Source organism: Mytilus edulis, chromosome 2 (genome assembly GCF_963676685.1).
Source record: "Mytilus edulis chromosome 2, xbMytEdul2.2, whole genome shotgun sequence".
Taxonomy (NCBI): domain Eukaryota; kingdom Metazoa; phylum Mollusca; class Bivalvia; order Mytilida; family Mytilidae; genus Mytilus; species Mytilus edulis.
Genome location: NC_092345.1, coordinates 82,339,973 through 82,391,099, shown reverse-complemented (window position 1 = coordinate 82,391,099; position 51,127 = coordinate 82,339,973). Strand labels below are relative to the sequence as shown.

The following is a 51,127-nucleotide window of genomic DNA, read 5'->3' as shown; positions in this document are numbered from 1 at the left end:
TTGTTGATGTTTTTAGGTTGTTTTTTTTTTTTTTTTAAATCTCTTTGAATTTCAAAAGTTCAAAAGTTTAGCTATATATATATATAGAAACTTTAAAAGTATTGATACGAAAGTTTGATTTAAAATTTTTAATTTTCTAGACAACACAAGATTCTGTTATTCTGCGTAATCTATTATTCAATGATGGGTATATAAGCAGACTTTTGTCGCAACTTTGATTAGAAGTTTGAAAACGTCATGTATATTAATTTAGTCATTTGTTCTTGTTTCGTAACTGTTTTTAGTTTTCCGAAAGGATTCATTTCCCTGGTACCAATCCCATCAGAAAACTTTGAATTTTACGATGTTTTGGATACAAATAAGCATTTTCATTTGTTTTGGAAATTTAACGAGACACATATAACGTTTGAACTTCACGCGAAGACAAGAGGATATGTTGGGTTTGGATTGTCTCCGAATGGTAAAATGTTTCCATCCGACGTTGTTATGGGATGGGTAAAAAATGGAAATGTACATTTTGCAGTAAGTAAAACATTTAACTTTTTCCATAACTACTGATTTTGTGTAAGCGCTGTTTGTTTGTTCGATTTGCTTTCCACCGAGTTTGCATTGTGGATTTCTGTTATTATCTCAAAATGTATAAGTCATTTATTTATTCTTTTGGAACATAATCGTTATGATGTTTTTCCTTTATATATTTCGCATAGGACTACCATACGACTGAACATTCAGCACCAGTAAAGGACCGTACTCAGGATTATACCTTACTTAACGGAGAGGAAAATGATTTTGGAACAGTTTTAAAATTTGTTAGAAAATTGGATACATGCGATGAAAATGACTACAAAATATCGGTATGTTAAAATATTTTATATGCAAAGGCAAACATTTACATACTTTTGTAATAGGGATTATCAAAATATGATAACATCTGAATTCAAGACACTTTCAACAGGAAGTAATACCATGAATAATGGAATAGGAGTAATAATTTGATATTTTAACATTAGCTAAGCGTTTGTGTACTTTTTAATTTAGAAATATTTATTTATTGTGGATTTGGAAACAAGTTATTGTTTTTTTGGGTTTTTTTTTTATCAGAATCAGTTGTTTAAAGAAAAATTCATAAAACCTTTAATTTTCATTTACATTTAAAAAAAATAATAATAATACGAACCGGAACTGCATGTTTATTTCATTCTATCTCAGTAAATATTATTAACTTTTGCTCAGGATGACACTATTAGAATAATATTTGCTCACAGTGAAGATGATCCTAATGATGAGAACGATCTGAGATGGCACGGTACAGAAGGGCGTGGTGTCAAATTTATGTATCTCCTCAATGCTGTTACCAAGCCTGACTTATCGGGGAACATTATCACCAGAGATATGACACAAACCAACGTAAGATTATAATATATAAAAGAACACGTCAAAGAACTCTCCAAATTTGATTTCAATATGTCTTCAAGATCTTGGTCTTAATCCTGATATTTATTTCCTTTAAAAAGTATTAAAAAAATGTATAATAAAAAGACTGTTTAACGGTTTTATTCATATACTTGAAAAAAAGATGAAGTAATTCAATTTGTATTATAAAATAAACTGACAATACCATGACTAAAAAAGCAAAAGACAAACAGAAAATTAATAGTACACTGAAACAAAAATTTCCATTTCATGTTAAGGTATATATATATCTTTATTACAAAAGTCTATATAAACTATAAGTACATATGTTGGGTCAAATTTTCAGAGCTTGTTACGAAACCAGTAAAAAAAAATTGAAATGATTAAAACAATATTTTTAACACGTCAGACACTAAATCGACCAACACCAAGGCTGTCAAGTTGTAAGAATTTTATCACATGAACTCGGGGCAATAGATTTCTTCTATTTTCTTTTCTAGTTGTTTTGTAATATTTTCTTTTTTACTTCTTTTTTTTAATTTTTTGTTATGTTATATTTTCTGTTTTTGCTATCAATATGTGATGTATGATTTTGTTGTGTTTTATAATTGTCTGAATTAGATAAAAATCCCCCTTTTATTGATATAATGAAAGCGACCCCGAAGAAAGATATAATAGGGGACTGACAAAAAATGTTTCTTCCAAAGACAAACATTCCTCGTATGACGAGAAAAGCCCCAGAAAAGTTTTGTAAATATAAGATAACCTTATGAAAACTTTTAGAATGCTGATTACTGATAGTAGATTGTTTATGTTACCGTATCTTTATTTTATCTCTTGATTTAATGTAAGGAAATTAACAAATAATGCGTATAAATAAAGAAACAAGTATGAAGGCTTCATTTGTGGTTTGCTGCAAATTTCTCGTTGATGAAAACCGTTCGACAATTTGACGTTGTTTCCGTCCTTGTTTATGTTAAATGCATGTAGCTGTTTTATTTTCACTCATTCCTCACAAAAACAAAGTCACATTACAAAGTAATATAAAACGTTTGAGTTTAATGTAGTGTGATTTTCAATGAAACTATCCAACAAAATTCAAACTTTACTAGTTCCTGGCACAGAATTCAACAATGAGACAAGAGAAATAACCCATGCCGTATAGTCAGCTATAAAGGTCCTGGAAAGACAAGAGAAATAACCCATGCCGTATAGTCAGCTATAAAGGTCCTGGAAAGACAAGAGAAATAACCCATGCCGTATAGTCAGCTATAAAGGTCCTGGAAAGACAAGAGAAATAACCCATGCCGTATAGTCAGCTATAAAGGTCCTGGAAAGACAAGAGAAATAACCCATGCCGTATAGTCAGCTATAAAGGTCCTGGAAAGACAAGTGAAATAACCCATGCCGTATAGTCAGCTATAAAGGTCCTGGAAAGACAAGAGAAATAACCCATGCCGTATAGTCAGCTATAAAGGTCCTGGAAAGACAAGAGAAATAACCCATGCCGTATAGTCAGCTATAAAGGTCCTGGAAAGACAAGAGAAATAAGCCATGCCGTATAGTCAGCTATAAAGGTCCTGGAAAGACAAGAGAAATAACCCATGCCGTATAGTCAGCTATAAAGGTCCTGGAAAGACAAGAGAAATAACCCATGCCGTATAGTCAGCTATAAAGGTCCTGGAAAGACAAGAGAAATAAGCCATGCCGTATAGTCAGCTATAAAGGTCCTGGAAAGACAAGAGAAATAACCCATGCCGTATAGTCAGCTATAAAGGTCCTGGAAAGACAAGAGAAATAACCCATGCCGTATAGTCAGCTATAAAGGTCCTGGAAAGACAAAATGTGAAACAAATCAAACAAACAATACAAAAACGGCCTGATTTTAAGACAGAAAATAAACGGAAAACAAATATAACAGACATAAACCAACGACAACCACTGAATTACAGGTATCTGACTTAAGACAGTCACATATTTAATGTAACAGAATGAAACATGTTTGTCAGCCTCAAGCCCCCAACTCTCCCCTAACATGGCCCTAAAAGTTGTGTAACAACATAACAAGAAACTGTAACAATCAGTTGTAAATGGCTTACTCAGCAGATTGTAAATTTAAAAGACAATTTACATAAAATACAAGGCTTCGGTGTATTATAATATTCTGTATTATATTTATACTGTACTGTATTGCTATATACTTTTGTTTTTTTCAACACGACATGACAAATTCCATACATATACCACATGAAAGTAAAAACATTAAGTCAATATTTTGAAAAAGTATTGCTATCTATCATGATAATTTTTTCAGTATCACGTCCCACCACAAGTTACCACTTACCGATGTAAAGCATTTACCTTGTCAGATCTAGGGAAGAAACATCACATGATTAAGGTGAGTCGATATTTCGGCAAAGATTTGTCTATATTTTCGTATAATTTAGTAGAGATAGAGAATGACCACGGGGAATGTTTCAAAGATACAACAATCCAAAATAAGGTCAGAAAATAGTCAGAGGTCACCAATGAGCCTTCAACGCATCACGAATCCTGCAGTCGAAGGCCGGCTTTAGCTGGACTATAAACAATAATGAATATTGAATCACCTAAATGGAACCCAGACTGTACTCAGAAACATACAAATGAACTAATAAAACAACATAAACTGTTTTCACTGTTTGTATTTTAGAATAAACGTTTATCAAATTCTCAACAACAAAAAACGAGCATTGCAAGGTGATTAAAAGTCAAACATGAAGAATTGAACAAGCGCTGTCACCAAGTTTTAAAAGACTCAAAATTGAGTAAGGGTTTTATGTACACACGCGAGTTCATTGTGGAAGATATTTTCATATCTATCCGATCGGACTGTCACTTTTATGATATCTGCATAGCACGGAATTTTTGCCAAATAATTTCCAGCGTCTGTAGAAAGGGAAAAAATAGATTTTGGTCTAAAACTTTATTACGGATTGTAACGTGTAAGCGATTTTCAGCCATGCTGTCTCGTTCTATTTAATAACACTTTGATTTTTTATACCCGTAAGAATGAAATGTTTCGTATAGTAATCTGTTGTTAAGTCGTATAATGAAGAGTTGTGGTATACTTTGCATGTCATGGCATACAATTTCTTGTTAACATATTAATTCAAATGCATTTTACGACAGATGAAATACATTATTTTTGTAGTTTGAGTCACACATTCAGCGTGGAATGGAACCATATGTCCACCATATTTTAGTATACAAATGTCCTCCACTCAGCAAAGAATGGATAAACAAGGACTATTTCTGTTATCTTAATGGCAGAGAAGTGGCACCATGCGGCAGTGTCTTCTTTGGGTGGGAGTATGGAGGACAGGTAGGTTATCACATTCGTCTGTAGGAACCGAAAATATATTTTCATTTTCTTTCTACTGTTCATATCATCTATAATGAATAATAGTTTTTCTTATACCAGTTTTCTTGCAAATGATGAAATTGAGAATGGAAATGTGGAATGTGTCAACCTATAAAGCATGTCCCGGACCTTCTATTTTAAACTATCTAATCGTCTTCCTTTACATATGTACAATGCGAAAGACATTATAGAGTCTATTTGGAAAATCGCTCTTTAAAGCTTATTATGTTTAATAGACCCTTACATAAATTTGTGTGTATGTTACAAAAAATACTGTTATTCAAGTTATTATCCTTAAAAATAGTTTTTATTAAAAGTTATTATTGTTAAAGGAACAGAGTTGAATGGTACACCTTAAAATCAGAAAAGACAATCTAAATGTCAACACCCAGCCTTCAACAAGTGAAAATGTGTATCCTGTATTATTATATGTATAGAGACATGTTCAGTATGAACACAGAAATAAATACTAAATGTCAATAAAAGCAACACCGAATTCCATATAAAAATAATAACACTGTTTATCATTAATTTAGGGTAAATGATTGAAAAAATAACGGACGATTTCCTTGACTTGAGGCAGCACCATTAATATTGCCATCTTCTATTTTAAGAAACATTCTGGAAAATTTGTATAATGCACCAGCAACTTTTATCATTCGCTTAATGACTACTTGCCATCTCTTGTTTTAATTGAAGGATTTCTATTTCCCCGACAATGTTGGAATGCCTATTGGTGAACCAGATGACGACGCGACATATATCATGGAAGTACATTATAACAATCCGGAACTGCGTAGTGGTAAGCATTCTTTCTGAAGGTTTGTTAAAATTCAAAATCTTAATAAGTTCAATTCATATTTCCTATTCAAAACGCAGATTTCAATCTAATGGTAGTTAGTTTTGTGGAAGCTGGTACTGAACGGACATTGAATTCAGGCCAATCTCAAGTTACTGGCTTTTGTTATCTTAGATGTTTCTGCTTTTGTTATTCTTTACAAGTAAAGTGATTTGTTTCATGATTTGATAAACTTATAATATAAATATAACAATGGCATATGAAAATACGTAAAAGAAAGAAATCGAAACATTACGTGTAAAACCATTATAGTATTTTATGTAGAAATTACAAAAGTGAAGTACACAATTAGCTACACATTGGTTGTATTCTATGTCCACGGTTCGATGTCCAGTAATCTGAATGAGTTTCACAAAAATAACTTACGACTGAGGTTTTGTTTTGTAAGTATACTGAATTGTCCTCATTTGTCTTTATTTGTTACTTAAATAAAAATAGTGTATTAAAAAATAAATACACACAAAAAAATACAACTCATGAGTATCACAGCACTTAAATTGCCATTAAACTCATCATAGATACCAGGATTAAAACCTGTACGCCAGACGTGCATGTCGTTTCAAAAAGATTCAACAGACATGTTCGAATAAAACAAGTTAAAACGCCTTAAAAGTACGAGGTTGCATAGTATGTAGTTTCGGAATAGTTTTGCCAAGTACAGCTTAGGTAATCAACTCATGGGTTAGAAAATCCTTATTATTTTGAAAAATTTAAAGTTTATGTATTTTAATAGTTTAATAATTTTTTTTACTTTAGATCTAGTGGATAATTCAGGCATGCGCATTACATTTACACCAGACCTCAGGAAGTACGACGCTGGACTGCTTACTACTGGAGTTCAAATCGGTCCAACTCATATGATTCCGCCGCATGAAACGGACTTCGTAAACACAGGCTTCTGTCAGGCTGAATGTTTAGAACAGGTATATAGATAAATTTGTGATTTAGCTCACCTGGGCAACATGTTTCACTTTGCATATTCGTCTGTTTGTGATTTTAAAGTTATATTTTAAAACCACCATGCGTGGCAATTAAAGCAAAATAGGACAAGCATAGCAAATGGAAGGTCTTTTATAAAACTTCCTCATTTTTCATTCCGATTGGCTGGGGAAATGTCCACTTGAGGCGAGTTTTCTAAATATTCTCTGAAACAGCACAAGGATAGTTTTGAGACTTTTGACTTATGACTTATGAATGAAAGACCTACTAAACAAGAACGTGAGTCCAAAGACACCATGCACTGCTCGCAATATGACATGAACCTGTTCAGTGAACTGTGCAACACATAATAATGTGTACTAAGTTACATGTTGATGTGACCATTACAAAATATTTTATAGAAACATCAAATTAAAGAATAATGGTGCTTTGAAACACTCAAGATATATGTTTATGACTCAGAAGTGTTTTACTACAATAAGATATAGGATTAATTTCCTACTACTGTCAAATTCAAGGGAATAATTTTTCTACCCTTTTTCGTATGCAACCGGATGTGACTTACTATGGTATGACTATATGATAATTGTGCATTTCATAGAAAGTATAATAAAAATCATGTGATATATAATAATCATATAATACTTGTTTCAGGGACTGAAAGATATGCCAGGCCAGCAAGTCAAAGTTTTTGCTGCATGGCAACATTCTCATCTTTTGGCCTATGCTATGACAACAAAACATCTACGAAACGGAAAAGAAATCGAACCATTTGCAGATGATCAAGCTTATGACTTTAATTATCAACAAATAAGGCTTCTCAGAAAAGAAGTTCCATTAAAAATGGTATTGTTTATTTTACTAATTAGTAGACATACGTTTCGAATTCCTCTGCTTTGCCATGTTACTATTTCAATATATTTTCAACTCGACTTTACTTCAGATAAAATATGCAGCTGACTTACAGATCTCATAATAAGAATAAAATAAGAGTCTGCATTCATGGAATTTAAAAATGTATAAGTACTGAGACTCCAATGATGAAAAACTGTAATGAATATGTTTATAAAATGGTCTTCTTTCTACAATAATATTAATCTAACCTAATTATGTTATAGGGCGATAGTCTTATTACACAATGTACGTATGACTCGACCTCCAGAACCAACTTGACACTGGTAGGTACAATGCATTTTCTAAATCTTTCACCTTCTAATGGTTTTTCATTTTGAGCTTACTTATTCTAATTGACATGCTGGTTTATTTTTTTTTAAAACTTATCTATTGAAATTCAGCTGAAAAGGCAGTGGAAATATTGAATGGTTAATGAGAAAGAAAAACCATTTGTTCTATGAAACTATAATCTTTATTTTTTGAACACACGAATGGCTGAAAGTGTAATTTTATGTATCTGCAAACATAATGTTTGTGGTAAAACATTACTAAACGACGATATCATTCGCCTTACTATATATAGTAAAATAACTTAAACATTGAAAAATAATATGTTCTTAACTTTTCAACAGCAAGGGAAACCATCTTGTTATATAAATTAATAAAATTAAAATGTTTTTTTCTTCATATAGTCTGAAAATAAACCTGTTAAGAGTGTCGTTTCTGTTCTTTTTTTTGTGTTGTTTTAGCGGCAATATTGCACATCATTTTTAACGCTCTGGGCTAGCAAAAATATATATGGCAATTTTAAAATTCTGGTCATCTGTTGGTAGCAAAACTGTTCGGGTGTTTTGTCTAGCCGGCGAAGAGGGTAAAAGAATGCGAAACACAGGGATAACTATCCTGAGGCAGCGGCGTAAATTGTGTGAATTAAGCTTCATATTTCAGAAGGTAGAAGAAACCTTTTAGATTTTGTACATCGCGTGAACTTGTAGACACTATTTATTTGATAAGGATTTAGATTGAAAATAACATTAATAATCATTGCACGAAATACAAACAACGTCCTATTGAAAGTAAAAGAAATTCATGAGATATGCCTTCTTTTTTGGAACATGGAAGAGGAAGGACATTTAATATTCTATTTTCTTTTTTAGGGCGGTGAAGCTACCACAGATGAGATGTGTATTTCCTTCATTTTCTACTATCCCAGAATGCCATTGGACGGCTGTTTAGCTGATCCCATTTTTGATACCATCCCCGAAATAAAAGATATGAAACCACCAGAACAAGTGAAATTTCTACAGGGTTACAACTGGAAGGACCGTCATGCTAGACTTCTATTCAGAAATAACATGGAAAAAACAAAATATAGGTCGTCATGTTATGCAAGAAACCCGTCATTTGTAAGTTTAGTTATTTAGATCGTGTTCGAAAATATAATACGTTTAAAACTCTAGAAAAGATAAAATTCAACGAAAAACAAAATACTTCTATATATACAGTTCTGTGTCTCATTTAGAGTAACTGTTACGAAACACAGAATAAAGATATAATTTTATGCCATAGAAAATCCATGATTCCTTCTAAATTTTCGAGTTATATTGTAGACTTTACTATATCATTTAAATTTATTCCAAGATCTAACGATTCTCCCAAACCACGCGATCCAAACGGGATTTTGCTTCACACAAGAAGGACACAATACACGAACAAACTATTTTCAAACATTCAATGCCGTTTTGTGTTTATTTTAAGCATGTAACATGGCTCTGTACTTATACATCCCGTCATTGTGTTATTGCGTCATGGTAAATTTTGGTTAATATTTCTATTTATTTTTATAGTGATTAGGATAATAACACAACGTTGACTGCTGTGCCCCTATTTTTTACTTTTTGTTACTTATTATGTCTGTTTGTATTGTTCACACATCTTTGTTAAAATAATGGAATTTAATACGACTGTCATACAAGTGAGAGGTTAAGCTAGCCAATAAACCAGGTTTAGCACCCAATTTTCTACACAAGAAAGTCCCTGTACTAAGTAGGGAATATTACGGTTGTTGTCCATTCGTTTGATGTGTTTGAGCTTTTGGTTTTGCCATTTGATTAAGGATTTTCCGATTTGAATTTTCCCTCGGAGTTCATTTTTTTTTGTGATTTCAAATTTTGGTAGAAACATCTTCGTGAGAAATATTCGGGGGTCCATAATGAATAAAGATATTTTTCGTATATGATTTATTTTAATTGAAAACTATTCAGTAAGTGCCATATGAAGGTTTCAGAAAGAAAAAGAATCTGGAGAACGATTTTATCCTACACGACATGACGTCATTTAACAAGAAACACCGCAATTGCTCCTCATTAAAACATTTATGACAGTTCTTGTCCATTCGTTTTTGATGAGTTTTGTTATTTGATTTTGCCATGTGATTATGGACTTTCCGAATTGATTTTCCTCTAAGTTCAATATTTTGTGATTTTACTTTTTACATCATAATTATATAAAAAAAAAATACATTTAAGACAAAACCATTTTTACCTAGAATTTGACATCTTCCTTTATATTTCTTTCTTTTTTACTTATTTACAGCTTAATTTCAAGACTGTGGATAGACTACGCCCAACAGAAATATATCACCCTCCCCAAAGGGATTGCCAAAACAGTGGTCATGTTTAACGTCAGTACTGTACCAGGACTACGATAACAATTAATGTAAAAGATGAAGTTTACATAAAACAAACATTGATTATCAAATTGAAAACTATGATAACTTTTTACTTTACTAGTGTCATTTATATGTGTTTTATTTTTGTATCAAAAAAGTAAATATACTCTAATTGGTGTTTTTACTCAAATACAGATTATTTTTAGTCATTAAATATGCCCTGCCCATACTAGGCTACTGCTAGGATAAATTACTAATTTGGCGAAGGATGTTCTTATCCAAGGCAGAAAACCCCAGCCGTATTGGGCACAACTTTTTAGAATTTTTGGTCCTCGATGCTATTCATTTTTGTACTTTATTTGGCTTTCGAACTGTTTTTCATCAGAGCGTCACTGGTTAGTCTTGTGTGGGCGAAACGCACGTCTGGCGTATTAAATTTTAAACCTGGGCCCTTTTGTCATCTATTAAGTGTGTATCTCTGTCCTAAATGTTCTCCCATTTATTTGTATTATAGTCCTATCATGTAATGTTGTCATTTTAATGTTATATTTAACATTGCCATAAAAGCGGGAGGTTTGGCATGCCACAAAACCAGGTTCAACCCATCATTTTATTTTTTATTAAAATGTCCTGTACCATGTCAGGAAAATGGCCATTGTTATATTATAGTTCGTTTTGCGGGTGTTACATTTTAATGTTGTGTTTCTGTTGTGTCGTAGTTCTACTCTTATATCTGATGTGTTTCCCTCAGTTTTAGTTTGTAACCCGGATTTGTTTTTGTTTTTTCTCTATCGATTTATGAATTGCGAACAGCGGTATACTACTGTTGCCTTTATTTAGTTATTTAATTAAAACGAAATTTAGATTATATATTCTAAACAAAGTGGTTGTTGATTCTACCAGTTGAGGTACAGATCTACAAATGAGGACCAATGCTCACTTTAAAAAGCAGGAAAACTTTGTGCTTGAAATCATATTTGTTCCGATTTCATTTGGACTTAAACGTTGAACTAGTGGCCCATACTTTTATCATGATTATATATTTTTTTTTAATTTAGACTTTTGAATTGAGACAATTAGATAGATACATAGTTTCTCTTTGCGTTATCTATGTCCATAAACCCCGCCTCAGTAAGTTTTCATTGGTAGCCTCTTTTCAAAACATGAATTCTATAAAATGTTTTTTTATCTGTAAACTCTCTGTTTCTTCTGTATTGGTATTTGGTGAGATGCTTTTTTTGGATTTAACTTTACATCTCCAATCCTTATGTTTTTTAAACTACGGGCATGAGCTGATACATCAAACAAATGACGATATTCTTTTTTAAGGAAAGGGTCTCTTTTCTGGACTTGTTAATGGAATTATTTTTATTTTTTATGCATGGTTATAGAAACTTCAGTATCAGTCATCACCACAGGTTGAATTGGTAGGTTGGTATGGAACTCTTGGATCCGTAAGTTTCAATGTTGTGGTTGTATACCGCTACAAAAGAGCGAAAACATGTTCAGAATGTTTCCGTTTCCCAATATTATCTAAATGAAACTATAAGTATATGAATACTCTAATACGCATTTATATTATTACATTAGAATACATTCATTTAGGAATGACAAGTGTACTAAATCCTAATATGTAATAATTAAACTCATCATATAAAGTTTTGCCAAATACAGCTAGGGTTATCTATTCCTGAGGTAAATGGTTTCTTAATAGGCCAGAATAGAAGGAAACAACCGTCAAAGTATCTGGTTTCTAACTTTTGAGATATATTTTCATAATCCTTACGTGGTACATGCTTTTAAATAAACTCAACATACATACAAGGATTAAAATTGTGTTCGCCAGACGCGCGTTTCGTCCAGATAGAGGTGATCTAGTTTTTAATGCGTGCTTTAGTCATTCTGAGCTGTAATGAACTGCATATGTATCTTTATCTATTTGTTATATATGACCGTGACTGAGAAAATTGGTGCAGATGTGATTTATACATATTTTCATATTTTTTGCACTTTATGTGTATTTGACTACGATAATATTTTTTTATTCAACTTATGGGTTTGTGTTGCCCCATGGTAACTTTTCCCCGTTTTTCTTCGTTTTTTTTCCATATTCAATTTAGGCTAGTTGTACAGTAGTTTATCGTTTGTTTATGTAATTTATACGTGTTTCTCGTTTCTCGTTTTTTATATAGATTAGACCGTTGGTTTTCCCGTTTGAATGGTTTTACACTAGTAATTTTGGGGCCCTTTATAGCTTTTTGTTCGGTGTTAACCATGGCTCCGCGTAGAAGGCCGTACATTGACCTATAATTGTTTACTTTTATTAATTGTTATTTGGATGGAGAGTTGTCTCATTGGCACTCACACCACATCTTTCTATATCTAGTTAAGTCATTTATCAATTTTAAACAGCATAACATTTTGAGAAAAAACATATAAAGGTTAAGTTGTCAACTTCAAACTAAAACACAGTTTGCCACACTGGTTTCCCTTCTGGAGCACCTGAGATCATCCCGAATTTTTGGTGGGGTTCGTGTTGCTTAGTCTTTAGTTTTCTATATTGTGTCTATTGTAATATTATTTGTCTGCTTGTCGTTTGCTTTTTTAGCTATGGCATTGTCAGTTTATTTTCTATCTATGAGCTTCACTGTACATCTGATGTCTTTCGCCCCTCTTTCGAGACAGTTCATGCTAACACCAATTTAGTGACAACATTGTGATTGAATGGGACCAAGTTATATATGAAAAATTAGTATGAGCGTGAAACGTTCACAAAGATATGATAGCCGGAAAATCCCTTTAACATGATATTAATACCTGTCATAAGCATCGATATCCTTTAATAGATACCAGTCCAGATGCAAAACTATATTAAACTTTAAATAAGATAACATGGTTCAACATAACAGCAAGATAAATAAGTTTAACATACAACTGGTGACTGTTTCCAGCTGCAGGTGCTATGCAGGGTACTGTTGAGTACGTCTTGTTGGAATTTACTTCTGACTGAGTCATCTGTCCAATCATAAGTTTCCACTAGATTAACCATTTCATCAAGAGAGCTTTGATCATCCCATGAATACGATAGTAATGAAGAATGACCAGGAATGGTATCATAAATAAGAGACTGACTGGTAATATACAATGGAAATCGGGGATAATAGTATATAAACGAGAAACACATTTCGTTTTCAGTTGATAGTCCTCCCTACAAAATCAAACCCAATGTGTATGAAAGACATATTCGGCTCAAGACAAACATTATTTACCTATTAAAAATATAACAACAACAATATTAAAATTAAACTAACTTCCTGTAATTACATGTAATGTGAAAACAATTTAGTTTGATGTAATCGTTGTGCCAGAAATAAATCAATTTTGATTTTAAATTCAGTAAGTTCTCATTAAGAGTAAAACAAGATACTAAATATTGCATTTGAGCACTCTCTTTCCCTTTCCACTTTGTTTCTCACATCTCTGAAAACATTGCATGTACGTTTTTCAAAGGGACCTGCCAATTGCGTCAATCCTTGAGTAGCGTGCATAAGTGAAACAACAAACAGTATAAACATCGAAATTTGGCAGTAGCCTTATATTTGACTTTTGAGTTGCTAGAACCCACTCCTTTTTTTTCTTTTGCCTTTTCTACTGCATTAAAGACACACCCGTTTCTAGTTGCCCCGATTGGTATAAATAGTTCTCAATTATAAGGGTAATCATAACCCTGTGTTCTATATGAATTTTCTTGATACAGACCCCGGAAGAAAATGAATTGATTCCAAAAAAAAATCGAGCACCAAGGATCAAATGATTAACTGATATAGTTTGACAAACATAACATTGATCAAACGCATAACAGTTTACTTTGGAAATACTCTGCAATCGTAGTTTCAATCTCAATGTTCGTCCAATGCCAATTACTTGTCATGTTTTTGTTTACCTTTTGCATCTAGACAGTGACATCATGGTAGGCAGATTACTGTTATCATTTTGATCAAAAATCAAATTCAGCTAAAAGCGTCTGTTGCATACCAACAATTGGTCAGCGCACTACGGGCAATGTTTTATTAACATAGGGCGATACTTACATATGTTATGTTTTTCCGCAAAGAAGAGTCGTATGTGCATTCTACTCTGATACTATCACCCTGAAAAATAGCGAAAAGGAGAAAAAATATAAAATCAGATGGTTCCAAAAAAATTAATGCTTGGTTTAGCAGTCCTATTTGGCTTTAAAAAAGTTGACAAGTACACATTGTATGAGATGCACTGAAGCACTTTATGCTATAAGATGCTTCTTAATGTAAATTGGTCTGTGTATGCGTGTAAAAGAGTTTACAGTAAAACGTACGCACCTAAAATTGTGCTTACTAAAACGATGGAACTCTTGTAGAACACTCATATAATCTATCTTATTTAATAATTCAGTGTTTAATGCTTGAAAAATAAAGGAAAAACTGCGATATTTGTCTTCATTCGACAACATATTTCGATTTTCGAGAATTTTGGTTTGTTTGAATATTAATTTCTCATTAACGACGGATCCGGTGCGGGAAAAATTGGTACCGTTAATGTTATAAAGGAATGCAAAAATGAATGCATGATCTCCGATTTTAATCTTTCTTTACAGAATTTGACTAATTCACTCTAAGAAAAAAACGAAATTAGTTCTTTGATATCGGAATCTTTCAACTAACATTTCAACTTCACTCTCCCAGCTTTAACATACCTTTTTCACTGGAACTTCTTTTCTGAAGAGCCTTGTTTCTTGGTAATCAAAGTCATAATGTTGATCTTCTGCAATAGGCTCCAGTTCGACATCATTCCTGAGATGCCTTGTTGTAATGCCCTTCCCTAAAAGATGGGCATGCTGCCATACTGCAAACAATTTTATTTCATCTATGGAAGCATCTGTTAGACCCTATAATTTTCAATAACATAAAAAGTACTTAGGTTGCTTTTATTTTGGATTGATTTTTAATAGATCTGAACAGATTTACAGAATGATAATAATCAATATATTTTATAACTGATAGGTGTTCAAAAATGTTTTCTACGTCAGTATTTTGCAGTTATATGCAGATGGTAAAATTATTTAATGCAAAAGAGATCCATTTATACAACTTGCATTTCTTTTTTATAATCAAGGAGTCGACTCAAACGTTTGATCAGTGGAATTCTTTTTATAATCAAGGAGTCGACTCAAACGTTTGGTCGGTGGAATTTTCCGAGGTTACCACAAAACTGTTTTGTTAATGATTTGATACAGTGCTGGAATTGTTCAGTTGACAAAAAGATATAAATAATCAAAGACTTGCTTACCAATGTATTTTTATATTTTGTGTGGGTATTTTGAGCTTAATAATTTTAAAAGTGTTTCACCATTTTAGATTTTTAAGGTAATACGAACGGTACTAAGAAAAACATTAGTCGCAGAAAAACCGAGTAATAAGTATGAACAAAAGGACAAATGAACACACATACAATAGTCCACACAACACTCCACGTAAGATTGAAAAGCAAGAACCCGACACAAATCAGGGTTGTTTGGGGGTACCTGTGCCATTAGTCGCCAGTCCGATAAAACGTCAGATAAGTGTATGCAAGGCGGTAAACTTCAATATTTTGTTTTAAACAAACACCGACTAGATAATATTTTTTTTTTGCTTTTTAAGATTTCTTTATTTCCATCAATTGCTAGTTTCAAACTCAATGTGAAGAATAAGTATAATGTTCAATTATGTTTCTTTATTTCGATCATTTGCTTGTTTAATTGTCTTCAACAAGTTCAAAATCAATGTGAAGAATAAGTATAATTTTTTATTCTGTTATATTAATGAATTGTCAAACATTAACTCAGAACTTGATTTCTTCTTCGGGACGTCATCAAAAGATCAATGTAGGATAAAATTGCTGTAAGTTTTGTTATCTAAAATCGATTTTACATATATCCATTTTGGTCAATCAATTTTTCCCAAATTAAGTTAAGGAGGGGGGCAGTGAAAAACTATGTGAATTATTTTTTTTATCTTACATTGAACAACCTTGATATTTTGCATAAGCTTTATAAATATCACAGTGAAACAAATACCTTTGATATACATTCCTTCGTGGCCTCTATTTGTACTTTGAATTCGTTATAGTGAGGTGGAATGATATGCTGACGATTTTCCCTCATTCCAACCGTCAATAATCCTGCATCGTACTGACGTAAGTGTGAAGTATATGTGAACCTTATACCAGAGCTGTCAACAATGTCTTAAAAAACGTAAAATTGATAAACAATCGAAATTATTACTAGTAAAACAGTTTGAATTATAAGTACAGATATGAGAGTATTTGCATTGCAACCACTGACAACTAATTCAGCTCCATTAACAACAAATGAAAATAGAAACACAGTTAAGATAACTTCAAATGGTGACACCAAACGATACACAAGCTTGTAGAAGCTGGACATATATGGCATGATTACTGAAATTATTTCTTTTGCCCAACGTTACACACATTATGCTGTAAACAAATAATTTGTTTTGAATACAATGCTTGTTATACAAGCCAAAGTTCGTATTTTGTGTATCACATTATAAACTTATAAGGCTTTTACACAGTTTTGTACTCTAGACAGGCATCTACATATTACAAAGAGGTGGAAACACTTATTCCTCATTCGTTATAATTAAATGTTTTACAATGCTTTGTAATATATATATGTAGGACTCTAAAGTGCGATGGGGACGCTAACGTACGATGGTCACGCTAAAGTGCGATGGTATACGCTAAAGTCCGATGGTCCGCGAAAGTATAGACGTAAGAATTGTACTTGGATTATGACGTTAACAGTTGTTTATACAAATTAAAAATGAATATGCCGGAAGATAAATTAAGAATATTTGATTGACAACTGTTAAACCAAATGTCCATGACTTAATTTCAGACCTAATCGTGCTTCGTGTGTTTATTTATTTCGGATGCTGGAAGAAGAACGTGTGTCCTGCAGTCGACCATTTTACTATATAGATACAAAATAGAATTACGCATAGGTATCGTGTATCCTGCTTCTATTGGTAGAAAACGGTCCCCGTTAAAATAATATCGATTTTATTGAAAAGAAACGTCAGTAAAATAAAGGTTCGTGCTTTTAAGCGTAAATTATAAATTGTCGGCTAAAACATAGTTTGTACAGTGTAGGAAAATATAACATGTATTTTTCACGGAAAATGAGAAAGCTCGACGAATATCGCTTTTTCTCGCATTTTAAATTAAAGCTTAACGCCTTATACAAATGTTATTTATTCCGACAATGTGGTAGATCTTCTGAATTTAGAAACTATCACTTAAGCCTACCGGTAAATCATAAAGTTATCACATATGTTATACCTTTAAATACCGGATTTGTTACAACACGAGCAACACGACGGGTGCCACATGTGGTGCAGGATCTGCTTAACCTTCCGGAGCACTTGAGATTACCCCAAGTTTTTGAAGGGGTTCGTGTTGCTTATTCTTTAGTTTTCTATGTTGTGTCATGTGTACTATTGTTTGTCTGTTTGTCTTTTTAATTTTTAGCCATGGCGTTGTCAGTTTATTTTCGATTTATAAGTTTGACTGTCCCTGTGGTATCTTTCTTCCTTCTTTTAGCATACTAGCTTTTGCAAAAAGACTTTCTTTTTTATCCATGTACATTTTAAGCCGTCGAACCTTATCATATTGGTCCATCGCACTTTAGCGTGATATACCATTGTACTTTAGCAAACAAACAACCATCGCACTTTAGCGTGATACACCATCGTCCTTTGGCGTAGACCATCGCACTTTAGCGTGACCATCGCACTTTAGAGTACCATCGCACTTTAGAGTCCTACATATATACATAATTTAATTGCATTATTTGATTAAGGTTATAGTTGATAATAACAATAATAATCTTGTATTGAATACAAATCACACATTCTCTACCAGGTCAGGTTATTCATGTGTTTAAATAAAAAAAAACTTAAAAATATTCAACACATTATCTACAACTTACTCGTAATAGCTCCGGGATTATTATAATGTATTTCGATGATGTATGCATATTCATTTTCATTTTCACCAATTGGTAATCCAACATTTGGAGGAAAATGAAAAGGCTGAAAAGAAACCAGTAGATTCAAGTGAAATTTAACTGGTGCTAGGAAATGTTTGTTACGCTATCAACAATAGTCAGTGCATAACACAAAAAAAGTCTATGTACATGACGATAACTTTTTTATGAATTAGTATATTTTCACGGTTTTTTTTCGAATAAAACTTCGATCAAAGAAATTTTCAGGATGTTATAGTGTGTATTCTCCGTATTATTTTCCGTGTAAAGTAAAGACATTCATAGTTTAAACAAATATCTTAATTTAGCAAGTCATTATTGCAATTCCAACGAGTAATGTTTGATATCTTGTTTGATGAATTCTTGAATTCAAAAAGGTATTCGACAGATAGGGTTGACATAGAAGGAAAAACAATTCATTTTTATGGTTTTGACAAATTTCATTCCCAAATTGGGAGCATATCGGTCGTTTTTTAATTTTTTTTATTTTTCGTTCAATTATATTAGGTGATGCTTGAATATTCTTTAATAAACTCTGTTGAAGTTATTTGATATTTGCCTAAACTTTGATCGACTTAGGCACTTGCCCTGTGTCAATTGTGTTTATGTTAAGGACCTTCCGAATAAAAGTTGAAACCTGAATGTAATTCATTTGGTTTTTTTATGTATGATATTTATGTGATTATGATTGTTTTTTCACCGGTATTATCTTAATTTTTTTCTTATCTTACACCACTGCCAACAGCCCAGCCTGCTACAACATTTCCACAAGGCATCATATCTAAAGGAACAGCGTAACATTCAAAATTTCGTCCTATGTACTTTCGTGGATAGTTATGGCACTTGTAAACATTCATGTGGTGTACAAATGGTTCATGGTCTTTTTGTATTACAGCCTCAAACTGTTGATCAAAAATTAAATTGCTTAAAAATATCGCATTTTAGATTTAATATGCAACTACTGTTTGCAGTATATTAAAATGTATACAGTTTCTTATCAGATAGAATTTCATTTTCTTTTCATATAAAATGCAAAATAATACCTTTCCCATAATTCAAATGTCTAATCTTTTATTCAGATAGTTATCAATTTAAAAGACATAAAAATATTATTAAATTAGAATAAAATTAGCTTTTCGATAAAAAAAAATATTTGAAAATGATCTATTAAGAACCCCTCGAAACCCTAATTATTTTCCTGTCCTTTAACAAAGTTAATCGTTCGTGCCTACCTTTATCGTATGATGTTTAGTTGTAATATCCTCCAATGAATAAACTCTACATTGATATGTTGTACGTTTAGATGGAATATGAAACTGTTAGAACAAAAAATTACTAAATGAATATAAATTGCCTACAATGGATACAAATATATAACTCTAGAAACGATAATGTCATGTTAGCAGTTTGGATACAAATATATAACTCTAGAAACGATAATGTCATGTTAGCAGTTAGGGAGATGGAAAGGGTTGCTTCAGTTCATTGCAACTTCTCGCGTGAGACCCCCAAAAACTGTTTTACTGATATTATTATCGTTAGTAATTACGACAAGAGATCGTTAGTACAACCCTTTAAAGTTTTTTATAAAAATTAGTATAACGCGTGTGGTATATGTTATATGGTGTAATGGTGTTTGATATATAGTGCATTTTTGTTCTTCCCCAAAACACGTTATGTTTTAAATAGTACAAATAGCGAATGTAAATGAAAATCACAGGAGTCTTTCAATGTATTATATACCTTTGTTATGAGTATAGTCAAGAGTTGCATTCGCAAACACGAAAATAATTTGTATTCAATTTAACATAATATCCTACATAACATTATAGCTTGTGGTTTGTATATACGTTTCGACTATTTGTGTCTGGAAAAAAACTTTTGTTTATCTGATCTCAATGAGTATGTCAATAGCTCTCCTAAATAAAGTTATACTGATTACTTACTTGATGATGGACCAGATCTTTAGTCTGACTATCATTGGGAAGTTTATACTGTTTTGATGTCGATAATAATAATACACTTTTAGCGCCTCTTCTTGTAGCACCGTGCCAAGGCATATGATTATCGTCGGTTGGGTCGTCAGGGTGATAAGAAAATATTATTCGCATTGTGTCATCCTTCAATGGAATAATGATAAATCAGGATTGGATTTAATTTTGATACATCTAATAGGAGTAAAAAAAAAATCATACACATATATCTTGGGTATTTCTAAGCACCATATGTTTGTATTTCTTTTTTCTACAGAATATTTTGGAAACTTGAGGTCACATGGTTACTAGAGCTTGTACACCGGAAAAAGGGGGTAAACGTTTGATTGGCTAACTTCCAGTGATGGTTATTTTCTTATTACATGCAATGAAATGTTATGTGAGATTTGGTCTGTAGTACTGGACTGGATAAATCGTTACTCATGCCATGTATTTCTTTATTTGAAACAAAGATAAATTCTAAAGTTATAAAGGACTAATGAGGGAAATCAATGGTGCTATTATACCTTAACACTTAAGGTTTGATACTCTTTTGTTTTAGAATTGAAAGAAAGTAACTAGAGGGGTAGCACTCTCTTTGGAAACTTTTGAAAATTTTTAAAGTTTCGGACAGACAAAAAACTTACAACAATATTAGTATCATTCTCGTCACACGTACTCAATAGTCTTTCAAATTTAAGAACTGTTCCAAAATTATTCTCTTCCCCATGAAGAAGTGTCCAATCCTGTGAAACATCCTTTACTGGCTGGAAATGACTGACAGTGTGATAGTCCTACATAAAACAATCAATGTGTTAAAATAAAACATTATGTATGTGAATGTAAAAGAATATATAGGGTATCATACAGAAAACCCGTAGCAATTTCAACATTTTATATTTATACTGTATAAAAGCTGAGTAGGTTATATGTCAAAAAAGGGATACATTTATTGTTTTCGTATATCACTGCCTAACGCGTATGATGTGGCTGCTTTGAAATAAAATTTCAGGCTCATTATTCAATTTTTCATAGTTTTACTCTTTCATATTTTTCAAATAACATATAGTTGTATGTCCTACAACGAATAATAGGAAAACATTACTTACTAGTGTTTCAGATGCAATTTTTCAAAATGTTTACTTTCGTATACCTCCGTTTAAAAACAAAAACGGTTACAATTTACAAATCTCCCAGAGCAACAATTAGATTGACCTTAAGGCCAATTTTTTAGGAAAGTTGTCAACTGCGTGCCAGTTTTATTTCGTCCCTGCAGAGCCTCCAACAACTATAGAAGAAATCTTAAACTACGAATAGAAATGTTAAAACTTACCGAAAAATGGGGCACTCCATCTTTCACCCAGCCAACAACTACATCAGAAGGATACATTTTACCATTAGGAGAAAATCCTAAGCCTACATATCCTCTTGTTTTTACATGTACCTCGAACGTTATATGTGTTTGGTTAAACTTCCAATAAACATGATAGTTCCCGAGGTGATCTAAAATTTCATGCAAAAGGAAATGTTCTGACGGAACTGGTGCTAATTGCTGAATGGCATTTGCGATAAAAATATAATTTAGAAAAAGTAGCAAGTGAGAAATGATCTTCATATCTCTAAGACAAGTAATGTTTCAATTGTGTACTTGCATTTACAAATATATATATTGATAAGATAAATCAAGGGCAAACTTCAAAATACGTTTATTTAATGAACTTTCCTTATCTAATACGTGCATTTAAGCAACATATTCTTAACGTTCGGAATATTAAATTTAAATATATATCTATGTCATTGCGTACATTCTAAAAGTATTGGAACAATGAAGGGTACATCATTTTGAAAGTGGTTGACCCTGAGGGTTGACCAAACTCAAAACTTTATGATCGGTTATGTTTGTTTTAATAGTGATTAAGATTATAACACTATGTTGACTGTTGTAAACCTTTTTCTTTTACTTTTTTTTTTACCTATTATGTCTTTCTGTTTTATTCACGCATTGTTGTCAATATAATTTAATTTTATATAAGTATGAAGACTACCTAGCTATAAAACCAGGTTTAATCCACCATTTTTTTCTACACAGGAAAATGTCCGTACCAATGCAGGAATATGACAGTTGTTATCCATTCGTTTGATGTGTTGTCAATATAATTTAATTTTATACAAGTGTGAAGTCGAGCTAGCTATAAAACCAAGTTTAATCCACCATTTTTTCTACACAGGAAAATGTCCGTACCAATGCAGGAATATGACAGGTGTTATCCATTCGTTTGATGTGTTGTCAATATCATTTAATTTCATTCAAGTGTGAAGTCTCGCTAGCTAAAAAAACCAGGTTTAATCCATCATTTTTTTTCAACATAAGAAAATGTCAGTACCAATGTAGGAATATGACAGGTGTTATCCATTCGTTTGATGTGTATTCAATATAATTAAATTTTATACAAGTGTGAAGTCGAGCTAGCTATGAAACCAGGTTTAATCCATCATTTTTTTTTCTACATAAGAAAATGTCCGTACCAATGCAGGAATATGACAGGTATTATCCATTCGTTTGATGTGTTGTCAATATAATTTAATTTCATTTAAGTGTGAAGTCTCGTTAGCTATAAAACCAGGTTTAATCCATCATTCTTTCTACATAAGAAAATGTATGTACCAATGCATGAATATGACAGGTGTTATCCATTCGTTTGATGTGTTGTCAATATAATTTAATTCAATTCAAGTGTGAAGTTTCGCTAGCTATAAAACCAGGTTTAATCCATCATTTTTTTCTACATAAGAAAATGTCCGTACCAATGCAGGAATATGACAGGTGTTATCCATTCGTTTGATGTGTTGTCAATATAATTTAATTTCATTCAAGTGTGAAATCGAGCTAGCGATAAAACCAGGTTTAATCCATCATTTTTTCTACATTAGAAAATGTCAGTACCAATGCAGGAATGTGACAGGTGTTATCCATTCGTTTGATGTGTTGTCAATATAATTTAATTTCATTAAAGTGTGAAGTCTCGCTAGATATAAAACTAGGTTTAATCCACCATTTTTTCTACATAGGAAAATGTCCGTACCAATGCAGGAATATGACAGGTGTTATCCATTCGTTTGATGTGTTGTCAATATAATTTAATTTTATACAAGTGTAAAGTCTAGCTAGCTATATAACCGGGTTTAATCCATCATTTCTCTACAGAAGAAAATGTCCGTACCAATGCAGGAATATGACAGGTGTTATCCATTCGTTTGATGTGTTGTCAATATAATTTAATTTCATTCAAGTGTGAAATCGAGCTAGCGATAAAACCAGGTTTAATCCATCATTTTTTCTACATTAGAAAATGTCAGTACCAATGCAGGAATGTGACAGGTGTTATCCATTCGTTTGATGTGTTGTCAATATAATTTAATTTCATTAAAGTGTGAAGTCTCGCTAGCTATAAAACTAGGTTTAATCCACCATTTTTTCTACATAGGAAAATGTCCGTACCAATGCAGGAATATGACAGGTGTTATCCATTCGTTTGATGTGTTGTCAATATAATTTAATTTTATACAAGTGTAAAGTCTAGCTAGCTATATAACCAGGTTTAATCCATCATTTCTCTACAGAAGAAAATGTCCGTACCAATGCAGGAATATGACAGGTGTTATTCATTCGTTTGATGTGTTGTCAATATAATTTAATTTCATTCAAGTGTGAAGTCGAGCTAGCTATAAAACCAGGTTTAATCCATCATTTTTTTCTACATAGGAAAATGTCCGTACCAATGCAGGAATATGACAGGTGTTATCCATTTGTTTGATGTGTTGTCAATATAATTTAATTTTATCCAAGTGTGAAGTCTAGCTAGCTTTATAACCAGGTTTAATCCATCATTTCTCTACATAAGAAAATCTCCGTACCAATGCAGGAATATGACAGGTGTTATCCATTCGTTTGATGTGTTGTCAATATAATTTAAATTCTCCCTCGCCCTGCTCGTCCGAATTTAAAGCATTTAATCTCTAAATTCAATAAGCTGTAAACAAGACAAACACAGATATAGGATTAGTTGCTCGCAGTAACATATTATTTTCTCTTGCGATACAATATTTTATTTTACTTTATTGTACATATTTCTTCGATTGAAACAATGTATAAACACATGACATATAACATTGTTCCTCTTTCGCATCGTTTCTTTTCCCCCCGGCTAATACCTCCAACGCCTGTGCGTACAATAAACATAGCAGCAACTGCACATATACCTATGTGACCAACTTCAATTCGACGTAACTGCGAGCACCTTCGATACTAATACATTTAAATCAAAAACTTTATATAGTATCTTTAAACCCCACCATAAAAACCGCCAAAACTTTCCTCGTGCCTCCTGCACCTAACATCAAACTTATAAATAGTACATACTGTTACAAAACCAGTAACCGAACTAGTTATAGTAGTTCCCATCTATAAATAATACTACAAATAGCAAACGGGAAAAACCCTATTTCAAACGAAATAAAATACATTTAATTTCATTCAAGTGTGAAGTTTCGCTAGCTATAAAATCAGGTTTAATCCATCATTTTTTCTACATAAGAAAATGTCTGTACCAATGCAGGAATATGACAGGTGTTATCCATTCGTTTGATGTGTTGTCAATATAATTCAATTTCATTTAAGTGTGAAGTCTCGTTAGCTATAAAACCAGGTTTAATCCATCATTTTGATGTGTTGTCAATATAATTTCATTTCATAAAAGTGTGAAGTCTTGCTTGCTATAAAACCAGGTGTAATCCATCATTGGTTTTCTACATAAGAAAATGTATGTACCAATGCAGGAATATGACAGGTGTTATCCATTGGTTTGATGTGTTGTCAATATAATTTAATTGTATACAAGTGTGAAGTCTAAGCTAGCTATATAACCAGGTTTAATCCATCTTTTTTTCTAAATGAGAAAATGTCCGTACCAATGCAGGAATATGACAGGTGTTATCCATTTGTTTGATGTGTTGTCAATATAATTTAATTTTATCCAAGTGTGAAGTCTAGCTAGCTTTATAACCAGGTTTAATCCATCATTTCTCTACATAAGAAAATCTCCGTACCAATGCAGGAATATGACAGGTGTTATCCATTCGTTTGATGTGTTGTCAATATAATTTAAATTCTCCCTCGCCCTGCTCGTCCGAATTTAAAGCATTTAATCTCTAAATTCAATAAGCTGTAAACAAGACAAACACAGATATAGGATTAGTTGCTCGCAGTAACATATTATTTTCTCTTGCGATACAATATTTTATTTTACTTTATTGTACATATTTCTTCGATTGAAACAATGTATAAACACATGACATATAACATTGTTCCTCTTTCGCATCGTTTCTTTTCCCCCCCGGCTAATACCTCCAACGCCTGTGCGTACAATAAACATAGCAGCAACTGCACATATACCTATGTGACCAACTTCAATTCGACGTAACTGCGAGCACCTTCGATACTAATACATTTAAATCAAAAACTTTATATAGTATCTTTAAACCCCACCATAAAAACCGCCAAAACTTTCCTCGTGCCTCCTGCACCTAACATCAAACTTATAAATAGTACATACTGTTACAAAACCAGTATCCGAACTAGTTATAGTAGTTCCCATCTATAAATAATACTACAAATAGCAAACGGGAAAAACCCTATTTCAAACGAAATAAAATACATTTAATTTCATTCAAGTGTGAAGTTTCGCTAGCTATAAAATCAGGTTTAATCCATCATTTTTTCTACATAAGAAAATGTCTGTACCAATGCAGGAATATGACAGGTGTTATCCATTCGTTTGATGTGTTGTCAATATAATTCAATTTCATTTAAGTGTGAAGTCTCGTTAGCTATAAAACCAGGTTTAATCCATCATTTTGATGTGTTGTCAATATAATTTCATTTCATAAAAGTGTGAAGTCTTGCTTGCTATAAAACCAGGTGTAATCCATCATTGGTTTTCTACATAAGAAAATGTATGTACCAATGCAGGAATATGACAGGTGTTATCCATTGGTTTGATGTGTTGTCAATATAATTTAATTGTATACAAGTGTGAAGTCTAAGCTAGCTATATAACCAGGTTTAATCCATCTTTTTTTCTAAATGAGAAAATGTCCGTACCAATGCAGGAATATGACAGGTGTTATCCATTCGTTTGATGTGTTGTCAATATAATTCAATTGTAACCAAGTGTGAAGTCTAGCTAACATAAAAACCAGGTTTAATCCACCATTTTTTCTACATAATAAAATGTCTGTACCAATACAGGAATATGACAGGTGTTATCCATTCGCTTCATGTGTTTTCAATATAATTTAATTTTTTACAAGTGTGAAGTCTAGCTAGCTATAAAACCAGGTTTAATCCACCAAATGTCCGTACCAATGCAGGAATATGACAGGTGTTATCCATTCGCTTGATGTGTTTTCAATATAATTTAATTTTTTACAAGTGTGAAGTCTAGCTAGCTATAAAACCAGGTTTAATCCACCAAATGTCCGTACCAATGCAGGAATATGACAGGTGTTATCCATTGATGTGTATGAGCCTTTGGTTTTGCCATTTGAATACGGACTTTTCAAACGAAATAAAATACATTTAATTTCATTCAAGTGTGAAGTCTCGCTAGCTATAAAACCAGGCTTAATCCACCATTTTTTCTACATAAGAAAATGTCTGTACCAATGCAGGAATATGACAGGTGTTATCCATTCTTTTGATGTGTTGTCAATATAAATTTTTCAAGTGTGAAGTCTAGCTAGCTATAAAACCAGGTTGAATCCACCATTTTGATGTGTTGTCAATATAATTTCATTTCATAAAAGTGTGAAGTCTTGCTTGCTATAAAACCAGGTGTAATCCATCATTGTTTTTCTACATAAGAAAATGTATGTACCAATGCAGGAATATGACAGGTGTTCTCCATTGGTTTGATGTGTTGTCAATATAATTTAATTTTATACAAGTGTGAAGTCTAAGCTAGCTATATAACCAGGTTTAATCCATCTTTTTTTCTACATAATAAAATGTCTGTACCAATGCAGGAATATGACAGGTGTTATCCATTCGCTTGATGTGTTTTCAATATAATTTAATTTTTTACAAGTGTGAAGTCTAAGCTAGCTATATAACCAGGTTTAATCCATCTTTTTTTCTAAATGAGAAAATGTCCGTACTAATGAAGGAATATGACAGGTGTTATCCATTGGTTTGATGTGTTGTCAATATAATTTAATTTTATACAAGTGTGAAGTCTAAGCTAGCTATATAACCAGGTTTAATCCATCTTTTTTTCTACATAATAAAATGTCTGTACCAATGCAGGAATATGACAGGTGTTATCCATTCGCTTCATGTGTTTTCAATATAATTAAATTTTTTACAAGTGTGAAGTCTAGCTAGCTATAAAACCAGGTTTAATCCACCAAATGTCAGTACCAATGCAGGAATATGACAGGTGTTATCCATTCGCTTGATGTGTTTTCAAAATAATTTAATTTTTTACAAGTGTGAAGTCTAGCTAGCTATAAAACCAGGTTTAATCCACCAAATGTCCGTACCAATGCAGGAATATGACAGGTGTTATCCATTGATGTGTATGAGCCTTTGGTTTTGCCATTTGAATACGGACTTTTCATTTTGAATTGTCTTCGGAGTTCGGTATTTTCGTTATTTTACTTTTTTTTCTCTTTCTCAAAACGCTGGATGATATGTTGTCCGCAATATGATTTATTTTGATATCAAGCTTATCCTCGAAATGTTTCCCAGAAACAAATTGAAATTGTACGTTTATCGCATAAGCAACACGACGGGTGCCACATGTGGAACAGGATCTGCTTACCCTTCCGGAGCACCTGAGATCACCCATAGTTTTTGGTGGGGTTCATGTTGTTTATTCTTTAGTTTTCTATGTTGTGTCATGTGTACTTTTGTTTGTCTGTTTGTCTTTTTCATTTTTAGCCATGGCGTTGTCAGTTTATTTTAGATTTCTGAGTTTGACTGTCCCTCTGGTATCTTTCGCCCCTCTCTTAAAAAAAGATTCGTTAAAACCGAAAGACTACAAAGTAACCAACAAAAATCCCATTTCAATGAATCAAATGCCTTTGTATAGTCTACAAAATCTATGACCCCTCAATATTGTTTATGTGTCTGCATAATCTATAACATTTTAAATATGTCTCATATTAAAGCCAATAAATTCTTTTTTTAAGGTTCGTTACTGTATTATAGCATGGCAGTTCTGTTATATCTGAAGATACTGATTTTATTTTCTGTAGTTTTTTTAGGAATTCAATTCAAAAATGAATAGATACATTGAATAACTGTCAATCTCATAATCATTTACACATAATAAGCCTTTAAATTGTCTTTTTATTGTTTAATAATAAAACCATTCTTACACATTTTTTTAGTTTCAGCCATGTCGACAAGATGGATCCTGTTTATGATAAGGAACTGCTGGATCTTCGAGTTTCAAATCTTCCTGTGTGCGCTGCAAAAAAAAACGGAGTTGGTAATGTGTAAGAGTGTTTTTCAAATTAAGCGATTTAGTCCATTACAACGAACAAAAAGCGAGACAACAAATGTTTTATTTTAAACTCGATTTCCTCATATATTATCGGAGCATTGTCAGAAATGGTTTCATCTAATGACCATTGTTGTAACAACTTTTTATTGGCTAAGCTGTTAAGTACAAATAGTTTGCGAAAAAGTTTAACGGTGTCGTTTTATTTTGCAATCATTTCACTCTCTAGTTATCATGGATTTATTAATTTCTCGCCATCGTCATCATCATCAAATTCAAGTTTGAAAATTGTTATCAAAGGTACCAGGATTATAATTTAATACGCAAGACGCGCGTTTCGTCTACATAAGACTCATCAGTGACGCTCAGATCAAAATAGTTATAAAGCCAAACATAAACATGTTGAAAAGTGATTGTTTTACTCATATAGTAAATTGAAGTATTTACATCGCTTTTTGAAATTTATTAAATTGAATCTCATGTATTTTGAAGTCAATATTTAGTTCATGCTAAACAAAAATTGTTGTTATATTCTCTATATGATGTCTCATCATTCGTTCATTGCTTGTTTTTTGTTTTGTTTGTTGGTTTCATTAAATTTTGTTACTGGAAAATCTCATATAAGCATGAAACAAGAAACAAGTATGGAACATAAAAATCTTGTATAATATTCAAAAGATAATGTAATATGTACAGTCCTTTTGCGAATAATTAGCTAATAAAATTGAGAATGGAAATGGGGAATGTGTCAAAGAGACAACAACCCGACCATAGAACAGACAACAGCAGAAGGTCACCAACAGGTCTTCAATGCAGCGAGAAATTCCCGCACCCGGAGGCGTCCTTCAGTAAGTTTGTTAAAAGGATATTGAAATAACATTAATGCAACATACATATGGTTTATGTAACCAGTAGCAGCGACTGCGCATGGTACTATTGAGTACATCTTGTTGAAATTTACTTCTAACTGAGTCATCTGTCCAATCATAAGTTTCCACCAGATTTACCAGTTCATCAAGAGAGCTTTCATCTTTCCACGTATACGATAGTAACGAAGTATTACGAGGAATGGTGTCATAAAGTAAAGATTGTATTGTCATAAAAAGTGGTGTTCGGGGATAATAGTAGACAAATGAGAAACACATCTCGTCTACCGTTGAAAATCCTCCCTAAAATAATAAATTAAAAAAAAAGTAAAATCACAAAAATTTTACTTTACTCCGAGGAAAATTCAAAACGGAATTGCCTAATCAAATGGCAGAATCAAAAGCTAAAACACATCAAACGAATGGATAACAACATCAAATATGTATTAAAAATATGTTTTTTGTTTGCAATATAGAACTCTGAACTTTTGAATTTTACAAGAGATGGTTGAGCACTTTCCGCCATTTACTTTTGCAGCTTCACTTTAAGAAAAAAAACCGAAATGAATTCGTTGCATTAATTTGGGAAACACTTAAATAATCGATAATTATGCCTCAAATCTGAAATGGATTTACCAATACACCATAGAATTTACTTCTTTAAGAGAAGCCGTTATCTATCATTTACATGTATTTATAATAGGACGAGCTTTGCATATGTCAATTTCACCAAAATATCTTGCAGTAAGTTGTTTTAATAATGAAGTAATGCATATTCGATTTTTTATTTTTTATTATACAGACTAGAGATCATCCCAACCCCAAGTTTTCACTTGGGTTATCGTTTCTCACTCTTAAGTTAAACATGTACTGTTTTGTAGAACGTTTTTTGTCTTTTCGTCGTTTAATATTTGTTTTTTGCAATTATATTGGTTTATTTTTTAAGTAACGTGATTTAAGGGACAATGCGTAGCTTGCTTTTAAAGACATTCCAACCATAGTTTGTCTTGAATAATAAGTAACTAAAATTGAAATTACCAGTACAACAACTGCAATCGTTATCTTACCGGGCTATACTTACATATGTTATGTTTTTCCTCAAAGTTGAATCATATGTGCATTCTACTCTGATACTATCCCCCTAAAAGAAAACCCTAGAGAATATCAATATAATAGAAAACTTATAAAAAAAACTTATAAAAAAAACAATAACGTTTTTTAAAACTACTTAAAATGTTCGAATGATTTGACTTCATACGGACATATTTAATACAATTTCTATTCCAAAAATTCGGATAAATAAATTTTATTTAGGTTACATTTATAATTTTTATATTTTTCGCCTCTCTCTTAGAACTTTTTATGTTCATTGGTCAATAGGCTCATTATAGTTACCAAGATTGAAATTTTGTACGCTAGACGAGCGTTTCGTCTACAAATAATTCATCAGTGACGTTTCAAAAAATAGTTAAGGCCAAATAAATTCCGAAGTTTAAGAGCATTCATGACCCAAAATTCTAAACAGGTTTTGCCAAATACGTCTTCTTTTGTAATTTATTCCTGGGGTATTACCAATGTAATTTCAACTGATCGGGCGGAGCTTACATTTTAATTTACATAAGCACAGTCTATTTTAAAATGTGTGAGATAAGGATAACTGTCGTTATAATTATTACTGATTTCTAATCACCTGTCATCAAATGAATTTACAAAACAATGACTGGACAATGCATTGATGAGTTTATCCTAAAACACTTATCTATAGACGGACTGGTATATTATAAGCGAACCGGTTAAACTCCGCCCAGTCAAGTGAAATAAATCGAGTAATACAAAATCCGTAAACTACCGTTGCCTCTATTTCCGAATTGTTTTTACATAACATAAAAGGAGTAACACAATGTTATTTGAAATTGGATTAGTGATATTTTGATATGAAATGCGTTTACATATACCTTTCTCATAGCAATTTCCTTTCTGAAGAGCCTTGTTTCTTGGTAGTCAAAGTCATAATGTTCATCTTCTGCTATAGGTTCCAGTTCGACATCGTTTCTGAGATGTCTAGTTGTTATTCCCCTCCCTAGCAAATGGGCATGTTGCCATACTGCAAACAATTTTATTTCGTCTAGGGAAGCATCAGTTAGTGCCTGTGAAGTTTTTTTTTTATAAAGTAAGAAAAGCTGGAAAAGTACTGTTCATGCTTCAAAAGTAAGAGTTATTTCACAGATTTTGATGTATTTGCTGTTCTTCAGTTGTAAAATAGTTTTATATTTGTTCGATGTTGATTAAACTTATTGTTTCAAAGGCCCTTCTATATGTGTCAGTGTATTTAAATATTTGTTTTACAAGTTGCAATTAGGTATCTTTGGTATAACTAGTTTTTTTTTTATTACCACTGACTCGATGCCAAATAATTAGATGACTAAGTTGCAAAGGGTATAACTTATACTAGTTAATTTCTTAAGTTTTATTCCCAACTGCATATCTATTACTATTTATTTTGTTTGAGTGTTGTTGTTGGGTTTTTTTAGTTGGTCTTTTTGGGTTGTTTTTTTTGAGGGGGGGGTTATAAATTCATTGCACCTTAACGTAATGTCCTTTCAATTAGGCAAATACAACACCAAGTTTAACTTTGCATCGTAAATGTTATTTGACCACTTCGTCAATGGCAACATTGATAGACTAAGTTGCGCGAGGTTACACGGTCTATATTTTTACTTCAGGAAACACAACTTTGTAACTTTTCCACAGAGTAAGGCGAGTTTAAAACTTTTGGGGTAAATGTTTATTTGTTCAAAATGTTTGAATTTGTCTGAAAAACTCTTTTGGAAACAGCAGGTTTTAATTAATGCATTTGATATCTTTAAGACTGGGTTTCCAAATACTGATAAAATATCACTCTTATCAACAAAGTGTTTCTGGTCAATGTGATTGGTGTATGTTGTGTGATAAGAGTAGTTTCTTGAAAACAAAACCAAATTATGCACGCAAATACAAATTGTTTCTATTTCATTAGAAAAGTAAAAAACATATCAACAAAAACATTTTTTTTTTACAGTTATGATAAAAATACACAATGGTTTTAGTCAGACTAGAGTAAATATAAAAATAATCCACAGTGTCATTTTACCTTTTTTCTACAAAATATAAGACATGAACAAAAGCCTATTGTATTATTGTAAATATTTTGGATTTTATTTCGATTATAAGTGTAGACAGTCAGGGATTTAGTATATAATATGTTCCTTAAATGTTCAAATATGATGGCGGTATCTGTTCCCAAAAGTTCAGATGTTGAAATTGTTAGCAACCTTACAAATATGGAACGATAACTCTGAATCATTGGTATTTTAAAAATTTTAGATTTTAGTAATTGCTAACATTTGTTTTTGTGGGTTTTTTTTCTCATTCAAAGTATTTTTTTAATATAGGTCGAGATTGTACTTGAAGTATTGAAAATAAAAAAATAAATCATCATTGGTAGTTACAATTGTAGAGTATGCTGAATGTTCTACATGCAGGTAATTTAAATTAAACCTGTCACATGTTAACCTGCATCGTCATAACTTATGTTTTGCTTGTAATTTGCGGACCATAAAACATAATATAGGAACAAATACCTTAGATATGCATTCCTCCGTGCACACTGACTGTATTTTGAAGTCGCTATAATGTGGGGGAATGATCTGCTGTTTATTTTCGTACATCCCAACTGTCAATATTCCTGCATCGTGTTGACGCAAATGTGACGTATATGTAAATTTCATTCCTGAGCTGTCCACAAGTCCTATAAAAATGTGATTTAAAAAATTGAAAATGAATTAATTTCTATGGACTTAAGTCAACACAGGTTATTTTTTGTGGAACACGATAAGTAAATATAAGGATTGTATGACGTATTGCAATTTATTACAGATAAGTGCTTACAGAACTACATATGAGAAAAATGAACAACATCAAATACCGTGGATGAACTCAACTGTTCTTAAATTTTGGGCATTTTTTGGTCTACTAGTGGTACATATCGTACTGGTTCTGGCATTTAAAAGTAGAAGGTCCCAAGAGCCTGTGTCGCTCACTTAAATCTACTGTGGTTTTGCAAATCATGTTTTATAAGGTTTAAGTCATAATTTTTAGTATTAGATACCCTAATAATGATTGAGGCCAAATTTTGATTATAATTTGACCCAATCGTTAAATTAAAAGCAGACGATTTTAAAGTTTACAAATACTGTCAAGAAATTGCAGAAAATGACTTTAGAGATCTTTGAAGGACAATAACTCCAATAAGATATCATTTGACCATTTTGGCCATGTTGACCTATTTGTAGACCTGACTTTGAACCTTAAAATTACCAATTATGCTGCAACTTAACAACGGGTTGTCCGACTTGTCTGCAAATTTAATGGGCAAATATTTAAACTTGATAAACATATTTACACCAAGTCAGATTTGCCCTTAATGCTTTAGTTTCAGAGATATAAGCCAAACAAAACTATATTTTACCCCCTTTGTTCTATCTTTATCCATGTCGGCTATGTTGGTTGAAAAGCAGTTTCATTGGACTCATTTTTTAAACTGATATAACCCAATGATGATATGGTCAAGTTTGGTACAATTTTTCTCAGTAGTTTCAGAGGAAAAGATTTTTGTAAAAGTTAACGATGACGGACAAGTAATGGGAAAAGCTCACTTGCAGGTGGGCTAGAAAGGTGCCAAGTCGCATTTATGTATAGTCATAAACAAGGAGAGGAGGCAGGGATTGTGAATTCTGCAAATGGAACAGTTATTTAGGCCTGCAAAAGTGTCTTTCGAAGAAACTTGTAACCTTCTTTAAAGGAAATCGTGTTAGGAATGTCTAAAATAGCGTATTCAATTCAACTAATAATCATCAGCATGATATATATCAGTTCAGATATGAGTCAGAATTAACAATATCTATATTTTTAAAGTTAATTGGGAGAGTTTGGGTGTTTAAATATTGTGGGCTTGTCCTTAACTGAAAATACGATAACTGTCGAAATGCGCCTCTAGTGTGGTTAAATGTGTACCTTTAATTCTACTATTTGTCTTAAAAACTTTACCGAATAAAGCCCTTGGTGTTCAACCTCTCAGGATATTCACGGTGCGTAATTACATATTCAACATATTATCTATAACTTACCCGCAACAGCCCCAGGATTGTTGTAATGTATTTCAATTATGTATGCATATTCATTTTCATTTTCACCAAGTGGTAAGCCGACATTTGGTGGAAAATTAAAGGGCTGAAATAACAAAGGGAAACATTCATTAAATATCTAAAATCAAAATTCGAGAATTAAAAAAAAAAAGATTTGCGTACGATATTAGTGTGATTTGAACAATAGATACAAATGCATTATTTGTTATATATTTTCAGAAAATATTAGAACCAATAGCTACGGTGCTAGCATGAACATATGGATAGTGTTTAATAATAGAATTACGGAACCATTTTGATTAGTGAAATACATCTATCTCAAACAAAGCTTTGATTCATGTGGAGCAGAATCTGCTTACACTTCTAGATCACCTGAGATACTTAGATGCACGTAAACTCGCACGACAAATATGTAAAAACATAGACGGAGACGAACCATGTCAACGCATCTGATCTCATTATATCTGTACAGACTCGGCTCAAATTACACCAAGTTATAATGTGCTTTTCATATACTTTGTTATTTTTGTTTCAAACAGTTTATATTTGATAATTAACTTACACCACTGCCAACGGCCCAGCCTGCTACAACATGTCCACAAGGCATCATATCCAAAGGACTTGTGTAACATTCAAAATTTGTCCCAATATACTTTCGTGGATAATTATGGCACTTGTAAACATTCATGTGATGTACAAATGGTTCATGGTCTTTTTGTATTACAGCCTCAAACTATTACGAAATGTAAATGAATGATTATCAAGAACTATCAACAATAAGTTAAAATGCACAAGTTTCCGAACAGAGCGGCAATTTTGTTACTCAAAGTAAACGATGCGCAAAATGTTCAAAACAATTTCAATAAGTTTTCGTAAATAATTAAAATTCACACAACCTTTGAAAAGACTTATTAAGATGGGATATAATTACGATACTGTTGTCAAGCGATTAAAGATTGCATATTTTGGCGTTAATATTGAGTCACTGATAAGGTCTTTGCATCGGAACTAAACACATTTATTCTAAAAACAGTTGTTGGCATGACACGGGTTATGTTCTTCTCATATATGTTATGATGGTATGATACTAAACCCCTAACGGGAAGGATTGTGCCTGATGTTCATATGATGAAATCATAATCTTTCAGTCAGTTTAATTGAAGTCTGGAGCTGGCATGTCAGTTAACTGCTAGTAGTCTGTTGTTATTTATATATTATTGTCATTTTGTTTATTTTCTTTGGTTACATCTTCTGACATCAGACTCGGACTTCTCTTGAACTGAATTTTAATGTGCGTATTGTTATACGTTTACTTTTCTACATTGGTTAGAGGTATAGGGGGAGGGTTGAGATCTCACAAGCATGTTTAACCCCGCCGCATTTTTGCGCCTGTCCCAAGTCAGGAGCCTCTGGCCTTTGTTAGTCTTGTATTATTTCAATTTTAGTTTCTTGTGTACAATTTGGAAATTAGTATGGCGTTCATTATCACTGGACTAGTATATATGTGTTGAGGGACCAGCTGAGGGACGCCTCCGGGTGCGGGAATTTCTCGCTGCATTGAAGACCTGTTGGTGACCCTCTGCTGTTGTTTTTTATTTGGTCGGGTTGTTGTCTCTTTGACACATTCCCCATTTCCATTCTCAATTTTATTTCACAAAGCTACTCGCTCTTGCCTACCTTTATCACGTGATGTTTGGTGGTAATGTCATCCAACGAAAAGACTCTGCATTGATAGGTGGTGCGCTTAGTTGGAACATTAAACTGCAAAAAATATTATAGATATTTAATATGGATTGTCATCATAAAGTTTGAATAAAACTTCTGCTTATTAACTGTGACATTTTCGAGTCATAAAAACTACAAAAGCAACATTTTATAAAAATAACTGATACGTACGATTGCTTATTGTGGACATTTATAAATTGTAGCTGCTACGGGATTAAGGATCTTAGCGATCAGTGGTGAACAATAAATGAAGACCGATGGAAAAAGTCGATAAAGACCAGATATCATTTCATGAAGTCTACGACTTGAAATATTATTGCATAAAATAAAACATGATTAGTTTGTTGAAAACTGCTAGAGAAGGTTTCCTCCCCGATGGCATTACCATCAAGTAGTATACTTTTGACATAAAGGATCACTGATATGGTCATTTATAGAAATTATATTTACAAACTATGGAACTTTTCAAAATATTATGCATTTTCTACCCATATATTGATGATTGCTGTAATTGACAAAACTTTCGGAATTTTGTTTGCTCAATTTTCTTTGCTTTCGTACCTAAATTGGCCTTTTTAATTTATTTTTTATTCGACTGTCACTTGTGGGTCTTTTGTAAACAAAACGCTCGTTTGGAGAACACAATTTAAATCACTCTACCTATGTTTATAGCAGATCAGAATTTTTAAAGTGCCACCAAACTCATATTGTAGTTCAAAGAACATAATATTTTGTGTTCACTTTCCAGAAATACATCGTTATACTATGCTGTATGTGTTAAATCCTTGGTAAAGGCCTTACGGTGACCTACAGTTGTTTAATTGTATGTCATTTGGTCTCTGGTGGAGAATTGCATCATTAGTAACGACATATTCGTATTTTTATATTAAAGACTATTGGTATGATGGTGACTACGATTTTGAGTCTGACTGTGATGCTTCTATCAGGTCTGAAAAATAACATAAGTTAACATGTGTACTTAAATCTATTACTTACTTGATGATGGACCAGATCTTTGGTCTGACTATCATTCGGAAGTGTATACTGTTTTGATGTCGATAATAACATCATGCTTTTAGCGCCTCTTCTTGTAGCACCGTGCCAGGGCATATGATTATCGTCGGTTGGATCGTCAGGGTGATACGAAAAAATCATTCGCATTGTGGCATCCTATAGTAAAATAATTGGCAATAAGCATAATACATACAGACTGATATCCAGTAGAAACAAAACAAAATAAAAGACTGTACACGTGGATCGTAAAAATGCATAGCTTAAAAAAAATTAGTGTGATTGTGATATAATACGTCTTCAACCTCTGAAGATATTTAGTCTACCCTTCCACAAAATATTCAATTAATTTTTATGTTTATTTTTTAAAGAGGGACGAAAGATACCAAAGGAACAGTCAAACTCATAAATCGAAAATAAACTGACAACGTCATGGCCAAAAATGAAATACCCCCTGACAACCGATCAGAAAATTATTTTTGAAGTTGACAAAATGCCTAAAGTACATTAAATGAGGTTTATTAGCTAGTAGATACATTTGTCTTTAAAAATACAACTGCCATGCAAGAATCGTAATGAAGATTTGTATGTACATTTATCGGTTTTCAAGAGCTAAATTGGCAGCGCTTCATCCCTACAATGGCTTCTATTTTCACGTTTTGAAAAATAGGTTGCGTAATGATGAAATAATTTAGACGAAGTAGAATTCTGACTAGAAATATTTATTTGATTTTGTGCTTAATTAGACTTACAATTCGGAAATATCATTTAAATAATTACGGCTGTTTAAGTTTTTACGGATCCATTTTATGTAGACACCATTTTTAAATTCAATTTAACGTGAAAACAATGCAGTCCTCAATTCTTCGAATACTAGTAAAACTAGGACATCTAATGCAACTTATTATCGGAAATTTTCATTTTACAGCTCGATTCAATAATATAACAATTGGAGTTTCTTAATTAAATCTGACATCAAATACACATGAACTACAAAAAAAGCCTTCACTAAAATTGAAATAAGTATTATTTTTTATAAAGTTCAAACAATAACGGATTTAGAGACTCCTTTTTATATCGGAATAATTAAAGAGGTTATTCGTATCTATATTTAGGAATATATGTCATATGCATTTTTTTTATCAATTGTTTTATGTTTTGTTATTATGAAGTTAGAACAGTCTTGAGTCCGGTTGTTTAAGTTTACCTAATAACAACAATCAATTTAGATTTTGAAAACATATTATTTCAACATTTAATCAATTTCTTTGTTTTGAACTTTAAAGAACTCCTTACCTAAAAAAAAAAAAAGAAGGAATATGTCCCTCGTGAATAGTTCTGATTCCTTGTTCGGCTTTGACTATACCCGTGGTCATTTCTGTAAATTCTGTTCGAGGTAGGGCTCGAAAATTAATGAAGAGTCATTAATTGCCGTATTTAAATCTGGTGCAATGCAGTAGTATGGCGGTAGAACATGTTTTAATTTCAACTTTCACAATGAAGAAAAATTGAAATCTAAAATTTCATTGTTGGTGAACATTTGAACACATGTACTTTTGTTAGATAGACAAATTACTTACAACGATATCCGTGTCATTAATGTCACATGTGGTTAACGGTCTTTCAAATTTAAGTACTGTTCCAAAATTATTCTCTTCCCCATGCAGAAGTGTCCAATCCTGAGAAGTATCATTCACTGGTTGGAAGTGACCGACAGTGTGCATATCCTGTTTATGCATAAAAATGAGTTGAAATGAATCACAATGTTGGTGGACTTTTTTTTGCATAATTAACACTAACATTTCAAGTTAAATACATTGTTGTCTGCATTTTGCTTCCTATGCCATTATTTACGCATTCCGTCTGTTTTCAATATAAATCTCAGCCTTTGCATTCTAAATGTGATTCAACAAATTTTTTGATAATACAATGGGAATTTCCTGATTGTTGTTAGTAAGTAAAACGTCCTGTCGGGCAACGAAAGTAGAATTTGAAGGAAGTCTTGATGGTTTTAGATGTAATTTGTTGATTATTCATGGTTGGGTACCGTCAAAGAGTATGTGTACCGGATATAAACAAATATCGATGATCTCTTCATAAATCTGCCATATATCGTTCTTTATATTGATGATGGTACATAATATATTGACAGTGTATACTATTCCTGGATTGTTTTTTTAAGGCATAAACTCAATTTCCGATTGAAGACTTTTCGATAACTGTCAAGATTGTGAACACTATAAAGACATTGTTAATTTTTGGTAAATACATATATTTCGTTTTTTTTGTTGTTTAATAATTAGCAGTTCATAGCAGGTTTGCGTTATGCACATCTGCCAAATGTCATGTCTCTCCGCAATTCAAAGTAAGACTGAGAGAGAATTGTTGATTTCATGCAACATTCATTGCGTAATTTTTTTTTTATTTTTTTTTTTTTTGTGTTACAACTTTTTTGGAGGGTAATTTTGCATTTCTATTTTTTAAGCCATATCTTTAAAAACCAAAATATAAATGACCTTTGTAAATGCTGAATTGTTATCGTTTTTGTGCTTTTTAAACATCAGTTGTGTTGGTTTTCGAAAAATATGAAATTATTGGTCTGAAGTAATTGTTTAATTACCAGGATCATAACATAGTATGTAAAAAGTTTCATTCGTATAAATACTAAAGATACTTAATTTTGCAAAATACTTACAGACAAATGTGGAACTCCATCTTTCACCCAACCTACGACTACATCGGAAGGATACATTTTACCATTAGGAGAAATTCCAAATCCAACATATCCTCTGGTTTTCACATGTACTTCAAATGTTATGTGTGTTTTGTTAAACTTCCAAAAGACATGATAGTTCCCAAGATAATCTAAAGTTTCATGCAACTGAAAATTCTCAGTCGGAATCGGAGTGAGATGGGAAAAAGCTTTTGTTGTCCAGAGAAAAACCAGAAAAAGAAACAATTGTCTAATGATCTTCATATTATTAAGAGTCACAAAGTATAATCCTTACTATATATATACACGATACGAAGTACTGATAAGAGGTGTCAAGGCATACATATTTCAAAATACATAAAATTATGAATCTAGGGCATATTTCACAATGTTTATATGACATTTGTTCATATCATGCCTTCACTACGTTCGTCTGTTCAGTACTTTTTGGTGCTTTCTGATAAATATACTGCTTAGGCGGATGTAAGGGGGGACTTTTGTGGGAAAAATTTGGAAGATTATATAGGGAATCACAGAATCGTGACCAGAGCCCCCTCCCTTTTCCCGTTACAAAAAGTTCTGGATCTCCCACTGTGACTGGTATTTGTATTTGACCTCAATGGGTTCTTTAGACAAAATTTCCTTTGTTATACTGTTATAATTATAATGTTTAAAGTATATTGACCTCATTTTTGACATCAAGTAAAGGATGTATACCTTATTTAAGTAGCACTCGGTCTGATGCTATTGGTATACGACAACCCCTCGAGGTTGCTATCCGTCCAGAGGCAAATAAGTCGGTACTGGTGTTACAGGGTATTATAATTTCATTGCTTTACTGGACCGTCAGCTCCAGTTGATCATAGATTAATTGGGATATTTTTTTATGTCCTTTTAGGCCATATAGCTTCTCACGTTTAAACGTATTCATACATCTCGCAATTTCAAATCATTCGGTTGAGCGTGTGTGATTAAGTTAAACACACAACCGATGCTTCGGACTCAAGAATTTGTAAAGTGTTATTTTCATTTTCCAGAATTTTCAGTAATACCGCAGTCCCACTGGGCCACGATCGCACTACGATCTGTGAAAAAAATGCAAATTTTGATGATCGTAGTACGATCGTGTAGATCGCAGTAAGGTCGTATCACGGTCGTGGTGAGGTCTTCAAGATCGTGATGAGCGTGGCCAACTTTGAACATGTTCAAAACAATCGTGGTGCGGTCGTGGCGAAATCAGGTCGTAGTAGAAGCGTAGTGAGAGCGCACTAAGGTCGTGGTAAGATCGCAAAGGTCGCTGTACCATCGTAGCGAGAGCGTAGCGAGAACGTAGCGAAAGCGTGATTCTATTCGGTGAGACTGCGCTACGATCTCACAGCGACATTATTACGACCTCACTACGACCATCACGTTTTCACCGCGACCCAACTACGTTTCCACTACGACTACACCACGTTTACACCACGCTGTTCAAGACCATAGTACGATTCTAGCACGCCCTTGCCGTTCTCATCACGCTCTTCTTACGACCTGACTACGTCCATACTACGACTATCATTCTCATTGTCATTTTCACATAAAATATATTATATATCTCCAGATTTTGTTTGTCTGTATGTAATTAGGACTTCTTGTCCATTTTCTCTAACAGCTCAACCATGCTTCTCGTTTTTATATAGATTAGACCGTTGGTTTTCCCGTTTGAATGGTTTTACACTATCAATTTTTGGGGCCCTTTATAGCTTGCTGTTGGGTGTGAACCAATGCTCCGTGTTGAAGTCCGTACCTTAGCCTATAATGGTTTACTTTTATAAATTGTTACTTGGATGGAGAGTTGTCTCATTGACTCTCATACCACATCTTCCTATAGCTATTGACACATATGTGTCATCTCTGCTAAATATAATTATCGTTATTTGAACTTTATGGACAAGCAAAAGTTTGTAATTTAGGTTGGATTGGTCCGGAATCTCTACTTGATCAGGATTCAATACTATCAGAGCTCCCTCTGCCTCTACATCAACCCCTACCCAACACCCACGTGTTTGGTTGCATCACTGTATTGTTTCCGAGAAATCTACGTTTTAATCAGAAATAGAAGAATGGAACTGTATTGATATGGAACACGATGTTGACGTTATTGCTGAGAACGTAGTAAGATCGCGATATGAACGTAGCATAATCGTGGTAAGAACGTCCTATAATCGCAGTAAAAGCTTGGTAAGATCGTGTTGCAATCGGATAACGCGTGGTATGGTCGTAGTGAGAATGTGATGAGCGAAGAAGAATCTTGATAAGCGTAGTGAGGTCGCAGAATAAGCGCGGTGAGAACGTGGTATAATCGTAGCGGGATCGTTCTAGAAGCGTAATGAGGACGTAGTAGCATAGTGAAAGCAACGAAAATTTACATTTTCATGCCGCTCATACCGCGACTTCACCACGATCTGAATTTATTTTAGATCGCGGTGAGCATGGTACGATCGTGGTCTAGTGGGACTTGGGCTTAAATTACACTTTTTAATTGTATGTCTACTGTGAATATTCAATTGTAGAATTCTGAAAATTATTCTTGAAGTAAATTTGATTTATATTTCTTTAGATTAACTCTTTTGTGTCCATCGTGATTCGATTTCTCATAATTTGCATTTACTCTTCCATTTTTCTTCATACAACAATGTCAATGATGAACATAATTTATTGTATTTTCGTTTTTTCATTTCTTTAACGGTAACACATTTTTTTTTATCATTTCAGAACTAAAATATAATGGTACTCATCACATCTTTCATTTTATTACAGTTTTTTTCGTTTCTATGAATGTTATAAACCATCTGCTCGATTCAATGGGCTAACAATGACAGCCAAAATTAAAAAATATATTAGTATGAGCGTAGTATCGATAAATCACACCCAAAACAGAACTTATTTTTAAATATTCCATAAAAAAATGTTTTATTTGAATCATTCTTGTTTAAGAATTTCTATCAAATTTGAGGTAAAATTACATTTCGATCTCCTTCCATTTGATAGACCACAATTATTAAAAACATATTTAACAAATGTCCCAACCATTTGCTTTTAAAGCTATAATTAGTAAACTATACAAACAGCAATTTATAAAGATTTCCTCTTCACAACTTACAAACCGGAAATTTATCATTCATATTTCAATTGTGAGAGAAATCGAAAATTGTCGGAGTTCTCCATAAATAAAGTTATTGGTATTGTCTGCTTTTAATAGGTCCCATATAATGTCGTAGAATCGCCAGTGTACTTTTTCTAACAAATCCAGATGTCCAATATCCCTGACCTCTATACTATATAACAATACTAGTAAAATGGCTTTATCGAATATATCTAAATGTAAAATTTAAAAAAAAAGAACTCTGAGGAAAATTCAAATCGGAAAGTCCCTTATCAAATAGCAAAATAAAACAATCAAACGAATGGAAAAGATTTGTTCTTAATATGTAAAAAAAATGATGGATTAAACCTGATTTATAGCTAGCTAAACTTCAGTCGCATAAAATTCCATTACACTGGCAACAATGTCTTTGGTCTTATTGTTGTCACTTTAACATATTCTCAATTTTAGAAGTAATAGGGGACATGTCAAAAATAGGGGTACAGTAGTCAACTCAACAATGTGTTATAATCTTAATCACTATAAAAACAAACAAATATACCAACAAAGAAAAACAAATGACATATTGACAACGTACATAAGCAAACATAAAAGAAAAGAATACATAAAATGACCACAACACAACAACACATTGATGGGGTGCATACGTACCAAGCAACACCACAAGGATATTTCCAAACGTGGACTAAACAGTAAAGGTTTTAATTAACAAAGGCAAAGAAGGACACTATAACATGTGATTACGATGCTAAACAACCTCTTATTTACAATCGATAATTATGTCTTCAACTTTATTTAACAAACTAATTCAATGTTTTTATCACAATTAACTACATATTTTATTTCCTGAATTTCCATTTAACCAAAAGACTTAAGTAGAAGGTACGAAATGTGGGGCGTAATTTGTAAAACAAAAATGAATGTATGCAGTACTTCAATGAAACATTTCTATTTTAATATGAAATATTTGTTCATTGTTAGTAATACAGTCTCTAAGGATTACCAATTCATTCAAAGGGTATATTTCATGAACAATGAATTATATATATATGAAAGCGCTAGACAATGCTGCTTTTAAAACTCTTTTTGTGTATTTAATTTTTAATATTTATATAAAAATATATATATTTGGTGCCACGATATCTCAGTAGCATGAGTTCGAATCCCGGCTAGGGAAAAACAAAAACTTTTTGTAAGCAAATTTACAGATCTAACGTTGTTGGGCTGATGTGGAGACGAATTAAATTATATACATATAAATAGAATACACAACACAACTCCTTAAAGCTATTTTAAGTGAAAACTTATTTTATGTTTAACCAATAGCTGACACAAAAAAAACCAATAGTTAATATATTTCTAAAATTAACCTGTTTTTCTTTTCAAAAAGTTCTGTTTCCAACCAAGCCTCATTGTAAATTTATAGATATAAGTAAAGATATGAGGCAGACTTATCTGCATCTGATGTATCCTTTATTTCAAGTTCGATGGGAAAGATGTTTTTATCATAGTTTTAATTATTAAGTTAGAGATCGTCACCTAGATAACAAAAAGTGAAGTTAGAGGATACTGCTTAATTCTTTTCTTTCTTCCTAAAAATTTCCTATATGACGTAACTTAAAGCCTCATGTGAATAAATGAGCGAGTCGACAAGAAGTTGATCACATTTGGTTGACATCGGAATGCCGATTTTTGTTGTTGAAAAACACATCCTCCAAACATAGCAAATATGTTGATTATCAAGAAATCAAGCGTCTCAATAATGTCAGTTTCAGAGAATGATTGTTTTATACAGAGTGGATTTTTCAAATATAGTAAGGTTTTCCCCTCATTAAGACAAGATACGTGTATCTACGTTGGCCATTTTTTTTTATGAAATAAAGCAGGACCAACTCTTTCAATTTGTCTTAGTTTGGAACAGGGAATCGTATGTAAATAATAAAATAAAATTGAGAATGGAAATGGGGAATGTGTCAAAGAGACAACAACCCGACCAAATAAAAAACAACAGCAGAAGGTCACCAACAGGTCTTCAATGTAGCGAGAAATTCCTGCACCGGAGGCGTCCTTCAGCTGGCCCCCAAACAAATATATACTAGTCCAGTGATAAAGAACGCCATACTAATTTCCAAATTGTACACAAGAAACTAAAATTAAAATAATACAAGACTAACAAAGGCCAGAGGCTCCTGCCTTGGGACAGGCGCAAAAATGCGGCGGGGTTAAACATGTTTGTGAGATCTCAACCCTCCCCTATACCTCTAACCAATGTAGAAAAGTAAACGTATAACAATACGCACATTAAAATTCAGTTCAAGAGAAGTCCGAGTCTGATGTCAGAAGATGTAACCAAAGAAAATAAACAAAATGACAATAATACATAAATAAAAAGTTCATATTCAACTCAAATATCTTAACACTATTGTAAGATGAAAGAGTCTTAGATTGTTTGTACTGTATAATATCTTTTGAATTTTTTAGTATCCATCTGATTCACACCACCTCTAGAATATGTAGTATCACAATAACTTTGAAGTCAGCCTTTAATTGCTGATTAAATTGATGTTTATAATTTAAAAAGAGGTTCGTCCCCGAGGGTATCACTTACTCAGAAGTCAACACCTCAGTGTTGACATGAATATCAATAATGTGTTCTTTTTTTTTTATAAATTTCCTGTTTACAAAACTTTCAATTTTTTGAAAAACTAAGGATTTTCTTATCCCAGGCATAGATTATCTTAGCCGTATTTGGTACAACTTTTTGGAATTTTGGATCCCCAATGCTCTTCAACTTTGTACTTGTTTGGCTTATAGATATTTTGATATGAGCGTCACCGATGAGTATTATGCAGACGAAACGCGCGTCTGGCGTACTAAATTATAATCCTGGTACCTTTGATAACATATTGTGGAGTACTTGGAAAACGCAGCAATACAGTTGTTTGTAAGGACACTTGTGTATATCTGTCCAATATAGTGAGGAAGAACCACTTCTTCATCTTCGGTTGAAATTACAAAGGAACATATAACAGACCTATGATTATCCAAGATTTCCTCCTTAGTAAGTGTCATTGGATTATATGTTGAGTTTCCAATTGAAATGTCAATACCAAATTCATTTATCAAGAAATTCATGTAATGTGATTTACACCAACAAAAAAAGACAGGAGAAGCTGATACAAACGTGTTCTATAGAAATGATAGTGTTGAGATGTATCGAAATCAATGTCATCCCAAAAAAAACAAAAGACGATGAAGACTTGAATTAAAAGGCAAGATTCGTCAAAAATCTAACCTTTTGTCATAACCTGCAACCTATATTTCTCGATGAATGTGAGTACAAAAACTATTAAATCAGATAATACCAACCCTGCTGATAACTAGTAAACAGTAAAATAACAAATATACCAAACTCCGAGGAAAATTCAAAACGGAAAGTCTGTAATCAAATGGCAGAATCAAAAAGCTCAAACACACCAACGAACGGATAACAACTGTCAAATTACAGACTGTTTAACATTGTATAACTGATGTTGATTTATTAGTATTTTCTTATTTGAAATACAAGTGCATCTTTAATTGAATTATTCCTTGGTATTTATAGTTAGATTTTGTGTAAAAATATCTACATTTACAAAAAATTGTTTATTTAAAGCGGTTTGAGGTCTTTTGGTGCACTTGTTGTTTTTCCTCCATTAAGAGTGGGTATTTTTTCTGATTTTTCGCGTTTTTACAGAAGGATTTAAAGTCCCTAATAGATTTTTTTTAATATGTATACATCGCTTACATCGCTTTCTAAACTTTCTAAAGCGATGATTGAGTCCGTCCGTCTTTCCTTCTGACCTACTTTTGTACCAATAACTGTGATTTAGCTGCTTGGCAAAATTATGTGAAATATTCACAGAATCTTCTGTTGTACCTTCTTCTTCAATTCTTCATCTGAATGTTTCTTGGGGTGACTTTTGAATGACATTGACTTAGTCATGTCTGAAAACTAAAGGTCAAATTTTAGTGTAATTTGTATCTGCAACTACTACTAAAGACCTTATTATGAAAGTGTTGATCCGGATCATTTTATTATTTTCCTAATCAATGCATAGACATTGCAATTGGTTTATTCAGAATGATATCCATTTTGTACCCGCTTGTCCTCCTTAGTCCTTATTTAAAAAAAACTATTGTAAAATGTAAAACGTGTTCCACATTTTAAGCATATAATGCTATTGTGCACCGTCTTTTAAATTTTTTTAGTCACTATTCAGGTTTCCCTAAGCAAATAATGTGCATACTTCAGCACTTATATGTATCCCCTTTTTCTCCTAATCAGAATTTGAAGGAAAAAAATATTCAAAATATTCAACATACATAACAATGCCATAGTGCAACTCCTGTTATGTTTTTTTTTTTTTTTTTTATCTCAAATAATTTTAGTTGTTCTATTACTATATCGTGAAATTGCAACGGACAGGGTATCATCTTGTGGACTTTGTTAACAAAACCTATAGTTTATAATTACTAATTCTCCTATGTATTATTGTATTTTACATTGTTTACAATTTTATTTATTGTAGGGCCTAAACAATGTCAAGAAATAAAAGATTTTTTTTTTATCGAACTTTCAACTGATTTCTATATATCGTTCTTATGTTTTACTGTTACACCACTGTCCCAGGTTAGGAGAATGGTTGGGATCCCGCTAACAAAGTTTAACTCCGCCACATGTATGTATGTGCCTGTTCAAAGTCAGGAGCCTGTAATTCAGTTGTTGTCGTTTGTTTATGTGTTACATATTTTGTTTTCGTTCATTTTTTTTGTACATGAATTATGCCGTTAGTTTTATCTCTTGAATTGTTTAACATTGTCATTTCGGTGCCTTTTATAGCTGACTATGCAGCATGGTCTTTGCTCATTAATTTGTTGAAGGCCGTACGTTGACCTATAGTTGTCATTTTCTGTGTCATTTGGTCTCTTGTGGAGAGTTGTCTCATTGGCAATCATACCACATCTTCTTTTTATATTGCAGAAGTTTTATAGCATTCTATTAAGAAACCAGTCCTTAGCTAGGAAGAAGAGAAGACTTCATATGATTAAAGTGATAAAGGACTTCAAATAACAGAAAAAGAAAAAAAATACAAGTTTGATTTTATTACGTTAAATTTATATCAAATGTTTAATTTTTTTAACTTCAAACTAAGCAAGCATTAATAAATACTGTCAATTACTTGGAAAATGGAGACACAACTATTACAAAGATTATTACAATGACATTGTCCTGCTTAAATCTAATTATGGAATAAATTGTTCAAATGATTTGTGCTAGGTATAAAGCTGTATTGCTTTTGGTTTGAAATAAACTATTAAAAAGACGGCGCTTTTGTAACAGTTCGATTAACCATTGATTTTTGTCAGCTAATATTTTCTGTAGGCCTATACTTAAACGAATATACCAATTCAGTGCTGATAATAGGTCATCTGTTCACCTCCAGAAAATGTGTTTGACATGCGCAATATGTGGTTTTTAGACAAGTCAATGCTTGTTAGGCGTAATATCAGGTGATAAATTTGTCGTCAGTAATGTTTTACAATGTTTCGGGTTATGAAAATCTGCAGTTTGAAATGTATATCCTGTTATATCAGGGCTGCGAAAAAGAGTCCGCTTACAATATAGGAATTTAGTTTGTAAGGAAATGAATTATTTATTCCACACTAGTTGCTTTTTTCCTGTTGTATATTTAAATATAGACTCAAATTGTTTGTGTATTTACATGATCTCACCTATGATGTGCTCCATAGATTAAAGCGACAAAACTTATCAAAATGGAAACCGTGTGTTAATTCTGTGTTTTATGTTATGAAACTCTCGGGGTCATGAAGACAATAAACAAAAACTACAGCACAGTTATATATTAATCATAAATTTGTCGATCTGAGTTCCATAATACGTCCAATACTTATTTCAAATACATGTATGTCTTTATTTCTGTTGCAATAGCTACTGAATTGTGCTACCTTAGCTGTCGGGTAAACAATCAGTCGTAATAATAATTAGTATTCGGGTTCAAAATATACTCTTCCGCTTATATTAGCTGGAATCGATTTTTTGATATAATATAAAAAGAGCCACTCACTATATTAAACTTTAAGTTTTAAACTATTTTAGAAAACATGCAAACTAATTAAAACAAAAAAGTAAGCAGCCCTTGTTGAACCAAGCTATCTTTGATTTATTACATGGTTTTTAGCCGTCATATCAACCGGCATTTGTAAAAAAAATCACCAATTATCTTACGAGTTTTAATTGAAAGATTAATTGTTTTTAAAAGATGTGGTATAATATGTTAATGGGACAACTCTCCACAAGATCCGATTGCATATTTAGGATCCGAATAAATTGACAATGTATGCAATAGGTACGTTTTGCAAGGTAGAATTTGGACTGCTACATTGGAAATGAAGGTGTGTTCTACAGGGTAGAACTTTTGCCTTGCTACAAAGGTTCTAGTCGTGCAGAGAGCGTTGCACATACCTTGCATATATAGTGTATCGAAATAAATGTCCTTATTCGACTGGACAACCACATTTCTATTCTCTAAGCAACTTTTGTAATTTCGACATTGGATATGTGACATTTATATTGAGTGAACTTCCAACAATATTAATTGATTGATTTGTCCGGTTAAAATCCATTCCATATATAACCTCCCGTCTTGGCATTGAGATGTCACAGATGGGGTTTTTTTAAATAAAAAGTTTGCTATTGTTTTGTTATCTCATAAGTAAATGAATTATCTGATAGTGAGTAAAGAAAACGCAAAAAAAAATATCGATAGTCCTTTTGTGACACTCACATTGCAAAGGAGCTTGGAATTATCACCATAAAGAAGCATGGGCCTGGTTGGAGTATAAACTAGATTGGGTAACTTCTGGAAAATAGATTTACTCTGTCAAGGGAGCAACTTTATCTCACATGAAACCAAACGAGGGAGCCGAGTCGTAAGCATAAGACCAATAGAAAGGGGAAATACCATGCATGATAATTGAAAAAAATATTAGAGCAATGTGCTTACTTTGTCTTGTTCTATAAATGGTATACAGAAATATGTTCGTGTCTGGACTTCTCCCATCTGACTGTAAAATTCTTGTTAAATGTGTACGTATGTTTTAATATTCGATATGCCTAAATACGCAGTCACGACCTGTCGAATTAGGAGCGTTAAATATTAAACGATTTCTCGGGTTGGGATGTCTCTGATGGGCGCATTGGTGAAATGTTACAAGGCAATTTATGTTTTTTCGACTTTGAAACATGTCCCTGTTTTCCTGTGACTGTTCAAATTTTCTACTTTTAATTCGGGTGTATTAACCTTTCAAAAATCATCTGTTGTATTTATTGTTAATTTGTTCACGGACTGAATATGCAATAGATATTTGTCACTGGGTGTTAAGTAAGCAACAATCACAATCAATCAATCAATCAATAATAAACTTTGTGACATGTTAAAATTCTATATATTTAGATTGGTTTACACGACGTCTACAAAAAAACGTGGAGTAGGATCAGATTCACTGGATAAGATAAGATATTTTATTGGTTCAATATCCAAAATCATAACAATACACATTGGCTATATATAAACATAGGAGAAGAAGAATAAACAGTTCTTGTTCCACTATAGTGG

At 32.5% G+C, this 51,127-nt stretch overlaps 2 protein-coding genes across 2 annotated transcripts; one reads left to right on the top strand and one right to left on the bottom strand.

Moving 5' to 3' along the window:
* The first annotated feature begins 214 nt into the window (after positions 1-214).
* Positions 215-10,351, top strand: LOC139513144 (DBH-like monooxygenase protein 1 homolog). The gene is made up of 11 exons (XM_071301404.1): positions 215-522; positions 708-854; positions 1,234-1,407; positions 3,728-3,811; positions 4,607-4,777; positions 5,516-5,618; positions 6,432-6,598; positions 7,269-7,460; positions 7,733-7,792; positions 8,666-8,914; positions 10,104-10,351. The coding sequence occupies exons 1-11, from the start codon at positions 238-240 to the stop codon at positions 10,188-10,190; spliced, it is 1,719 nt and encodes a 572-aa protein (XP_071157505.1). The 5' UTR covers positions 215-237; the 3' UTR covers positions 10,191-10,351.
* A 1,168-nt stretch (positions 10,352-11,519) lies between these two features.
* On the bottom strand, positions 11,520-40,582 carry LOC139511041 (uncharacterized). The gene is made up of 21 exons (XM_071297610.1): positions 40,286-40,582; positions 39,171-39,317; positions 37,576-37,749; positions 36,532-36,615; positions 35,417-35,587; positions 34,837-34,939; positions 33,292-33,458; positions 31,627-31,818; positions 30,753-30,812; positions 29,699-29,974; positions 21,575-21,874; positions 20,889-21,035; positions 20,215-20,388; positions 19,501-19,584; positions 19,000-19,170; positions 18,212-18,314; positions 16,274-16,440; positions 14,912-15,103; positions 14,271-14,330; positions 13,112-13,387; positions 11,520-11,662 (listed from the first exon to the last, which is right to left on the bottom strand). Exons 1-21 carry the CDS (start codon positions 40,565-40,567, stop codon positions 11,582-11,584), a joined length of 3,411 nt encoding a protein of 1,136 aa, XP_071153711.1. The 5' UTR covers positions 40,568-40,582; the 3' UTR covers positions 11,520-11,581.
* Positions 40,583-51,127: the final 10,545 nt, after the last annotated feature.

Excerpts from the sequence above, each read along its gene's own strand:
- LOC139513144 (XM_071301404.1), top strand. The coding sequence starts at position 238 with ATGTATATTAATTTAGTCATTTGTTCTTGTTTCGTAACTGTTTTTAGT. Across the intron at positions 4,778-5,515 it reads GGTGGGAGTATGGAGGACAG|GATTTCTATTTCCCCGACAA; the intron begins GTAGGTTATCAC and ends TTTTAATTGAAG. Across the intron at positions 7,793-8,665 it reads CCAGAACCAACTTGACACTG|GGCGGTGAAGCTACCACAGA; the intron begins GTAGGTACAATG and ends TTTCTTTTTTAG.
- LOC139511041 (XM_071297610.1), bottom strand. The coding sequence starts at position 40,567 with ATGAAGATCATTAGACAATTGTTTCTTTTTCTGGTTTTTCTCTGGACA. Across the intron at positions 35,588-36,531 it reads CCAAACATCACGTGATAAAG|TTTGAGGCTGTAATACAAAA; the intron begins GTAGGCAAGAGC and ends ATTTCGTAATAG. Across the intron at positions 19,171-19,500 it reads CTAAACATCATACGATAAAG|TTTGAGGCTGTAATACAAAA; the intron begins GTAGGCACGAAC and ends TTTGATCAACAG.